At 39.2% G+C, this 66,433-nt stretch overlaps 1 protein-coding gene across 1 annotated transcript; it reads left to right on the top strand.

Moving 5' to 3' along the window:
• Nucleotides 1–55,609: 55,609 nt before the first annotated feature.
• nppc (natriuretic peptide C) lies at nucleotides 55,610–59,217 on the top strand. Its single transcript, XM_061737183.1, has 3 exons — nucleotides 55,610–55,809; nucleotides 56,709–57,002; nucleotides 58,744–59,217. Exons 1-2 carry the CDS (start codon nucleotides 55,717–55,719, stop codon nucleotides 56,979–56,981), a joined length of 366 nt encoding a protein of 121 aa, XP_061593167.1. The 5' UTR covers nucleotides 55,610–55,716; the 3' UTR covers nucleotides 56,982–57,002; nucleotides 58,744–59,217.
• The last annotated feature ends 7,216 nt before the right edge of the window (nucleotides 59,218–66,433 follow it).

Raw genomic sequence — 66,433 nt, 5'->3', positions numbered from 1 at the left:
ACCGTGTTTTTCATATTCTTTTTTCATAACCATTTCAAATGATACAGAGCATCTCTGAGTGCTGATAGAGGATGGGGATTATTAATTAGCCATTAAGGTCAGGCTTAAAAGAATAAAACAGAAACAAAAAAAGAATGGCAAGGTGGAGTGTTCAAACTTGGAAAAAGGTTCAGTTCAGAGTTCTGCTCCATTTAAATGTTAGTCCTAATTTATCAGTTACACATCTGTGTGTAAAGACTTTAAAGTTTATGTTGGGGAACAATGAGCCTCTCCTTAACTCTCAACTAAACTTTAAACACCAAACACTGTGAAAGCTGTCAGAAGTGAATGAATATGATGAAAGCAGTAGGCTTATTGCATTATGTGTTATTAATGATATGATGAAGCATATTAAGTTTGCCTGTGAAAAGTTCAATAAACATTTGAATTCAAAAAAGAAAGACAGAAACCAGTAGGTTGTTTTTTTTGAGATAATAAAAAAGAAAAGGCTAAAGAGATTGTGTGCTGTTGTTTCTTTAAACACTCTTACAACCACACTCTCACAAACACACGTGTCAATAAAATCCTCGTCTTTCTGCATAACTTCTATTCATGCCCAAGTGCACATTATATCTTTTTCTGTTAATTATTATGCATTATGTCTTTATTCATTTTTTACCCTATCAGACGTTAATTGTTGCCAGTCTTAAAAAAGAATATTCAAAATTAAGAACCTTACCGTACTTTGTGCTGCGACTACTTATTAAGTTTTAAGTAAAACACAGATTTTCAAGTTTTGAAAAGGGAAAAAAAAAACAACAGATATACTATTTGTGCTAATTGCCTCACATTATTTATATTTCAAATAAAATAAAATATATCCAGTAAGGGATGATAATAGGTAGTAAGCTTGTGAGACAGGGCCTGCAACAGATTTATAAAGTAGCTTTACCCGTGGTGGTCCCTAGTGAGAAGCTCGACAGAGTCGATTTGTTTTTTAAGTTAAAGCTCCCTTCAGTCTTCTCCTTCATTGAACACTAATTACCTGAAAAGTGCAGACTCAGAAGCAAAACAAAAATAAAGTCGTTTGTCAGTCTTTTGAACGGGCCTGAAGAAGTCTCTCACACTTGCAAAGACATCAAAGTGCAGCCCAAATGAAAACAGTGCTGGGATTGCTGCCAAGTCAGAACGGGTCTTTAAACTTATCATAATTAGCGTGCTGTTTTGCCCACAATCATCCTTCAATCTAAAGGGAGTTGCGCGCACAGAACCAGGAGGTCTTGTTAGCATAATCTAGTGAGAAAAGACCCCTGCCAGACTTTCCCTCTTTTTTTTTTTATCAGGACTATAATTTCCTCTGAACTCTTGGCACTTCAGAGCAGCGGTCACTGCACTCTAAAAGATTGAAGAAGAACTTAAGAAAACTTGAATAAGGGTTCTTTAGAATGCAATTACAATAAAACTCCAGAATGACGCATGGAGAGGTTCTTCAAATGGAAATGAATTGTCTTCAGAGATCTCAATGAAGCACTTTACTTAGGCTTTTAAAGTTTTTCAGAAGCTTATTTGTTGTATTTGTAGAAAAATGACTGAATAGTTTATTTTTTACAGTGTAAAAATGTGCCCATTGGCAAGACGAACAAAGCAAGAAGGTACCGAGACACTCACTAAGCTTATTATTTCCATGTATTTCAAAATTATATCATACAGTCATACATCAAAAGCCTTATCACTGAGATTTGAAGTGATGTTGTATTTGTCTTACTATTAGTTCATTTCTTATTCATCTTGTCAATCAGTAGATAACTGAATATGTTTATTTCTTTCAATGCTTGAATACAGTTTATATTTTCTTTTGCAGTTCTCCCAACCAAGATAAATCCATATCAGTGACTGAAAATTGACATTCTTTCCCTTTAGAATCATACTCTAGATGTCATAGTCAAAATTCAAATTCAAAAATACTTTATTCCTGAAGGGAAATGAATTGGTGCAGTAGTAAAGAGCTTCTGACTGAAGACACACTGTTGCTGAATCATTGTGTTGTGAAGAGTATCCTCTTTTGCACAAACAGCTCCAGAGGCTACAGAACAGTCCCCAGAACAGAGCCAACCTACTTTATCAACTTGTTCAGTTTCTTTACGTCACTGGCTCTGATGCTGTCCCCCCAATAGATGACTACAGATGTGACTGTACTCTCACTATCGCAGAGGACACAGGAAGTCACGGCGCAAATCTTAGTCAAGTTTAATATCGTTCTCTACTTTGCAGGATTTTTTAACCTCAGTTGTGTAACATTTAGGGCACTGTAGAGACAGAAATTCAATATAATGTTCATATATGTATTTCCCCCCGTGTAATTTAAAAAAAAACAAAAAAAAAACTACTTTTGTTTGTATTACCTACTAGTAAGTTGATAGATGGCTTGGGTCTGTCTCTGTGCAGTAGCCTTCATCATATCTCAACAGCATATTTCCGGAGCAGCAGCATAATATACAAACCAAACACGATTTGTGAACATTTGAAAGAGTACTATGAAGGTAGCTATAAATGGTATCTCTCTGTGATATAAAATGGTGGAATTAGTGAAAAAGGTCTGATGTCCCTCTGTTTCCAAGTGGACCAAACACATTTATTGCAAACAGTATTGATGCGTAGGCTATTTACACCCTGGTACCAATATCAATGTAAAAAAAAAAATCCATCAGCTCGACGGTGATTGACAGGTATTCACACCACTTTTGATAAACTTCATTTAATCTCTTCAAAATATCTTACAATGACATAAGAGCAAAAATTGTTCATACAAAAGTGTGAGAGCAGAGGTTTGCCTGGCTCTATTGTTTGACATGGTTCCAATTTTAGAGTGCTGCACATGCGCATGGGCAAGTGAAAAAGCGCCTTCTGTTGCAGACACGTTGGTGCACATGCGCATGGGCAACGCATTTTTCTTCATGTCAACAGGGTGTGAATAGCTCAGCTAGTGGCGGCTTGCTATTTGTACCCTGGTGCAAATAGTCACTCCGTAATTATATTTGGTGGGAGGTACAGCTCAGGCTACGATGGGATGTTATGATATAGAGTTCCCTATGGTCAACATATGTCCAACGTAGAAGCAAAAATCATGCTCTGATTGTAATTCTGTTAAAGTAATCTGTTTAGGGTATAAAAGACAGATTTAAAATAGGGAATGGTAAATCTACAAGAAACAGCTTGTATATAAGATCGGAACTTTGACATTTGTATGAACACAATTAATATGTATGTATAGTTGACTGCATGCAAATGACCTTATATTGGTATATTTATTTTAGATACTTGTATGTACATTATAGATACTTGTATATACATTATGTTATATAGGTCTATATCGATATGTAACTATGCCCCCCCCCCCCATCTTTGACACAGGTACTTAAATATACTCACAGGCTTGCACACATCCCACACACATGGTAAATGGTAAATGGCTTACACTTATATAGCGCTTTCCAGCTGTACTCCTACAGCCCCAAAGCACTTTACACTGTAGACATTCACCCACACACGCACACGCACGCGCACACATTCACACACCGGTTGTCGGCAGAGCTGCCACACAACGGCACTGGCCTGGCAACTGGAAGCAACCGGGGGATTCAGTGTCTGGCTCAAGGGTACTTTGGTGGACACAGGAGGAACTAGGGTTTGAACCACTGACCTTCAGGTTCATGGGCAAACGCTCTCCCAACTGAGCCACCTTCCCCTCACATTACACACACATTACACACACAGATTATACAACCGAACAGGGAATGCTCCTCCCCTTCTCTCTGTTTTTTTTCTGTCTGTAAATATGTGTTTGTCCTACTTTAAAGCGTCTTTCCTTTCCTTCCAACACAACATATTACACACTCACTCACATACACTACAACACATCACAGTCACCAAGCTGCACCCATCACTGTCTTGTCTTCTCTTTCCAGCTGTTTCATGTCCCACTGTCAGTGAATTTAGTCTTCTCTGGCAGAATTTCTCTTTTCTAGGAGTCAAAGAGGGCTGGTGAAGGAAACACACTCACATATGCCCATGCACACAAAAACCAAACAAACAACTGTTGCAAAATCAAAATGCTTTTAGGCTTTGCCAGACTTGGTACTAACCATATATAAAACAAAAGTAAATTATACAGCACTTGGATCGTATTAAAAACAATGGCAACGTGTCCCAGTTGTACTCTTGTCTTTTACCAACGAGAGCTGGGATAGGCTCCAGCAGATCTCCATGACCTAGTATAGATTATAGATGCATGGTGTGTTGCTTCTCCAGGCTCGGAACATATGAACCTACACTCTAGTTTTACTGTTGCAAAAACAATATACTTGACGAATGTACTCAGATCAAACAGAAAACATGGTAAATAATGAGAAACAAAATAAACTGCAAAGGAAAAATTTTGGCACATCATAAGCCCCCAAAAGGCTTAAAGTCGTTGGCAGTGCAGTATTCTCACATATAAAATGACTGCGTGCATATTGCTTCATCACTTACGGCAATACCACCCTTAACACACCCAAATTTGGAACCAAAACAGGATCGGTTCTGGTTAGTACTTGGATAAGAGACCGTCTGGGAATTCCAGGTTCAGTAATCTTTTCCTTTCTCAAACTGTGGACATTTAGATATTATTCTATTCAAATTATGGATTCAAACCTTATGGAAAAACTGTCTATTGTTGTAAATGTAATATCTCTAGCTTGAAATTAATCTGTTAATATATGGATATGGGATGAAATGTATAATGGATTATGTAGAAACTTAATGAACCTTAATTAATACAACACAACAAAAGAAAATAATTATTTAAGATATACAACCAGTACTTGAGTTGAGGGGGGATAAGGGGGGATGGCATCCCCCCCTGAAATAAAAACCGTCAAAATCATCCCCCCTGTAAAACTGACATCCCCCCTTTCCATCCCTTATGTCATTTCATCAATGAATGTGGTTTTACTGCTATTTTAACATTTAGAGTCATCACCAGAAAATTAACACCAGAAAAATAACTTATTTGACAATTTTCACCTGTTTCAAGTAAATTTTCACTTGAAATAAGTAGACAAATCTGCCAGTGGGACAAGATTTATCTTCTTATTACAAGCAAAAAAATCCTGTTCCACTGGCAGATTTTTCTACTTATTTTTAAGTGAAAATCTACTTGAAACAGGTGAAAATTGTTGTTTTTTCCAGTGATGAGTCTTGTTTTAAGTGTAATGAGATTTTCTTTTTTTTGCAGTGATCCATTTTACTTATCCTGTGAAGGACAGAGGCATATTGATAAGTTTAGAAAACTGTTTTTTATTGTTGTGTTTTGATGTATTTGATGTAAGCCCAGTGGATATTTAAAGCTTACAGAAGGCTGCATTTAACTGCTGCTATGTCATTCCTGTAGTATTTCCGCAGGTGTTTTGGTCAGTGCTATTATTTGTAATATATTATATTATTTGTAAACAGCACAAATTATCTGTCCCCATATGATAAAATCCACCATCCCCCCTGATTTTTTTTTACAACTCGAGTACTGTATACAACAAGCAATAAAATGATATAAAACACAACTCTGTCCAGCGTGCCTTCGTCAGGAGGGTCCCCCCTTATGAACCAGTTCCTCAAGGTTTTTCCTTGCCACTGTTTGGCTTAAGGCTCCCACTAGGGAAGTTTTTACCTTCCATTGTTTATCTAATATGGATCTCTGGAAAGTGCTTAGAGACAACCTGTGTTGTAATAAACGCTATAAAAATTAATTGAATTGATTTGAATTGAATGTGAGTCAGAAACATGCTGAACCAGTGCCATAACAAACTTGATAAACTGTTCTCAACAAGTCTGAAAAATAGCTTACTGTTCATTTGCATAGATAAAACATGAAACACATGAGATAACATTAGACAATATAAATCACCAAAAGAATTTTTGGCACATCATTCATACCTGGTAAAAATGTAGAGTTGTTGTTGGTGCTGAAGTTTTTGCTCGGAAATACCTGCGTGCATGTTGGTTCACCGCGTACGGCGATATCACCTGAAACACGCCTGATCTGCTCACAGAAACACCGAATGGTGTGGTTTGGATAGAGCTTGGATTGGAGACTGTTCGGGAACATCAGGTGCTGTAAGCTTTTCTTCTTCATGAACAGAAGGCTGTAATTCACTTCAGCCTGTAAACCAATTTTTTACGTGCGTTTAGGACAACAGGCAAACTGTTAGCCTATTCACATGAAGCACATCAAGCAAATTTGCGAATAAAAAGTGTGTAAAACAAAAATATAAACAAACTGACATTGCTTTTATCAAGGGCAGCACGGTGGCTTGGTGGTTAGCACTGTTGCCTCACAGCAAGAACGTTCCTGGTTCGACTCCCTGGCCTGGCAAGAGTCTTTCGGTTTGGAGTTTGCATGTTCCTCCCACAGTCCAAAACATGCGTATTTTAACGACCATACGGCGCGCCGTGTGAAAAGGGGCAGTCTCAGTTATGTGTGTCATTACTGTATTTAACACACACACGGCGCACGGTACGAAAAGGCGCCGTCTACACACACAAATGGGGCACCACCTTACAACAACACACACACAAGTATACAAGTGTGCGTATTTAAAAATAGAGCAGGAAATAAAAAATAATACAAATAATAAAAAAAATAAAATAAAAAAATACAGCGGGAGCAAAACTGAGTTTGATTGTGTTTTATTTAAGTCTTTATTATAAAGTACTAACATTTTTTAAATCACCAATGAATAATCAAAAATTAAAACAAGCTTCATTAATCAAACCCATCAAAGTCCTCATCCTCCGTTTCTGAATTAAACAGCTGCGCTAAATCAAATATGCAACAGTTGTCAGGACTCGGGCTTCATCTGGAGCCCGACGCGTTGAGACCGGGAGAACTGCTCAGCGCTGCGACGGGCACGAGCCGGGCGCGCAGCTCTCTGGCCACGCTGAGCAGCTGACCTCCTCGCCGGCGGGCACGTGTCGGCTGCCGCTCGGGCCGTGGTTCCTCCGGAACGCACGGTGTTTCTCAAAGCGCTCCCACGAGGGAGCCGCAGTAAGGAACCCCCGACAACACACATTCGGCGCACTGCGCTATTGGGAGCGCTGCATATTTTGAAAAAAAAATAAGACGTTTATATGCGCCTAATGGTCGCGAAAATACGGTACTTGGTTAACTGATTCTATATTGCCCATAGGTGTAGTATAAGTATGCATGGTTGCCTGCCTGTATATGTGGCTCTGCGATAGACTGGTGACCTGTCACGGGTGAACCCCTGCCTCTCACCTGTAATTAGCTGGGATAGGCTCCAGCAGACCCCCGTGACCCTGCAAAGGATAAAGCGGGTATATAAAATGGATGGATGGATGCTTTTACCAACAACAAAGGGAGAAAAATTCACATCCCATTGTGAGGAAGAGAAGAAACGTTGTTGAGCTCCACTGCTTATTTCAGGAGCTCAAATTGCATCACAATCACTCCAAGACATACTTCATGATGTCTTGTCATTAGATATTTCAAAGTTTGAAGAAGCAGGAGAATAATTTCAGACTGCTGATTAAACCAGTGCAGGTGTGAGGTAAAAAATTAACGTCCTATTGGTTTATAAATAGCTGTGCACAGTGCGTTTTCGGGTTAGTGGGTCAGATTGATCAAACGTTTTTCCGTTTGAAAATCTCTATTCAAAAAAATAAATGAAAGCTTTGTTATCCAGCGATAATACACCATTGATGTTGAAGGTTACATCGTCTTGATATAGATTTGAAAAATATATAAATTTGCAAATTAATCACAAGCACACAAAAATTGGCTGGTGAGGAAAAAGCCTGGGGGAGAATACAAACATGACACCCACCTGTGTCTGTGTTTTGTTAATCAGTATTCCTAATCCATTTGGCCCTTAGAACAAACATCAGTATGCATATGCACATGTCTAGAGGGCTCCTCAAAACCTTTTGCTTATAATCACCTCAGATTTCTCCTCAGCTTCATCTTCACACAGTCATGGCAGATCATAACCCCCTGCCTTAGTCAGACATTTATCAACATTCACATAAACCAGAATTCTAAGAAATCTGACAATAATAGAAAATATTTACCATCTTCTTAAGCGTTTCTTAAGCGTTTCTTTAATTCTCTTAATTAAGAAATAGGAAGGGTGTCTGGTTCCATTTTCTGCCGTTCCAAATCCACGCATTGAAAGAAAATTATTAATTTGAGATTAAATTTAACATTAACACTGTGCAGGAGTGGTTGGGACACTTACGCTATGCCTCATTAACTTAGTTAGTACTGGACAGAATGCCACTGAACATACAAAATCTTACAAAATAATGTTATATTGATATTATTATTACAATATTTTCCCCTATTTCGCTTGATACAATAAGAAGACATGTTAAATTATAAGACTCATATAACCGTTTGGATTAAAACATCTCATGACATCTCATGTCACTCATCACATGATAGCGTTTAGAGCTGAGAACTGGTTTACTGGCTATCATGTACACCACTGAATAAGCTGTGATAAAGCGTTCCCCTTACATGAACTCACTGACACGCTTCCTTTTCAAATGACTGTGTCACTGAAAGTTGTGGTTCTTTCTGTCCAGAGCTCCACTCAAACTTATAAATAGCACTTCACCCCTCTTCCAGTTCTGTGGGGAAGGAAGCAGGGCAGTGTTCACCTAATGGCAAGCACAGAAGCTGTCGTCATGGGAATATGAAAAGGGAATTGGTGTCACCGTTCCCTTCCTGCTGGGCAGGCTAACAGCAAAACGTAAAGCCTATGATAAGGGCACAAAGCAGCCTCAGCTCAAATAACTTTACTGCAGCAGCCAAATGCAAAAACCAAATCACTTCATAAGCTTCATAAGCTGGAACTGCGCTTGTTTGCGGTACCCAGGCAGCTAGCCATTTCTTCTGTACCCATCATATTAACAACAAGTGACATGAAGTTTCAAGGGCAGTTCAAGAAAAGAGCCTTGGTCTGTTTTATAACGGAAGTCTGCAATATTTTGGCAGTTGACAGCAGTCAAGGGTTGCTGAGACAAATAACAATGTGGGATTCCAAAATAAAGGGACTCCACACAAATCTGCACCTCCATTTATTTCACGTTAGCCGGAGGGTTGATTATATCCTGTGTTTGTGTTTGCTTTATATGTCTCATCTTGAGCCACACTCATGAGTCATTAGTACTCTGCCGATGAGGTGGACTTGTTTAGATTTGCCTGGGGCATTGGTTTTCTTTATTAATGTGCCTATGACTGTTAATGACTTCAGTATTTTTGACATATTTTAAGACATCTTTTAAGACATTGATATTTGATAGGGATGTTAATGGAAAATATGTCAAAAAATGTTATAAGCTTAACCGCCCTCAAAATATTGTTAACTGTAGTACAGAACTGCAAAAGCAAATGACATGTGAGTGTACAGAGGCTGAAAGATAAATTGAAAATGATGTTAGGATTGAATTCATTTGTGGGAACAGATCTGAAAACAAATAATATTTAGGGGAATTTGATATAGGACTCGAATGACTATGTCAGATCTCACTTTTTCTTTATAGCTTAAAGGGGTTTGCAAAATTGGAAAGACTTCGCACATCAGACCTCCATCTTTGGCTCAAAATAAAGTGTATGACATCAACAGGCAGGACATGCTGTGACTTTCAGCGACCGGTGTTAAAGCCAAGTAACAAATGTGAAGTAAAACCGTAATGGTCGTACACACGAGGAAAATTGTGTGGCGCCACTACACGTGCCTTCAAAAGTGGTAACAATCATCAAGCCCTAAAACATCACTGGAACCGACTGCGTAGCAAGTGGCGACCTTGTATATGTTGTAAAAAAAATGGATCAGATTGGACTGACTATGTCAATTTCCAGACCTTGACCCAGACCATGAAATCCTAGAGCTGTGCATAAGTGAATTCCCAAAAACCTAAATTAACTGGAATAATTTTTGTCGAGAAGAAGGCAAAGTTTCTCCAGAACAAGACTGATCACTATTACCGGTATGTCAAGTTAATGTTGCTAAATCTGTATCTATATGTTATTGAACCACTAGGTTACTAAGCATTGCTCACACAATTGTTCTTCTAGGCTTCATTTTTGTTAAATAAATAATAGCACGCTGGAGAAAAAAAAAAATATGAAGTTGTTTTTACTAATACTAAGACCTACTATGATTTATAATGTTTGTGTTTTTACAAGAAAAAACGCATGCGTGCGTGCGTGCGTGCGTGCGTGCGTGCGTGCGTACGCGTGTGTGCGTGTGCGTGTGTGTGTGTGTGTGTGTGTGTGTGTGTGTGTGTATACATACATACACATACAGACCTTCTACCTTATACTCTTCATCTGCTTTTAGATGTCAAATAAAAGACTGTTTCGGCATTTGCATCTCATTTCAAACCACCATGCAAGCGAAAGGGCAGCATCAACACAGCCAGATTAATATTCATGTATGCTAATCTGGAAAAACTGAGTTATCACTGAAAGCCAAAGATGTGAATCATGTGAACAAGTCACTGCAACACCTGTTGAATGATGCGAGACAGAACACAATCTTTGAACGCAAGCAAAATGCAATAAATCTGAATGAAGTTTTAAGTGGCCGGTGACGGTTGCTTAGTGCGGTTTACCGCATGTGTTTTAAAACAGAACTCTGAGGTCGAGAACAGCACACCTGGGACACAGCACACACACTGCTGGAGGAAGCGGTCCCCTGCCAAAGAAAGCAAAAGAAATTTCCAGCTAATTCACCAGCCTGGTTGGACCCTCTTTTAATTCCTCGGCTGTGTACAAAATGAAAACAATGTTCCTAATGTGTCTAATTTAAGATTTAAATACTTTTATATGTTTTAACTTACATGGTTTTATCAGTTACATGCTATTACTGTAATGTAAGCCCATTGCTAAACAAGGGCATATTCAGAAAAGCATGTTTATGTCCTCAAATATGAGCTTTAGAAAGTATCATGTAGTTCTTTGCATGTGCACCATATTTTTCTTTTCGCTTTTGCCACAGGAGATCGCTTATTTCCATCTAACCATTTCTTCTGGATCATCCTCTGCATTTCCCCTTTACCATCCAGAATCTCATCTATGGTCGTTCCCTTTTTCTCCAGACCAGTAACTCCATTCCTACTCAGTATGTTTACATGCACTAACAGAAAGTCGAATTGTTGCCTTATTTCAACCGATAAAGAATTTTTAAAAGCCATTTATACACCGTAGTTTTGCTGTAGTCGAACTGAAGCTCGATCGAGCTTTTAGTGCCAGATAATGCAGTCTTAATTTGAGTTATTCCGGCATATATACGCAACCCGCGCTTAACGCTTAGCCCCGGGACTCCCCCTTCCAGAAGTGACACTAACAAACGAGTAACAAATATTGTTACTTAAGATGTGGATAGTTTTGCTTGGTTACTTAATCTTTTATTTTTTTGTTTCAATTCATTATTTTCAGGAATTCTAGTGAATATTTTTCACCCTTTTTGAGTTGTGTTATTATATTATTGTAATCTTTGTATGTCTATGTGTGGACCCCAGGAAGAATAGTCTTCCCATGGTGAAGACTAATGGGGATCCTTTTTAAATAAACAAATAAACAAATAAACGACACTGCGAAAGCCAGAATATCAACAGAGTAAGAGAAGAAGAAGATGAACAACAAAGAACAAAAAGAAGCGGAAGAACATCAACGCAAAACTGTCTGACTCAGAGTGAAAAAAAGAACAGTCTAGTTAAGAAACTCATTAGAATGAATCTTCACTTTGATCCAACAGTGGAGCAAAAGTGGAGAATGAAACCTTAATTAAACAGGGATATTACATTTCCAGCAGGGTCACACTCAGGGAGGCTGACCATCTGAGTTGATTGGTGTGAGAGAAACCAACAAACACAGAGCGATTATGCCTGGGATATCAGCCTAAAAAACCTAAAGCCGCAGGCAGGTAAGTAAGAACTACACCGTTCCCCTGATAGCAATAAAACAGGGGGGGGGACACTATTTTTCTAGTGTCTGCACCTTTTTCCAACTACATTCATCTTTTACCCACGGGTTCAATTCAGACTAAGTGTCCAGAAAAATCACTATTCAGATTTTATAGACTAAATAAATTCAGATCATCGCTTTTGAAAGTTGGGGTTGGTTGCATTTTGTAGCAAAAATATATCTTTTTCTTTTTTTTAACGTTCCATATTATTGTATTGTCTAACGTTCTGTTATGGTGAGAGTGTTTACGTGGATTTACCTGTTCTCTTTTTGGTGTACATATAGCATGTATGATGTTTTCTGTGGTTTACATTGTAAAAATGCAGAGCAAGCCTCGAAATAATATTATACTGAACATGGGTGGTTGCAGGGTTCAGATAATTAAATCTCTCATTTGGATTGGCAGATCAGTTACGTCTACAGACCTTCGGGTGCTGTATAAGTCAATGCACACTTCAGAATTTATTTTGATAGGATTAAATTGAGCCTGAATGCAGACCCCGGCTCCCCACCCCACCGGGAGACATGTGACGCACCAGTCTTAATTGTTACAAATACACACAATTCCTGTTACGGGTAACTGTGACTCATCATGGATTGTGGTTTATGATGAACTTGTAACTTGTTTGGGTTTTTTTTTGTAACATGCAAAGATTTCTTGGATTTCTGGGAATTTCAGATTTCCCAGATTAAAGGAAACATACAGTATAGTGTTTCATATCTTAGGTTGAAACAATTTTCTATGGTCTTGGTGAAATGTCTGACATCCTTTTGATGTGCAATACTAGTGGAATGAAGTAGCACAGCACTTCTCTCAAATGTGTCTTTACATCTCCATTCATAGCAGCTGATTTTAGGAGGTGAAGTGAACAGTTTGACTCTACTCAACCCACCTTTTCTGTGGGGTGTGCCTTATTTGAGACGGGTAGTTTTGCACAAATATGCTAACAGAATTTTGGACAGATTTATTGGGGATTTATGCTTTTACATCCAGATAATTAAATTGGAATTGTGTCACTTCTGTCCGTGGTCCTAGATCAGATATATCCTATATGTGGCCATTTGTTAAAAGAAATATGATTCACAGTGTGTCATTTTAATATTTGTTAACACACTCTAGTTATGACATTTTCACTTGCATCTGTTCCGATATAGAGATCTATTAGGTGTCAAGCTAGTACTTTGTTTGCCTCTGTTTGTTCACAACATTTTCCATCCATCTTCCAGGCATAATGTGTGGTCTTTTAGATAAGAGACTTTAATGTCAATGTACGCAAGTGCGGTGGCATTTCTGTGGAAGAACGTATCTCTCTCTTAAGGTGTGGTCTTTCTTTGAATTCCAAACCAAAATTGTTTAGGGAAGTCAAGCCAAATGCCTGATGGAAAAAACAAAACGTTGGACCAGGTTTTACACGTCACCCTGGCATTGTAGGGATTCCCACACTGGAGAGACTTCTTCTGACTCATTCATGACGTGTGTTCATATACTCGTCAGTAGAAGTCTGTTAAATATGTGAATGAGCACAGTAACACTGATGCATCACCGTTTACGTGCTCCATTCTCTGACGTCATTTATTTTTAGGGATCAAAATGAGGTGCTGTAGAAAATTATGAAAGGTCATACTGAAAACAATGATGATTAGAAATAATACAGGTCTGTTACCAATAACTGCCTTTAATCGATTATATGCTATCATTGGTGACAAAACAATGTTGTTAGGAGCACATAAAAAAACAACTTTCCATTACTGACGTAGAGTTATTCATGCAAGTTTGAGTCTAGGAGACTTTTCAGATCAAGAGAGTGGAGTTTGTGTGACGTAACAGAAATCTTCCTTTCTTTTTTTGTCTTCTTCTTGTCTTCAAAGGATTAAAGGAACACATACCTTCATAGCATCAAGTCAGTAAAACTATCGGCCGCATTGTGATTATTAAATGACTGTTTTGGTTTCCACTGATTGCTGATTTGTTTTTAAACAAATTATAGCATGTAAAACAGTAAAGATTTTCAGTAACTTAAAGTGGTATGTGCATTTTAAATGTTCCTTTATTTTTTCAGCAGTACAGTATATATGTTCTCAAGTACAGGAAAGGTTTTCATAATACTGTACATTTTGAATATTGTACAGCTGAGAAACTTCTCGTTTTCAAATTTCTATCAGATGTTTAACTTCTGTCCAACAGAAAAAAAAATGTCACAACCGATTTCTTTTTTTTCTTTTCGAGAAAAATGTAAATGTTTTACTCATAACTCAGTAACCGAAAGAGAAAATCTTCGACAGAGATAAGAAAAAGAGTTATTGTTCAGGGTGGAGGTTATCAGAACTGCCATTAGTTCTCCACCTCCTCAGCATTGTTCGGAATTTAGATTTGTAAGGATTTGGTGGAGGTTTTCCTGTCCTGTATCTCCTAGCAGAAGAAGGCCATTCTGACTAGCCCTTACTCAGACAATGCTCCAGTTGTGATCAAAGCCTCTAAACTGAGAAGCTCTTAGGCGCTCTTACCAATTGCAATGTCCAAAAATATAAAAAAGGCCTTGGTATACTGGCAGGTTAAATTCTAAATTAAGGTAAGAAATATATTTGTTTGACCTTAACAGATAAGGACCATCACTGCTTTGTTTTTTCAAGCCCTTGAGCTGAATGATTAGCATTGAAGTAGCTACAGGGTGTTGAACACCCGGAAGTTGCTCATGCTGACATTTCCCTCCAGTCATGAATCTTGTAGGAATTAACAGGAACATAGCTCACATCCTTTGTTTCTGGTATCAAATTCTCACCACTCCCAAAAGAAACGTTCACCTTATCTCTGAGCCATAAGTATATCCTTATCCTTTTTCCTAAGTATTTCTCCAACTCATATATCTCTTTCCCCATTGCATTCATTTTAATAGTATCCATCAATTAAGTTTTTATTACCACTTTATCTTGTTCATTGGTAGGGGTGGGAGTGCCTGAGCTGATCCAAGCGATCAAAGCAGGATAGTCACTGGACAGTTTTCCAGTCCATCACATGGCCACAACCATGCACACACAGCCTTACTTCGACTGTCACATCAGCATCACCAGTGAACTAAACAGTCACTGTTTTTAGAGTGTCGGAGTAAGCTGGAGTACCCGTGGGAATGGGCATGGGGATAACATGCAAATAAAGAACAGTATTGGACTTATATTTGTTTCCTCCAGGGTCACAGGGGTCAATTTCTCTTCAAGTGAGGCAATGGGAAATTGATCAGTTAAACCGATGGACTGATACTGTGGAGTATCAGCTGCCAAGGAACTCAGACATCTTTCACTTTCAGCTCCATTAAAGAAAAACACACACATACACATCAGAAATTCCTGAAATGTCATTTTGTGTTCAAAAAGATAAGATTAAAAGATCTTGGGACAACACCCATAACTTGCTCCAGTTCGCAACCATATCGTAGTAGACGGCCAGTTTTTGTACCAATGACTTTTAAAAATGATCTATCATTGTCATCTTTTTGTTTTCATTATCGGTGGCAAACAACAGTTTCTCCAATCCCAAAGACAAAAATTGTAATATAATTGTGTATAATTGTTATAATTTGTACCATGAAATGGACACATACAAAGATTTCTTGGAACAGCAAGGATGTTTGTTTCATCAAATGGCACTCAACACCCCTTTGTTCATGTTGTAAGTATGACAACAGATTTTAAAGTTCGATTTCCAGTCCTGGGTTTACACATGTAATCCTCCTGGATGAATTTGAAAGTACACATTATAAGTTAAAAACCTTCTTCCAAAAAGATAAACAAAAACTTAAGCATGATAAGATATTTCAGCTTAAGATTAATTTATTTTAAAATGCATTAGCAAACGAGCCTGAATATTAAGAGTAAGAATGATTGCAAACGATGCAAACGTCTAAATATAATGTTCATTTCATTTTTTTCATTTTATTCTTTATTTCATTCAAAAAACAAAACAATTTAATACAAACACAAATACAAATGTTCCTAACTTATGAATGAAAAGGGAGCAGAAAGAAGAAGAATCTTATCTGATCTGCCCCTTTCACAAATAACATAAATTAAAAATAATAATAAATTAAAAAAAAACAACAACTAAGTGAATAAAAACAACTAAAATAAAATTCAAATAACATTAAATAAAATTACCACCGCCTACGGTTATGTCAATCAAACTCAACATTTTTCGTTATATTTCCTTAACATACAGGCTTTAATTGTTCTTTTGAATGTAATGTTTGATTTGGATTCTTTGTTTTCTTTGTTCAGATTGTTCCATAAATTGATTCCTTTCACAGAAACACAACGTTCCATCAATTTTGTCCTGCATCTTGGTTTTATAAAAATCTCTGTTCCTTTTAAGTTATACTTGCTTTTTCTTTTTTCAAATCTTTTCTGAATGTTGATTGGTAAAGTTTTTTTATGAGCTTTAAACATAATTTGCAGAATACTATGGTCTACTAGTTCATGAAATTTCAACAAATGTAACTGAAGGAATAATGGATTTGTTGGATCTCTATATCGTTTTCTACTAATTATCCTTATGGGTCTTTTTTGCAGAATGAAAATTGATTGAATATATGTTTTACAGGCATTTCCCCAAACCTCAACACAGTAGGTCAGATATGGAACAATCAGAGTGTTATATAAAATGTTCAATGCTTTGTTGTCCAATAAATCCTTAACTTTGTGTAACAAAGTTGCTAAAATCTAATGTTGCGTCTTACTGTTGCAGTTTCCAGACTAGTCCATTCTAGGAATCACTGAACTACCGAAGAACAATTTGTACTTGCAACCCTTTCCAAGTTGCACACATACACCTAGAGAAAACCTCCATTCCACCCAGCCCACCGTGGCCCGCCGTCACAACCGCAACGTCATGTTTGTGTGGGTAAACGTGTGAGGGTTGAACATGAGCATAATTGGAGTAGAGCAGCGTTCTCTGTAGCACATCAGTACAAGGCCCACACTGTTCCACATCTCACGGAGGGCGACCCAGCTGTGCAAAAAAAAAAAAACAGTTACTTGGAAAACCATGGTGATACAAAACAGAAGCGTCAGAACAGAATTACAATGAGAGGTGATAGCTGGAGGGGCTTTGTTCTTGAACAGGGGCAAAGGCAAAAACAAAAAAAGGGTGCGTTTTGTCAAATGCAGACTGCAGAGTTTGACTGCATAACAGCTGATACCAAGGAGAACAAAGGTTGCTGTACCAGCTCCACCATTGTACATCTAATGCACAGCTGTCTCTTATCTGCCAGTAATGGTCACATGATGTGGGCTGGGCAAATCAGAGAAGGATGTCCCACAGGACCAAATCATGACGCAAATCTGTGCAACTACGTCATCATTTTTAAAGACTTTTGGTTTTATCCATCTATTTGGCAGCACAACCCCAGCATGTACAAACTGAAATAGGGTCAACTCACCACAGCAGTGTATGCTTCACACCAAAGATGCTGCCAGAATGACAAAAATAGAGATCTTGAAGCTTGTTGTTCAAATGTTGAACAAGGGAAATTCTCACAGAAGGTTATATCATTATTGCTCCCCATAGCATGCGCTCATAGAAGCAGATTTCAGCTCAACATTTTAGGATTACAAACATGTGGTAGCATTTAAGCCCATGCCAGTCGAGGTAGCCTCTTGAGGCCAGACTTTGTGGTAGTCACACCAGTTTGACTGAAGTCATAGTGCCAAGTATGGTTAGTGTCACAGCAGAGGATTTGAACCTGACGCAGCAACGTCTTTTTGCAGAACAAGCGCCGAAGCCATCTGGTTCGTTCTCCGCTTATGTGCTGGATGTTGTAGCCGTCGGACGGCTCTAATATCATTGTCTGAGTAACAGTTTCCAAAGATGTTAAGAGCAGTTTGATGAGCTTTTTCCTGCTTTCCTTATTCCTGTCTGAAGTTTGTGGTTCACCAAGGAGGGTGGGACCTGGACGTTCAATGTCGTTGCAACAGACACTGAGTCAAGTGAAGTGGTGCAAACTGCCATATTCATCCAAGAGTGTGGTGGCAGAATACGTGCAGCATACGTGCTGATTGTCAGAGATGCAGTGCATTAACATGAATTCTCCTATTACAGTTATATTCTTATAGAATGCAAACTTCATTTTGTTTCTTTACATTATTGGTTTGATTGGTTGAACAGGTTGCAATAAACATTGAAAGCTTAGGTCATCTATCTTTATTGCATTAATTGATTTCATTGACGCTTTTAAAGTTCTTGAACTTCTGGTATGTTTTGTTCATTTTTAATATAATTTTTAAATGATTGTTGTATATACCACATAAAATGACAAATGAATGTCCAATATAAGTGTGAAAGAGAGTCCTCCAATCAGGAAAATGTGCCACTCTCATTAAATAGTATGTTGTTCTTTTTTTAAAATACAGCAAAAAATGATTAAACAAAAGCCCCACTAACAGCACAGATAGCAGCCTCCTGAAAACTTTCTACGGCTGTTTTATTTTCTGCACAACACTCTTCCTACTTGTAGTCTTCCTACTTGTAAACCAAAACAGAAAAAAAAGAAAAACAGAGCAACGGAAAGAGTGAGAAAGGATAAAGTGTAATTAAACTTAACTGACAACAGAACACATCAGTAAAAGGGTAGAGTTTTGAGGTTATTACTTGGAAAGATAGCATGATTCCTGCATCAAAGCCTTTCTAGCTGCCTACCACAAATTCCCAAATACCTGCAGTAACTGCAAGTTTGTTTTGATGCTCTGATGCCATCTTAATTATTACTTTTTAAAATTAATTTCCCAACAACAAAAAGAAGAGGAAAAAAAATGCCACCATTTTAACGCGATTTTAACCTTTTATGGCCCATTTGTTTAACTTACTTTTTCTGTGAAGTCAAAGAACAAATGAGAAATGTCATTACAAAATTAGATACACACCAATGACAGCTATTTTATTGACTTCTTCCTTATAATCTTTCTTTATAATCCAGGTTTGGTGGTATTAGCATCTGGGACAGTTTAATTTCACTTTTAATTTTCATATGCAACTCCAAGACTACTTAAAATCATCTACAATGTTTGAATAATTATAATCATTATTGAATTTAACTGTTAATAACAAATATGAATTCATTACTATAGACTAATTGCAAACATTTAGTTTCAAAAAATGTTTTCAGGCCACTTGAAAAAAGACTTGGCGCCATTAAGCAGAAATTAGTTGTTTTTTTTGCCTTCTGTCGTTAAATTGCCTTCCCTCTTTATACATTTTTCTTGTGTTGGATATTTCTGTTTTAACCTCAGAACTCCTGTAGGAAACAGCTTAATTTGAGATACTGCTATTCAGTGCCATTATGGCATGGATAAAGAAATAAAGGTGTATAACCGTACACATCATTACAGTTAATCTATGTGTCTCAACATGCTATGCTACTTATTTATAAATGCATAAGACGTTTTGCAATTATTATTAATATTATTATTATTATTATTTGTTCATGTATCCATCTTAGACAACATTGTTTAGATAGAAAATTTCAAGCCAAAGAAGTGTTTTCTTATGTGTTAGACCGATGGCAGCACACTCTTTGCCCCGCGTGTGTTGACAGCCAATCCAATTTCCTGTACAACTCATTGGTACTCTAATGATGTCTTTTAGGCCGATATTTATGCAGAACAGTCAAAAAATACATTATCCAAGCTAATAGTATTGCTTGTAATGGGAAAAGTCTTTTATTCCTTCCTGAACTGCACTAGTCAGGCGCCTTCTGGGTGTTTCTTCCTCAAAGCACCACTATTAGGTTTCAATCCCTTTATTTAGTTCAAATCAACATCTCCACCCAGACCAAATGGTCTACCTCGGATGACTTTCAAAACAGATTTCACAGAGTGATCACTGGTTTCCAGCCGTGTTTTGTGAAATCTTTGATAGCCCTCGCAGGAGCCCCTTCTCTTCAAGTGTATTGGCAGATTAAAAGGTTGAAAAACATTGTTTTCTTTCCCTTCTTTTTTTAATAATTCCTTCCTGTGTAGTCAAATGACCAAACAATTTAGTGAAGAGAATAATGATAACGTTATACTATATGGTATAATAGTGCCGTAGTGTGCAACAAAAGATAAACAATATAATATACAGCCCATAACCACTGATGTTAATGTTATATTTAATTGCTATAAGATTTCAGACTATTTGGCTTAATGTTCAGCGTTAAGAATATTTTAAAATGCTTGTATAACTATATACCTACAACTTGAGTCAGATCAGCTGTGTTTGTGCAATAAATATGCAGCCTTAAGGGGCTGTCAGTTAAGGGGAAGGAAGAATAGGGAGGAGGAAGGGAAATGAATCTCCAGGAGGATACGGCACAGCGGGAGACAACATGGCAAAGGGAGCAGAAACACTTGAAGAGCATGGACGACTGCCAAAAGTAGTTTGGCGGACCTTGGCTGACACAGCACTTTACCGCAGCGGCCACACAAGCTCTCTTTGGTTAAGACTTGGAGGGCTTTTCAATGAAATGAGCTCCGACAGCCTCATGCATGTAAATGGTGCACACACATCCAGACTGTCAAGACTTGACAATACTCTTACAAAACCACTATTTGCACACTTGAACGGTCTGAGTAAAGTTTTGCAAAGCACCATTCAATCACAAGGTATTGATATACACAGTTAAAACAAAATAAACGTCACAATAGTATTAAAGAGAAACATCTTAATTCATGATATTGTTGTGACTTTCATATGCTGTTGTCATTTCTGAACTTTATCCTTATATTATTCGAATACAATTTGGGAATTCAACTTTGAATGCTGTGAGCTGTTTTTGGCACAGCTTAAGTCGGTGCCCACGCAACACACTGTTGAAAAGCTCAGGCTCTAGTGATTTAACTGATGCTACTTTTTGCAACATACAATGACTACAATGGGAGTATTTAATGCAAAAAATAATCAAGCAGCAATTTAAAAAGTTCCAGCCGATCACCAACACTATTTGGTATCCAAGTCACCCACTGATTAATATTATCTCAACAAAAGCAGTCTTTGGAAACGCAAAACAATCTAATTCCATTAACTTAGTTTTATTATTAAAAGGTTTGTCCCATCATTCCCCTACATCCTGTATAACTGTAGTTCCTTGACTGACCATTTGGGGCTAACTCCAAAGGAAGCCAGTCTCCATTGATCAACATGCAGCAGAAATAAACACATTTACTGCCTGGTTAAAAACACAGATCTTGTCTCCACAGCTAAATTTCACATCCATGACAACTGTATATGATGTGAAATTCTAAGTACTGTATAAAGTGAACTTATATAAAGCTATACATTTATATATTAGGGGTGTGGTCTTTAGATTGATGGATTGCTATGGATAATGCCTGCCTGTCATCACTTTTTCGCAATTACAACTGTCTTGACTCAAAGTCTGAGCTGTGAATGAAGACCCAACAGTGCATAATCATTGTTATTTATGTTGGCCTGGAATAACCAACATAGCAAAGTAGCAGGCAGCATCTACTTGGGGTAACTGGTAAATGCCTCAGCTCATTGGTTGCTTGTCCTGGTACCCGACCGCCGCCCTGATCCAGCCCTGAGAAGCTCCAAGGACCTAATGGCCCTTTTGGACTAGTCCTTACTCGGCCCGACTCGGCTCGTCACACCTCTACCCGCCTCTACCCGTTTTGTCCCCGTTTGTTTTTCCACAGCCAGGTGAGAAGTGGGCAGGTTGGGGTGAAGCTGCTGTGACGTACTCGATTGCGCAACCGCTTTGTTCATGTCGGCGCTGATCAGAAATCAGCTGGAGCCGCGAGCGGCTGAGAGTAAAACAGCCCGTCTACATCCCTTTTTTAATTCTCTCCTCAGCCACCAGGTTTATGAACATCTGCACCTCAGAGTTGGATCACCAAACAGACGTTTTGCGCTTTATAATAAAATCGCCGCGAGCCGGAGTCGCGCTCACGCTGACTCCCGCTTCCTGATTCAAACGTCTGACGGCCCCGCCCCCGGACCAATCAGTGGCGCGGAGGGTGGTGATGTCAGAAATAGTCCCGGCTCAGCCCGGATAGAACCTCGCCAGAATGGTTACAGAAATAGTATCGGCTTGGAGCGGCTCTACCCGTCTCAGCCCCGAGTGCAAAAGCGCAAGACGGGGCCGTGGCGGGTAGAACTGAGCTGAGGCGGGACTAGTGCAAAAGGGCCATAAAGGACTCATTTCAGCTTCAACAGTATTCATTTTGAATGTTATTTCAATAGTGACAACAGAAATGAGAATACTGTTTAATTTCACATCCATGATCATTCTAAAGGGGGTCATTTTTTTTATATAAAGCAATAAATGTATTTTTAATATGATTAATTGACAGTCATCTCAGCCGATGGCTAGCCATTATCACTTTCTCATCCATTTTTTACGAACCCAGTGTCGGTTAAATGCGGCGGAGATTTTTTTATTTCGCCGTCCAGTCAACATAATAAATGGTATATCCCGCTGTAAATGTCTGCCTGCAGCTCTGCAGACATTTCAGCGTTGCTGAAAGAGCTGGGAGCAAAGCTAACTTTGAGTGACGTGCAGTAGGCGCATTCCCGTCAGCTTGCTGAGCAACCTGGCTGCGTCCTGAAAATGGACTTCAAAACCAGTCTTCAGAAACTAAGGGGCACCTGAACAAATACTTTGTCCATTGTTACATACAAAAACAATTGCATTTTTTTGTGAACAGTGAAGTGATATTCTGTTAGGTTTTTGTGTTATTGTTTGTTAAGAAATACTATATTTTGCGGACCATTTGGCGGACCACATTGTATGGCGCAATTTCGTGAATGAACAGGTCTATTTTCGCTCCAGGTTATAAGGCGCGTGATAAAACATACAAAAAGCAAAACAAAACATTCTGGTAATTTTAACTTTATTCAACTCATTCACAATAACTCAGAATATTGATTTAATAAAGTTAATTTTGTCCATGGCTTTACAATTTAACTTCCTGATTCTTTTCGTCGGACAAGAATATTTAGGTTTTTTAAAAAGGTATTTAAAAATAAATAAATATTCTTGTCCGATGAAAAGAATCAGAAAGTTAAACTCAGCATATGCTTCGGTTGTAACTAATACAGAAAAATATAGTCACATTTTAAATCATTTGTCTTCCACAAATCCACAAATAAATAGTGGAGGTGGTAAGAATACAACGTCCTGTTCTCTGATTGGTTCATCGTTGCGATAGCAGACACCTTAAGTTATTTTGAGGTTGGAAGATTGTTGTATTCCAACATTTGATTATAATTAGATTATTATACACATTTGAAAATTGGGTTTACTCTAAAAACCTAACAATGGCTTGACGTTTAGTTACAGTAAGGTAACATTGAGATGTTGGATGATGGTTGCTTGCTAGCACCACATAATTAGTTATCTAACATCTAACATTGCAACCCAATCAACCAAGGAACGACTTTAATACAACGTCCCTGTGTCAGCTGGGAACGGTCCAACAATCGATCAAGCGAAGAAGCTTCTTCACTTAACAAAGCACTAAAACATTTTGACAGATTTTTGAGCGCAGTGTACCACATAAAATTGGTAATTGGTTCGAGGTCAGTAAGCGCAACAATATTCATACATAAGGCGCACCTGATTACAGGGCGCACTGACCATTTTTGAGAAAATGTAAGAGTTGAAGTGCACCTTATAGTACGGAAAATACAGTAAGGGCCAAATCCACAAAAGGATTGCGCGGCTTTTGCGGCCGCTAAACCGGTGCAAATGAGACAAAAAGAGAGCGTCTAATTCACAAAGCACCCGCAAAGGGCGAATTGCTCCACAAACTGCGCTGCCAAGCAAATAGTGGCAGTCTGCGCCGGTGCCATTTGCATGCATGCAAATTAGGTAATTCGGCGCAAAATTGCCCCCTTTCTATGCAAATGAGCCTCATTGCAAAAAGCGCCTAATTCACAAAGGCCAGCGTTATTTGCCACACGCAAAAATAGTGGAGCAAATACCGTGTTTCAGAAGCGTGTATTAAACTGCGCGCAAACTCACTACTCACTCCCCATCTCTCTGTTTCTCTCTCTCAATGTCATTCAAGCCTGTGTGATACTGAATGATATTAAGTGTGAAATCTATAGTCAGACATGACTGTAGACAGTCAGATCAAGTGGGGTTGTGTATTTATCTCGGATTTAAAAATAAAAATAACAGGACGGAGCTCAGGATTCATCCATACAGTAAGGGGCTGCTTTATTACAAACAATTCCACCATATAAACATATAAATCTAGAATGTGTGTGTTTAACAGCTTAATAATGTCATCACATATCACAACATATATCAGACTTATAATAAAATAGCGCTGATCGTGTCCCTGTGAAGCTCAGCATCAGTCAGGACTCTCAGCTGCTGCTGGAGATGCAGCAGCTGGACGGGTGGGCTTGCCACCCGTCCCTTGAAATACGGAATTGTTACGTAATTGGGAATTAGAATTCATATACAACAGTTTATTCCTATTTCACAATCGTCCCATGCGCGCCTGTCATATACGCACACACTAGTTAAGCCTAATTATGCCTAAATAATGGTCCGCGTTAAATCGACGCAGAGCGTACGCCGTAGGGTACGCGGCGACGCGCACTGTACGGTGCGCCAGCCCGTACAGTGCTCTGCGTCGATTTAACGCGGGACCATAAATCATCCTTGAGCAGCACGGAGGGAGGAGGGAGGAGAGGGAACGTGGCTCTTCGCACAGTGTCCTGGTGATTTGTAATACAGGCTGAGCCTACCGTTAGTTCTTAAACTGTAAAAAAAAAAAGAAAACGGGGGGAGAGAGACAAAAGCATGAGTTTGAAAAGTGTGTGTGGGGGGGGGGCTCATGTCCCCCCTGTTCCCAGTGGAAATTGTGCCCTTGCGCCTCACGGCGTTTTATTTTCACTCGCTTTATTTTTTATTTCTGCAGTTTTCATTATGGACCAATCTGTGTGCTGAAATATGGAGAACACTGGAAACAGCTCCGCTCACTTACTCAGACAAGTGCAAATTGCACTCAGCCGCAAAACGTTATGGGCGTGTTTGCGCCGGTATATCATTAGAGCAAAATCTTTTGTGAATAGGACCTTAAAGCGGGGCAAATTGCGGGCGCTAATGCAGCGCAATTCACTGCGCTATTTGCGGGCGCAATCTATTCTTTGTGGATTTACCCCTAAGTGTTTCCGGAATAATGAGGTGATGTTGATAGATTAAGGAGCATCATTTACTCGTGTCGTGATGACTATTAAGTGGATTGTGATTGAAATTATGATGTGGGAAATATTGCCAGCAGAGACAAAAGCTTTTTTAAGTTTTATTTTCTTAAAAGCATGTATATATGTATTTTGTGACTGTGTGAGTGAGTGATGAGCTGGTGAAAAAGAAGTATTGTGGGGCCACGGATAAATCAGCAGGATGCTGTTTACTGCTGTCTTTCCCCCTTTCTTCCCAAGTTTCCTATCTATCAACTTTGAAAATAAAGGCCACAAGTGCCACAGAAATCTTTAAAAAAAAAGGTATTGAAATGAACTGTTTCAATCCACTGATAGTGCACAGTTAAATAACATAAACCGACTTTAACTGAGGTCAAATTCTGCATTATGTAGGCTGTTATTTTGTATTTTTTTATGGTCGACTTCTGTGAGAAGAGGGAACCCCAGGCGGTCTCCAGCGGGTGGGAAGCAGTGTAGCGGTTATTTCAACTTCAAGCAGAGCCATTCCATACACTTGGATGAAACAGCTTCACATGGATTGCAGATAAGCTTCAACAATAATACATAACAGGCCCCTATATAGCTAAAACTGAGACTGAACTTGAAATAACTGGGAAAGACCAGTGACTTGACTGAATTTGAAATATTTTTGACTTGACTGGACAGGAAATATTTACTTTACAGTACTGATGTACTCCTTTATTTAAAGGGGACCTATTATGAAAATTTGATATTTAATGGTTTGCATTAATGGGTGTGGCCTAATGGCTCAACAGCGCCCCCTAGAAAACTTTGTGCCTCAAGCCCCACAATACGGTTTGACGTACATGCACATAAATTGGTACGCACTTGTATCATGTCACAACTTAAAGGGGACCTATTATGAAAAACATGTTTTTTCTTGCTTTAACATATATGAAGTGGTCTCCCCTCAGCCTGCCAACTCAGAGAAGGAGGAAATCAACCAAATTCTGCAGTGTCTGTACAGCCGCCCGGATGATCTATCCAGTGTGATGTGGCTTCTACGAGATGTTGAGATTCTGCTCCCATTTGTTACGTAACCAAAATGCGATTTACATAGGTTAGCCTCCGATGCGTGAAACCACACCCACAACAAACTCCGCCGGCCCGGAGCTTCCGCCATTTTTTCGTAGCGGTGTATCGCGTCATTCAAGCAGCCAATCAGCACAGAGCCTCATTATCATAGCCTCCCCGCCCACTCAGAATCCAGCATAGATAATGAGGTTAGAGAATGGGAAGTTAAAGACATGGCTCAGAGGCTGAATTTCTAATTTATTTAGAAAAAAATCAAAAGCTTGTTTTTAAGACATTCAAGCCCTGTTTAAAAAAGGTATTAGATGCCATAATAGGTCCCCTTTAATTTACTTATCCAAGTACCCGGATACAGAAATTAAATTTTCTTCTCCTTATTGTGATTTACAGATCTCTGGGAAAAGAGAGCATGTTTAGTTTCAACTGAACCTAGATCTCTAAGGTTTCTTAATTTGTTTATGGTGCACAACATAAGGGGTTAACTAATTTGTGAAGTGTTTTTTATTTTGTGAATAAATGCACCCATTTATTGCATTTTGCAAGATTTTGGTAGTGGTTTACTTAACATCTTCTGATTAGGACCTAGATTTCAGATGCTGTTGTCTCACTAGTTAGGGCCCGAGCACTGACAGTGCGAAGGCCATATTGTATCTGTAGGAATTTTTTTTTATTTTATTTATTTATTTATTTATTTTTTATTTATTTATTTATTCAATTCAATTCAATTTTATTTATATAGCATCTAATACAACTGATGTTGTCTCTAGACGCTTTCCAAAGATCCAGAACATGAACATAAACATAAACATAAACATAAACAATTATTATATAAACAATGGCAGGTAAAAACTCCCATAGTGGGAGAAAAGCCTTAAGCCAAACAGTGGCAAGGAAAAACTCCCCTTTAGGAGGGAAGAAACCTTGAGCAGGACCAGGCTCATAAGGGGGGACCCTCCTGCCGAAGGCCAGACTGGGGGAGTCAGGGACGTCAGCAGCACACAGCAGGCAGGTGGAAGCAGCAGCGGGATGACCAAAGGTGGGGGGGGGGCGCGTCAGCATCACACAACAGTCATGTGGAAGCAGCAGCGGGATGACCGGGGGGGGGGGGGGGGTGCAGGCAGGCGGAAGCAGCAACAGCAGACATCCACGTAGGCAGGTGGAAGCAGCAACGGGATGACCGGGGATGGGGGAGGGGGGGGGCGGGAACACAGGCCAGAACGCAGCTCCCGAGGCTCCAGCCTGCAAACATGCACAAAAAAGGGGGGCCGGCACAAGAAACTACAGGAACGATGGACAAAAATGATAGCTATGAGATATTTATAATAAATAAAAATGGTAATGGAGAAGAGAGGCAGGGAAAAGGAGAGGAGAAGAAGGGTGAGAGGCGGATCATGTCGGTGCCCCACTGCAGCATAAGCCTATAGCAGCATATCTACCGCGAAGCTATATTTGAGACTAACTATTATAGTTTTGTTCTATAGCTACAACTATGACTACTGACTCTAACACACTAGAGTTTACACTACCTAGAGATTTACCAACACCAGCTAGAGGTTTACTAAACACTAACTATAGGCTTTACTAAACAGAAAGGTTTTAAGTTTAGTTTTAAAGGTGGAGGTGGTGTCAGCCTCCTTAACACAGATTGGAAGTTGGTTCCAAAGTAATGGTGCCTGATAGCAGAACGCCCGCCCTCCAAAACTACATTTAGATACTCTAGGAACTACGAGTAAACCTGCACCCTGGGAGCGGAGAGCTCTGCCAGGAACATAAGGCACTATCAAGTCTTGTATCGCGGAGCTAAGCCGTTTTGGGCTTTATATGCAAGTAATACAATTTTAAATTGAATTCTGAATTTTACAGGTAGCCATGGGAGCGACGCTAACACTGGAGAGACGTGGTCTCTCCTGCTGATTCCTGTCAGCACTCGTGCTGCTGCATTCTGGATCAGCTGGAGCCTATTCAGCAAATTACTTGGACATCCTGCTAACAACACATTACAGTAATCCAGTCTAGAAGATACAAACGCATGAACTAGTTTTTCTGCATTACTCTGCGAGAGGATTTTCCTAATTTTTGCAATATTACGGAGATGGAAAAACGCTATTTTACAAACCTGATTAACATATGGTTTAAACGACAAATCCTGATCGAAAACAACACCAAGGATTCTCACAGTTGCACTAGAAGCCATCGCAACACCATCTAGTCCCTTTCTAAGATGCTCTGGACCAAGAATGATAACCTCTGTTTTATCTGAATTTAGAAGCAAGACATTTCTGGACATCCATTCCTTGATGTCCCTAAGACATGCCTGAAAAACCTGTGGTACATATCCTAAGCTTAGGGATAGGTTAATTTGGTCTAGTATTGTTGCAACAATAAGAGAAAAAACATTTTTGAATTCTTTCTTCTGACAAAATGAGGTCCTTTTTGCCCCCCTAAACGTGCCCCAGAAGTCACCAAATTTTGCACGCAAGCCAGGCCTGGTGAAAAATTTGATATTTAATGGTTTGCATTAATGGGCGTGGCAAAATGGCTGAACAGCGCCCCCTAGAAAACTTTGTGCCTCAAGCCCCACAATACGGTTTGACGTATATGCACGAAAATCAGTACACACCTGTATCATGTCGCAACTTAAAGAAAAGTCTCTTGGCGCCATGGCTGAAACCGAACAGGAAGTCGGCCATTTTGAACATTTTGAATTAATCGTAGTCATTTTGGCGAAATTTATGCCATTTCTTCAGCCGCCTCAGAGCCCGAACCGTAACCTGCATCCAGGTGTGTTATACATCAAAATGTGCGTCTCCATCCTGTCGTGTCATCGGACTCGGTATTGAGTCCTTGACCTTCATTTGCCTGAATTAGCCCTTCTTCTGATTGGTTGTCCCTATTTTCTGCTATACCTTTTGAATGGTTTGACATAGAGAGTCGTGGGTGGTGTCATCGGACTCGGTTTTGACTCCTTCACCTTAATTGGTGCAAATTAGCCCCGTCCCTTCTTCTGATTGGTCGATATTTCATAGTTCCTATTTTCTGCCATAACTTTTGAATGGTCTGACATAGAAAGTCGTGGGTGGTGCCATTTCTGATATGCTTATGCGAGCGGTGGCCATGAGTCCGAAGGCCCGTTCATCGCTGCTCGCAGCTTTAATTTTTAGTTGTCGCACCCAGAGCCGGATTAAATAAATGGACTACACTAGGCAGACTGTGATTTTTGGGCCCCCCTCCATCGATGTTATTTATGAATTGAAATCTTAAACTTACCAAAGTTACTAATAAAAGTTAATTCACATTTTACATAGCATAGTCATTCTCAAGTTGGTTCTCTGTATTCCAAAATAAGTCATGTGTTGTATATTAAACAGTCTATCAGACTATTTTTTGATTTTTATTATTTATACGTTATTACAACGCTCTATTAAATGCTATTAAATTATCCTTATCTTATCGATTGCGAGTATCATTGTTAAGATATTAGTACCAGTAAATCACCAATAGGTGTCAACATTGCTATGTAAACAGAGTAAAATAAGATAAATGTTTTAAGCTATTGCATTTTGCAGAAAATCTTAATTAAATGTGTTGATTAAATTGAATAGTTAAATAAGAAGTCAAATCTACAAAGACCAATAAAATTTGCAGTAAGACAAAGTCTGCTGTAGTATGTATGTCTGGATGTGTATATGTATGTATGTGTATGTATGCGTATGCAGAGCTGTCTGGGAGATTTGCGCGGCCCTGTGTGAAATGGCGGGGGGGGGGCCCTCGCGCATGAGTGCAGCGAGTGCGCGCAAAATTTTCAGGTCGGATCGGGTGTCTATATGCGCAATTTTAACTCTCCAATAAGCAACTACTGGATACCTTCCCTGCCTCATCATCATCATCTGGCTTGCCTCGACGCGGGGCCCCAGGGCTGCTTGAGACCCGGTCGGATCGGTGATTTTTGTAACAAATTTATCAAACGTGCCTTTCAGAGAGGCATTAAACTCTTCCATTTTCTTTCGTTTTTTTTCTTTTTTCATCCCCTGATGGAAATTTCCTGAATCTGTCTCGTTCTCTCGACATGTGACAGTTTGTCCACCCGTCTGGATCAGAGCAGCTTGTGTCTGCGCTTGGTCTGATCAGTTGTATTGAACAACAGACATGTGTCATCATTGCACATATTGATATGCACAGACTAGTACACATTTAGGTCTGTAATAGAACGTGACTGTTGATATCTATAAGGGAAAAAACGAAAAAAAAAAATTAAAAAAAAAATAAAAAAAATTGGGGGGAAAAAAAAAATGGCCCATAGCGCGAGGCCCCTTGGGGCGCGAGGCCCCTTGGGGCGCGAGGCCCCTTGGGGCGCGAGGCCCCTTGCGGTCGCACGGTTCGCACATCCCTTGAGATACAGCTAAAAAGCCTGTGCGTATGTATGCGTACCCTGTGCGTATGTATGCGTGTATGTATACTAAATATAGCAATAATGCACATATATATATGCCTTAGGTTTTTACCGGCATGGTATCAACCAATAATATGTGTGCAGACAAATTTTTTTTTTTTATTTTATTTATTTTTTTTATTTTTTTTTGTCCCTCTGTCTGGGCCCCCACCTGTCAATCGGGCCCTAGGCACATGCCTAGTTTGCCTTTGCATTAATCCGGCTCTGGTCGCACCTCACTTGTCTTACATATGTGTGTGTTTTTTTTAGAGTGAAATACAATATGCAAAAAGGATGATACATTTAAAGTTCTGCTCACAGATTCAGATTGTTTTATTCTCAAACTATATATGAGCCCAAATCAGGAAAAGCTGAAATGATAAACAAACTTTCAATCTTTGCATTTGAGGTTTGCAGCACATTCCATAAAAGGTTGGTATTGGGGCAGTTTAGTGCTATCAAGGAAGAGAAGGTAAAAAAAAGTGGATGTTTGGTTTTTGTAGACGTTGTCCCAAGAACACCAAAGCCAAGTGGAGCCTAAGACCTAAAGGCAGCCGTGATGTGTGTCAAGAGAAAACCTCTTGGATTCTTGAAACTTAAAACTATAAAGCAGAGAAGAGCACTATGAGCCAGGTAAATTCAGTAACAAGCTGTGCACATACTGCACACAGCAGGCAGTCAGCTTTAAGTAAACTCTACTGTAAGTATTTGAGTTTAACATCATTTATCACTGAGGTGACAATACAGACAAGCGTTTTAAACGAGCCGTTAAAAACACATCCGATGTCTCCAAATAAGCTTCTCTTGGCAGTCTGGATACTCGTGCTTTCATTACCCTTTTTTTTCACGTGCCAATTGCAACATTTATAGCTACAGGGCAAAAGCTATGGCTTCCCGGCAACATAGTTATTTTAAGATTGGGCTACTGTTCCTGAGCCAAACTGTCTGATCACTTCAATGATCTTGTCAGTTTTATAAGAATAACCATGACACTATAAAATGATGAAACTTAACAACAATATAAAACAAATATTCTTTATGCTTTGATGGGCTTTGTACAAAGCAATGTGTGAATGAGTCTGCAGATGAGGTCAGTTTTCTACAAGGTTAGGTTTACGGCTGATGCCAGTCTAGATCACAGACTTGCTGGCCTGTTGTCTGTTAGCACAAAGTGGCAGAGCTGGCATCAAACTGTTTCAGTGGGTTTTAATGCCAAAAGAAGCTGCAACTCTAGTGTTTGACTCCACCATCCAGTGGTACGATGCACTAAGAAAGTTCCAGAGCGCCTTGCCAACTCCAGGAGAAGTGCAGCGACAATTTCAGAGAACACACCAGACAAATGTGAGGGCAGCCCCAAGTCATATGTAGTAAGGAAGTCATGTTTTTACAATCACACGCTCAAGTGAAAGCGTTTCCTCCTATTCCACAACTATAAGGCTTATTTGGAGATCGTCATAATAATGACTCAATGGGACAGAAAAAAGCCTAACGTCAAGGACAAAAACGGGCCAAGGACAAGAGTTCAATTGCAGGAACAGCCGTACATCCTGGCCAAGAGCCCTTCTTGAACATGCTGAACACATTCAGCCACTGAAAGTTACCAAAGATGTGACACTCTAAATTTCTGAATTAAAATCATGCAACATCATGGAGAAATATTGTTCACATAGAAGACAACCACTTAGGAAATATTTATCACTAATTATACTAAATGGCATGCCATTACTAAGAAAGACACACGGCAGTTGTTGGTTTGTTGGTCAGGCATAATGGAAAAACATTATGTGTAGTTCCGATATACCATTCCTTAACCATTTCGCAACTATCTGGCTGTATTTCCAAAGTAACATTGGAAATGGAAACCATAATACAGTAAAACATTCTATTTTCCTCTGAATTACCTCATATTTCTTTTTTATTAACAATCACGGCCCTTATCAGGCAGAATGATTTGACTGCTTGCATTTGTATCGATTTATTGAGATAAATGGTCCGTACGTGAAGTATCTTAACAGCTTGAGAATTAATGTTTGATTGAAGAGTCAGAGCATTACTGATGTTCTGATGATCTTGGAAAGACATGTAAGAGCATAGACAGTGACTCAGCTAGAACAAAATAAACAGACATCATCCCTGTTTTTATTTCCAAGAGACTTTTGCAAGTCAGAATATGTGAGAACTTAAACAGACTGACAGATGTTGAGCAACAAAGTAATGATTACTGTGCTGATTTTATACATCTAAAGCCAAGAGAAGAACTGTGGAGTACATTTTAGAAATGCAAGATTAATATCTACCTGTTACCACTGTGCCAGCAAAATGCCACATTGTAATTTGATATAATTTTAAAGCCTGGGGGTCCTACAGAGAAGGAAAAAAGTGATAGATTTTTTTGTGCAGTAATGAGAGGAAGAGTGGTGTCTGGAAACATGTCAAAATTGGTTGCTGGCACATTTTTGTAAATGATATTTAAAGCAAACAAGACTTCACTGTTGCATGCCCACATGAGAGGGCATCTAAGGATAACACTAACCCAACATAAACTAAAGTCATCAGTTGGGAATTATTTATCAATGTGTGTTAGTTGCTAATGTGTAGGTGAACAAATTAAAATATAAAGTTAACTTATTGAACATCAACATTATTTCTTTTTTTTTATCAATTTGTTCATATAATGAGAAATCCTGCAGATTAATTTGTAATGAATAAATGCTGACAGTCTGAGACAAAATGAACAAAAATGTGGATTAGTAATGTGTGGTAGGCCCACACCCTTGACTGTTTTGAAACAGGCACAGACTTCATGGACATAACCTTCCCCTTCTTTGATTCTGCTGTAGGATCTGGAACAATCAGGACGAGGCTTGTCTTCAAGGACGACTGGTAAAACCCAGCCAAAGGAAAAGATAGTCGGCACTGCAATCGGGAGACCATGCATAAATAGGCTCACTCTGACCTCTCAAAGATCAACTCAGCCATCAAGGAGAAATGAACATGACAGTACTTACCTGTTGCAAGTAAAATGGAAAAGGCAAACAACAACGTGAAAACACCTAAGTAAAATACAACTTGTACAGTCAGTGTGGCTATATGGCAGTGCAAGATCTGAGTTTCTTTATTAATTATCAGAACATGATGGAAACTTGTGTCTCATTCTCACTAGCTGGCCAGTTTAATAGTTTTTCCATGAGTGTTCTCCAGTATATGCTGGTTGGAAGGGAGCCAAGAGATGCAGGAGTTAAGCACGGACCCAAGTGAGGCTTCAATGAACCACAGACCTTAGAATGGAGGTAACCCTTGGGGTGCTTCACTCCTTCCTAGTGCAAAAGCTGGTGAAAATGGTATTGGACCAATTAGAGGCCCCCTTTACATTGGCGAATACCCCGCATTTAACGTGCGGATTTAGCTTGTCGTCCCTTTTACATTGTCGAGGTGCCCCGCGAATAACTCACCTCTGAGGTAGTCTTAACGGCGGGTCAGGTCTAATGTAAACAGAACTAACGCTGGGTTTAATAAAATAAGGAAACGGCTGATGAGAGTAACGACAGCAGCAGGACGTAGGTAGGGCCTATTTGCAAGATGAGTAATGGGGCGACGAGGAGATCCGTGAGCCGATCAACCTCAGACGCGAGGACGCCATAAACCGGCGTATGTCGGCGTATGAGGATGGTCTGTTGTTTGAACAAGTGGCCACAAAAATGACAAACTGGGACTTTGCAAAAAAGCAAAACCTGGCCGATGTTCATCCATCATCGTTTTGAAAATGACACTTGTCTGACAGTGATAAATTTTGCTGATGTGGGAAAATACGTAATTCTACACGCCCACACAGGTTACGTTTTGTTTCGCGGTTAACGCCTCCCGACTCACCTTATCTGCCCTCAATTCAAGGCCCGAGGTGACATATAAGCCGCCTTGCATTTACATTGCCAACGCCCGTTAAACACACGTTCATCATTCAGCGATATTAGTGGGATCCAATCTAAAAACGCCTATGGACTCTTCCCTAACCCCATACAAAAGACTTTAGCATGATGAAACGGTAAATGTACTGATAATTTCTTATTTCTTCGTCACAAGTGTGATTGTTTAATAGTTATTTGGTTTTCTGAATTCTTTGGTTTTCTATTTGATTTCTTGCTTGTGTTGTTCTCTAAGATGTAAGTTGCCTTGGAAAAAAGCATCTGCTATATGACAAAAGTAGCAGTAGTAGTATAGTAGAGTAAAAGTGTGTGATTCTTTTTTTTTATTTTTTTTTATCCCCAATTTTTTACCCATTTTATAACTCAGTGCTCCTACCTAAGTCAGTCCTGGGCATTGCCATCCTCTACCAACCCTGGGAGAGCCCTGCACTGAGCTCAGGTGATTTTTTTTAACTTAGTTAGCCCTTCTTTTCAGGCTGGTAGTTTATCAAATGATCTGTGTGATAACTATTCCAATTTATTTTATTTTTTTCAAAACAGGGGTGCACTCTTGTTTTATTCTTGCTCAGACTCTTGCCTGGTCACTCGGTTATTTTATCTTTTAGTTGCCTTTGCCATCTGTAGCCACAACCAGGATGAGAGTCCAAACCATAATTTGGGTGGATTTTGCCACTAGTAACCCAGTGAGATATCCAATACTTCCTTAAATTATGTATCTATAGATATTCAAGTAAAACTGAAACTGATATTTTACATGAAAAAAAACTTACTTGTGCTGCTTTAAAAAGGTCAAGGTAACTGAAGGATGTCCGTGCATTTTCTTCTCCTACTTATAGTTCAACTCTACCAATGAAATAATTGCTGTAACCTGTGTCCCCTTTTCCCAGCATTTGCTCCTGATCTGCTGTTGTTGCCATTCCCTCGTCTTTCCTGTCCTCTCAACCCTCAACTGATTGAGGCAGATTGCCGCCCTTCCTGGAGAAGGCTCTACTAGAGATTTCTTCCTGTTAAAGGTCGAGTTTTTCCTTCCTACAGTCGCACGATGCTTGCTCAGGATGGGGATTGTAGCTTCGAAGAAATAATTTGATACAATCTGTTGGTTTCCTTAGCAAAGTAATAATTATTATTGTAATTTTGTTGGTTTTGTATTAATTACACTACTATATAGTTAAAACTAAATTGAACTGAAATTGAATTTTTCATGACAACAATGTAAAACCACATTCTGTGCACATTATGACATCATGAGTGCATAAGAAGGGTCTTACCTGCCTACACTCCAATACTTTGTCCAAGACAGGCATGGGCAGTTTTGAAATGAAGAAAACAAAAAAAACAGCCCTTTTGAGCTGTGTTTGCAGGTGATATACTACATTGCTTTTTGTACCAGCAGCATTTGCTCATTTACGCCTGTATATTTCCTAATCCTTGAAGTCACTTTTAGTTTGAGGATATGTTTGTCGGTAACAACGTAGTGATTCATTTAGGTTAAGAAAATGTTAATCAGTGAAGGCCAGTCTGAGAAAATAAATTCAGGTCTGTATATAATGCCATCAACGAGGTTACTGCAAGGTCATGGTACAGTTCATCCATGGTTGGTCCAGTTTGTGAGCAAAGCCTCACACTGCCTGATAGCCGCCTGAGTATCACTTTATTGTGGCAAATCAAACACGCTTTCAAAGCTCTTGGGTTACCTTCTCTTATCCTCTTTGATTTTTGGTTCAGCTATAGAGTCTAAAATCTCTCAAGTGAAAACAGATCTTTATTGAGTTAGCTCCTGACTGTAAAGTTAATTACCATCGTGCTTAGAACCTTTTCCCAGGTCAGTACCTCTCTGTTGATGCAAAGATCACAGACGTCTTCCACGTCACAAAGCCACAACAGCCAGTTAAAGGTAAATAAAGAATTCACTTGTACAAATCATACAATTAAAATCAAATTAACTAGATCAAACAATATTACATGGTCAGGTTCATACAAGATTAAATGCATGCATATTAAATGAAGCGTGAGGCCAAATTAGTTTGTAAGCTAAATCCAGACTTCTAAATACTTGGAAGATGTTGTGTTCACTAAAACACTTGTTCCACCTACAGAACACAGAATTACAGCGTATGCAAATTATGTATGTTTTGTAAATATAGAGAGTCTGTATTTTGCTCTACACTGTATTGCTCATTGTAGGCCTGTGTGGGCTTTGCGCAGGTCTGCCTACCTTGACGTCAGAGATCCCCCACTAAATAGGAGGCACATGGAACTTAAGTGTGAGGACCATTGTGGAAACCCCATCGCCAGGCTGGCTTTGTTTGTCATATTAGGAGTGGACCTCACATGGTCGCCACATCACTTGCCAACTGTTTCATCTGATGTGAAATTTTTCTCGCGAGCAAGTGGCCACAACAGCTCCAAAGACGTATTGGTTTTAAATACAAGTTACTGTTAAAGGCAAAGCCATAATAGAAACTTGTTTCCAGTAAATCACAACAGTCTCTCAACTTTCCCTCTCAGTCTGGCATGTTGGGTCACTGTGAGAGGAAGGGGAAAAAGCAGTTGTTCTGGTAAAGAAAATATAAGGTTGTCTCCTCGGGTGTCAACATGAAAGTGCAGTATTTTCAGATTTCAATGGACCTTTAGTGTCTTGTGAATTTGACAGCACGTTGAACATTGAAAAGTTTTTGTTTTTTTTAAGTAAGGGATGAGGGATGCTTGTTGTTCAAAGAGCTCATCGTCATCAAGAATTTCCTTTAACAAGTTATCTTAAAGATGTAATAGGTGATACAGGTGTTTAATTCTGACGAAGTTAGAGTTAAAATGAATTTATTTTACAAGACCACCATCAGTTTAATGATTTTACAAATGTAAGTCATTCTAACAATACAGTTTGTATACTTTTGACAAGGAATTCATTTGAATTGAATGAAATTGAATTGAATTGAATATACTTTATATATCCTTTGCAGTAAATTCTTTCGCCACAGTGCTCCAGTGGATAAATTACAAAGATTAAAGATTAAATATAAAAAGAGACATAAACTAAAATGACCCGTTGATCCCGCAGTTAGAGACAGGGGTACATTTTTTATCTTGTATTTTTGCATAATTCTTGTCTGTAGGAATTGTAAATAGTAAAGTCATACTTATTCTCACTACCTCAAACTGCTGCACCTTAAAATGTTTATAATGTTTATAATTTTTGTACATAGGAATTCCACATTTGTCTATTGTCTATTTGTCTATTGTTCATTTATTTATTGTTCACCTTATACCATAGAGAGCGAAACTACCAGAGTCAAATTCCTTGTTGGACAATGTTCGAACCTGGCCAATAAAGATGATTCTGATTCTGATTCTGATTCTGATTCTGATCCCGCAGTTAGAGACAGGGGTCACAGGAGCCCTGCTCCTCCTCAGGTCCATCACCAGTTCTTTAGTCTTTGCCACATTGAGATGGTTCTGCTCACACCACGTGATAAAATTGTCCACCACACCCCTGTACTCAGTTTCCTCACCCTTACTGATACATCGCATTGCTGCAGTCATCAGAAAACTTCTGAAAATGGCAGTAGCTGAAGTCCATCGTATACAGGGTGAAGAGAAATGGAGAGATGCGATGCCCCTGTGTTGCTGATTACTCTGTCTGACCTACAGTGCTGCAGGTGCACATACTGTGGTCTGCCAGTAATCCACAATCCAGGACACAAGGAGGGCCTCCACCTGCATCGCTGTCAGTTCCTCACCCAGTAGAGCCAGTCTGATGGTGCCTAATGTACTGGATGGCGTTGCATGTAGTGGTGTTAGCACGGGAACGATGCATGATGTCCTTAATAGCACAGGGACCCTTTGAAGACTCAGAGCCCAGATATTCTTGCAGTTCAGAACGCGTACGCATCATAGCCACCGTTCATTTGACGCGTCGACGTGCACGTCCTCAAAAAGACACTGAATACGTATGCGACCTGCAGTTCTCCCGGTCAGATACCAGGTGGCCAAAAGTGACAACGTGGAGGTCGCTGGCGCCGTTTCGTTTGCCGAGATCGCAAACAAAGCAATGTTATAATCTCCTCTTCATCCAATGTTGTCATGTTAACTTGTTCGTTGTTCTAATCTGCTACTGCTACTACCGCTGCTACTACCTCTACTACTAAATATTTAATCACTTTACCAACTGTTGCTCTGCCTACTGCCCCCAATCGGTTACCACCGGTACGACACGCTCTCCTCGCGTACGTGAGCGACGTTGCAGTTGGTGGTGCATGTGAACGGACACGAACGGACGCAAACGCAAGTACCAACAGAAAGTATATCTGAGCTCTCAAGCTCTTGTTGAAGATCTGCTGTAGCACTCCACATAGCTGGGGGGGGCACACCATCAGGGCCTGCAGACTTGGCAGCTGCCTCCTGACCTGATCAGCAGTGATTTGGAGTGTGGAGGTGACCGGTGGGGGAGGGGTGGAAGTGTTATGTCGGAGAGTGTCATCAGTCTGGTAGCCAGGGGAGGAGGTGTGCCGGGGTCCATCACTGGAGGATGAGTAGTAGTAAAGCCCCATATATACTTGCTGTTGGTGCTTGCGTTCACGTCCGTTCACGTCCGTTCGAGTGCACCACCAACCGCAACGTCGCTCTCGTAGTACGTGAGGAGAGCGCGTCGTACTGGCAATACCCGATAGGGGGCAGTAAGGGGGGGGGGGGGGGCAGAGCAGCAGAGGAGTCCATGAGGGTAAAAAAAAAGATTAATCTCGTTTGGCCTCCTTGATCTTCACCTTCAGTTCCCTCTGGATTGTTCGCACCTCTTCCCTGTTGCGAGCTGTGAAAGCCCTCTTTTATTGTTGAGGGTGATTTGGATTTCCTTTGTTACCCATGGCTTGTTATTTGGGTAACAAAGGGCAGTCTCTGATGGGACAATGGTCTCAACACAGAAGTTGATATAGTCCGTCTCCTCCATACGGCTCACAGAGTGTCTGCCACACTGTCACCTCAAAGCATCCCTGCAGTGTCTCATAGGCCACTTCAGACCATCTCCTCACGGCCTTTGTGGTTACAGGCTGGCTCTTCACCACAGGCGCATAACAGGGGTAAAGGTGTATCAGGTTGTGATCTGACCTGCCTAGTGGGGGAGAGGAGAGGAGAGGAGAGGAGAGGAGCTGTATGCATCCTTAGTATTAGCATACATGAAAAGTCAATGGTTCTGTCCTCTCTGGCGGGGCAGCTCACACAAGGCGCATTTCTACTAACGAGAGTTTTGGGTAGATATTTTTGGGCCAGACCGTTTAAGGCGCTTTTACACTAGTACCTACTCAGCCCGACTCGACTCGACTCGCCTCGCCTCGGTTTTGCGCTTTTCCACTAGGGGTGGAGGCGGGTGGAGGCATGCCGAGTAGATGCTTTTTCTGTAACTACTCTGCCGAGGTTCTAAGCGGGCTGACTTGGCTGTATCTGATGTCATCACACTACACCCCACCGATTGGTCGGGGGGTTGGGAGTCAGAGTCAGGAGGCAGAAATCAGCGAAAGAGGGACTTGCGACTTCTTGTTCATTTTATTCGACAGGCAATGGCAGCAAAAGTCTGTTTCGTGATCCAACTCTGAGGCGCAGATGTTCATAAACCTGGTGGCTGAGGAGAGAATTAAAAAGGGATGTAGACGGGGGGGTTAAGGAACGACCAGATCCACCAGGAGCTCTGTCACTTCATAGCTGCTCGCGGCTCCCAGGTGACTTTTCAGCAGCGCCGAGACAAACAAACAAACAAAAAAGCGTTGCCGCTTGAAGCTTCTCTCACTGTCATTTTTTAACTTGACATCGAACACAAGCCACAGACAAAGCAGCACATATATATCATCTCCTCCAGGTTCTACATATATATATATCAACTTTATTGCAGACACAGGTCCATATAAAACATAATACAATATAAAACGTATAAAAAAAGAAATACAAAAATATTAAATATACATCTATAATACATACAAGCTATTGCTTGTAAAATATTCAATTTATAAAACATACAAGCTATTGCACCAATGCCACCTTAGCCTAGAGGTGAATCTATAACAGCTGTTCAATGGGCTGACTAAAGCTTCAATTATGTGGTTCTCTGATTTGTCCAATCGACACATAAAACCAAACATCAACTGCCTTAAGAGTGCCTCACAAGTTGGCACTCTGTTGGACACAAACAATTGACTGGCACTATGCCACCTAGGAACACGCAGCAGCAACCTAAGTGCATCATTGTATGCTACCTTGAGCCTCTGCATGCTCTTTTTCTTAAAGTTAGACCACAAGTGAGCAGTATATAACGGTGTGATGTAGGTTCGAAACAGGGAACACTTCACAGAGTCAGAACACATATAAAACTTCCTGATAAGCATGTTAGCTTGAGAATAAATTTTACAGCGCTGTCGATACAGGTCTTTGTCATCCGTCCAGTCATCAGAAATGACATGACCTAGATATTTAATTTCCTCACATACATCAAGGGGGCTGTCTGCCAAATAAAAAGTGGGAAAAGTGGATTTCCTGTCCCCAGCACTTCTAACTATCATTATGTGGCTTTTCTTAGCGTTATACTTTACATCATGATCAAGGCCATACTGAGAGCACACCTTCAACATCTGCTGCAGTCCAGCACTATATGGACAAAGCAGTACCAAGTCGTCTGCATACATAAGATGATTAACAATAGTGTTACCCACAAGACAACCAGTTTTTAACCTGTCCAATTGATTTGTTAATTCATCCATATAAACATTAAATAAAAAAGGAGACAAAATTCCTCCTTGACGCACTCCGTTACTAACACAAAATGGAGCAGATACCACATTGGCCCATTTTACTTGAAACCTTTGATGGGCATACCAAAACACTAAAATTCTCACCAAGAATTTAGGAACACCTCTGTCTAGCAATTTAACAAATAATTTTTCATGATTAATACGATCAAATGCCTTTGACGCATCAATAAAACATAAAAATACAGATGTGTTCAGGCTTGTATACTTAAATACAATCTCTTTAAGAGCATATATACAGAGGTCAGTTCCATGTTTTCTTTTGAACCCAAACTGGTTGTCAGAAGTAAGAACATACATTTCTAACTTTGTTAAAAGTATTCTCTCCAGTACTTTAGACAAGATGCTGGCCAATGCAATAGGACGATAATTATCAATAGTACATAGTATTGTTGTGTTCTTCGTTTAGATCACACAATCAAATACGTCACAGCAGCCTCGCTCCAACCCGCCTACTTCTAATCTGGGTATTGAAAAGAAATGAGAGCAAGGCGAGTCGAGTCGAGACGAAGTGTGACGAGTCGAGTCGGGCTGAGTAGGTACAAGTGTAAAAGTGCCATTAGTGTTTCGATTACCAGGAATGGCCCTTGTTGGACCACCGTCCATATGGTTATGAATTCATGACATTTATGATTGGGTGAACATTTATTTTGGGCCAGTAAAGGGCCGAAGCCAAAGCTAAAGTCTCATGATCCCTGCCTCATGGTGAGTTTACGACACCTCCAGCGTGGTCTGGAGAACAGAAAACCCCCATGGACACCAGGATTTGCATATGTGACCCTCTTGGTGATAAGGCACCACACTTTGATTGGACAAGGACCCCGAGCTGCAGGAAGGGGTATCAACTTCCTGTATGCAGCTATAAAAGAGGAGACCCCCCTCTCTCCGGCCTCTTCTCTCTTTTCTGCTTCTTCCTTCTCATCCACAGGTCTCTGTAGCACCAGGGAGCCAGCCAAGGGCCGGCTTTCTCCTTCGTGAACGAAGGAGCGTCCGTTTTGCAGCGCTGCACGAGCGACCCACGCAGTTCCGAGCCCAGGAAGCCGAACTAGGGACCCTGCATTGCCTCGACGTGAACGCGACGCCGATCCGAAGTTGAAGGAAGCCAAGTGCTGTGCCCAGCTGCTACCCCCTCATCCGCAGCAAGGACACAGGAGGGAGTGATAGCCGCTTTATCAGGATCCCCTGCTGAGCGTAAACACCCAGCTGTTCCCCGAGGAACGCTGACTGACCACCCTTTTTTCTTCAACTGCAAAGATTCACGTGAGAGGCTGTTTTTGGTGTCTGGGCAGAGAAAAACTTAGTAATACACTTTAAAAGTTGGTTTACGCTGTGAGCTGGACTGCTGATCCCGTCATAGTTGTGTTTCTTAACTTAAGTGTTTTTGTTTATCTTCTTATTGGTCTACTGCTGCATCCACATTGCTGGATCGTTATGACATGCTTCTCGACAACCGAAAACAAGGCCCTTCTAAATTTCCCAGTTAAATGACCAGAGCGCACGTGTGAAGTTTAGTTTCACAGTGGGGCATTTCTGTGTGGGAAAGATCAGAAGGTCTTGGGTTTCTGGTAATGAGAAATTATTTAAGAGTGTCTATTATTTTACTTTTCTTCTGCATCTCTCTCTCTCTCCCTCTCGTACTAACCCCCCCCCACACGCACACACACACACACCCAGACGCTCCCCTCGGTCATAAATTCCCGAGCCGTTCTGAGATCCGACACACACACACACACACACACACACACACACACACACACACACACACACACACACACACACACACACACACACTAGTCACACCCCACACAGATGACTGGAACTTTTGCATTGTATAATTTCTGTCCCTGTTTACGTAGTGCGCCATCAGGATTTTATTCGGGGTGTTGCGTCTATCATCTTTTGACACCTGTATGTAAATAAATCCTGATTGATTTTTAATGAGTGGTTTGTTGTTATTTCATACAAGATTTGGTCACAAATTGATTTGTTTAAGCAGAGCCTAGTGTTCGGATATCACGCCTTCACTGTTATTCTGTAAGATTTGCTGTTCTGCAGGATAATTCAAATCATAATGAGACTGATTTTCTGCTGTTAGTTATCGAATCCCACCGGAAGTAAGGCCCCGGCGGTGGTGCCCCTACGAGAATTATCATTTTTGATAATACAATTTGATAAATAGTCAACTTTATTAATTATTAATAATTCTTTAATAGAACTATCATTAGCCTTGATAACTGGACAGCCAAGCTACCTATGAGTTGCACAACACCCTGTAATGTGGCCTTCAGGAACCTTTACTTGGGGCAAAAACGGCCCTGTAGTATGAGAGTATTTCGGCCTAGAGGGGCTAACCTGGTGGGTGGTCTCTGCTGATTGGATATATTCTAAGAGCAGGAAATTACGTTCAGCCCTCTCACGTGAACTTAAATTATGTGACCACTAGGTTCGTACCGAACCGTTGCTGTACAGGGATATGGTATACGGTGCAGATGTGTAGCGATCTGAATACGGTCCAATGTTTAACAATACTTCATACTTCAAATCCGAGTTTCCACATCAACATCTTATGTGGTGGACTCGAAGTTTGTAGTCAACACCGGACTCCCACGTGAGTTTTTTTTTTTCGCTAGCAGCCATCTTGGCAGATGCAAACAAGAAGCTGGTGCTTGAAGACCCCCCCCCCCCCTTATCTTTAAGGTCTTCTGTTTGGGAACACTTTGGTTTCCCAGTGAAAAACAACAAGGGACTAAGATAAGTAGAAAAGATGAGAGGAGTGTACCGAAATTGTTCACCAGCAATCGGGTGTGTTTCTGGCAACACATCAAACCTCATGACGCATTTGAAACGGCACCACGGAAATGTGAATGTTGCTGCTGCAAGGAAAGAAACCAGCACCATGTCAACGCAGCTACCTTTGGCATTTAAACAGGATTTTGCCAGTAATTCAGATCGGGCTTAAGCAACAACTAATGCCATTGGTGTTTTTAAAGTAACGTTCAATAAGAAATTGTATAAACCGTTGTTTGCAAAAGTTGAAAATTAAACGAAAAGCAATTTTTAAGTTTTGTGTTTTTTTCCCTTACTGTAAAATAAACCAAACAGTGACCGAGGTACGTACCGAACTGGGATTTTTGTGTACCATTACAGCCCTAGTAACCGCTAATCATTTGAGCATTTTGCTACAAGTACATTTGATGCACTTAGAGAGTACAAGAAAAAACAATGGATGGACCGACAAGTCAGTTCAGGTCTTGCTGTGATATTACACCAATATAAAGGGTCCGGCGGGGAGTTTCTTTTAATATCAATCGCTACGACTGCAGTGTAGGTTTAAAAAAAAAAAAAACAAGTAGCATCCGTTTTTACACAGTTCTCATTCTTTTCACCCTTCTCCTGGCCATTTCCAAACTGCAAAAAATGCACATTACCGCCACCTGGTGGTTGGAGGCGCTACTTTTTCAGTCATAGGTTCTTGTGTGGTGCTACAGTGTAATGGCAACACACCGGCTACTACTACTACTACTACTACTACTACTACTACTACTACTACTACTACTACTACTGTCATTTAGCAGATGCTTTTATCCAAAGCGACTTATATCTGAGAGAACAACACAAGCAAAATATCACATAGGAGGATACAGCTGGATCAGTGCTGGTCAGACTGCTGTGGACACAAGCGCTGCCTTGGTAGCTCCAGTTCTGTTCGACTACAGCCCGTCTAAGGTATATACATGGCTTTTAAAACTTCGATATCAGTTGGACTAAGGTAATAATTTATAACTTTTTGTTAGTGCATGTAAACATGTAAAAATTAACCCTGCAATACCAAAGGTTAAATCACATGACAGGTATTACTTGCAGTATTTATTTTCTTGATGCTCATTATTAACAAAGCATCAATTAACTATGCAACTATGTGTTTAATTCAGAGCTAGTTCTTCCAGATATCCGTTAATTTGCAATCAAATTAGTTAAATTTCAGGTTACATTTATGGAGAGTGACCTAAGCAGGTGCATGCTAGATAAGTTGTTGTTCATCATACACACTACTGAGTCGTTTTGTCAGTTCACAATCACCTGTATGCCTAATGTTCAATTCTATTTTTATTTGGATTGTGGCATGAAGCCAAATTCAAACATTTTCATGATAAACATTAATACAATCACATGCTTAAAAACCCATAAACTTTGCATCAGATCATCTAATTAAGTAATTGTGACATAATAGTCATTTAGATTGTAGGTAACATTAATTTGTGCTCAGTTAAACATTGCTTGCATGTATAATTTGTGCCTTTATTACACATTTATTAAGCATACTGAAAGCTTAGAGAAACTATTACATATTTTAGAAAAAAATAAATTCCTATAATATATAAAGTCAAAATCGAAGTGTACTTTATTGTCAATTCACTATGTAACAAGCAGTGGATTGAAATTGCGTTTAACCAGACACCAAATGTGCACCAATTTAAACTAAAACACACAAGCACACACAAACCACGCTCATCAGCGAAGTACAGTGAAAAATACAGACATCAACCATAAATAGACATATAGGCTTCCAACAATAAGGAAGTACTGAAGTAGCTTCTTCTTGGTAACTGGTGAGGTAGTTGAAGTGAGACGTGCAATAAGAAATGTGCAATATGTAAGGTGCAAAGTAACATGTTCTTGGAATGTCTGATGGCTTGTGGAAAGAAACTATTTCTCAGTCTATTTGTGTGGCACCGCATGCTGCGGTAGCGCTTTCCAGATGGTAGGAAGGAGAACAGCCTGTGTGCTGGATGGGTGGTGTCCTCGGTGATGTTGATGGCTCTGTTGGAACAGTGTGAAGTGTATAAGTCCTGAATGGCTATTTGGGGTGATCTGATGATCTTGTCTGCAGTCCTCACCACCCTCTGTAGTGTAAATGTAATGTAATGTAATGTTATGGAAATTAATAACTTATGCATCAATGCAGAATCCCTAATATGAACCTTTTATTATGAGTGGCAACACATTTCAGTGGTGCGACTTGTTTATAACAAAATTTCAGGTCTTTCTGAGAAATACATCTTCAAAATGTATAACCTCTCAAGTTAATATTTACACAAATCTGTACATGAGCAGGTAAATTGAAAAATTGAGTCTGGAACAGAAAACGATAGTAAGAATAGGTTTTTGTGTATCTTGTAATGTGTTTGTCAGAAATGGTGAGTTGAGTACAGCAAAAAAAGTGAAAAGTTCCGCTGAGTTCATATAAAATGACTAATAATACTAGTGACTCATTGCAAGTTTTAAAAGCAGTTCACATGAATTCAATATTGAGGAAAGTAAAATTAATTAGGGAAAGATTGCGTTACAGTGTTTTTATATGTAGTGACATTAGCTACAAGAGTCTTCATCCACTGTCAAACAAATTACTTGTAACCTTATTGCATGATTATATATTTGCAGTGTTGTGTTTGTATCTGGTTTGTCACAGCTTGTGCCACCCAAACCCCAAACATGTGCTTTTCCGCACAGCCTGAAAAAGTGGCATGCCAGCTATAGAGTGGCTTAAAAAAAGTTCAGCCACCAAATATGTGTGATGATGCTGCAAACACTGAACACTATATTATTTTAAAACAGCTGGGATTTATTTTGTAGCCTTGAGCTAACTCTGATTCCTTATAAATTCATCATAAAAAATGCATAGATACATTGTTTTTATGCACTGTTTTTCTGATTTTCTTTTTCTAAAGCTTAATCTATTTTTATATGTTAAAAGCCATGGCATTATGATATGTGCAGAATGTGGTTTGGCATCGTTTTGCTGAAAAAAAGCACAGCCTTCTCTGAATGTTGCATAATCCAGGTGGTATGTTGATCTGTTTGTATAGTTCAGCACTGATGGTGCCTTAGATGTGCTTGTAAGCCTAAAAAATACAACTTCCAAATGTTGATTTATCAGACCACAGGACAGAGGTCAAGTACACTTCAGAGCAACATAATTCAGCATTGTCTGTTCCTAATGCAATGCTATCAGACATGACAATTCAGAATTTGTTTATGGCTTGCCTCTTAGGTAAAGACATGTCTTGTGATTATCTAAATCTTTGAATATTTCCACCTGGAGCTCATGCTAGAACATTTGATACCTAGGCTGGTCAGGATTGAATAAAAGTCACTTTCATTCCCACTTGCAATTTCTCCTTTTTCTGATAGTAACAGCCTCTCGCTGCTCATGCCTTTCAACCTTCTGATAAATACATCCACCAGACGTGAAGGAAGTGCTGTAAGCTTCTAATAACACTGCAAGGTTCAGAAGTCATTTGAAGTGTTCTTTCTTTTTGTGAATTCAATCAAAATGTGGCTGAGTTCACATAATGGCTTCTTTCTAAGAAATATTTTTCTGTTTGACTATTACAAAAAATTTTATCTTCACATTGAAAAATGTTCAGTCCTTAGGATGTTGTTTTAAACCTAAAGATGTTCCTGGCATCTCATCTGAAGTGCCTGAAATATTCTAAAAAATATGTGGTAATGGTACATTAATTTAGCAATCAATAGTATGGCTTGAAAAAAAAAAAAGATGGCTCAAGTAGTCCCATGGGTATGAGTAGTGGCTTGGCAAAATCATTGACTCGTTATTTGATTACGTCAGAAATGTGTGCATGTGCATTCATTTCAGTCATTTCAGCTGAAAAACACAATCCTAGTAAAAGAAGAGCCAGACTGCATCTCTTGTGGTCCAGAAAACAAAATGTAAGAATAGTTTTTGATGTAAGACCCTCCTGTTCTTTCCTCTAGCCTCCAGATTGGAATGTTATTCTGACTGAGACAATGCGACATAAGACCAAAAAGATGACACAAGTGTCTGTGGAGTATTTTTGGTACTCAAGTTAAAAATATATGACCAATGAGCGAAAGAGTCCTGAGCATCATGCCATGCAGATGCATTTTAATGGAAAATATTTTCTGTTGTAATATGTGGTCCTGGATTTCAATTGTAATATTGTGACTCTCATATGAAGAAACAATTACCCTTAATCTGAATATCTGAAAGTGGCTCGAACTTTTTCAACTTTTTATGTCATCTCAGTGTCTACTCAGAGCTCATTGGCATATTTCGGTCATGGAATTATAATAAAGGAGAAGTACAAGGAGCACTCTTAGGAAAATGCAATAAAATACTATTGTTCTTATGACTGTATTTTCTTGTGGTTAGCAAATGGAATACAGTCATTTTGCTCATATTTGGTTTAATGCATAAACAGCACACAGGAATAATATTGAGGGCTTCTAAGCTAACTAACTAAAAAAACTAACCTGCCATTGTGCCATATTCTTGTTTGAAAAAATCTTAAAACTGCTTTCTCTTATACAACAACAAAGCTGGAACTCTCTTATTCCTTTCTCTACCGATATTACTTCTACTTGATGCGAAATGTATTCTGGGATAGTTTGCTGTCTGAAGTCTACACAAGTCTTCACTGGATCAATCGCTAACTTCTGGGTTGAGTCTCCATTAACCCATCCATCCCTCCACTTTATCCTGTACAGGGTCACGGGGTCTGCTGGAATCTATCCCAGCTCATTACAGGCAAAAAGCCACTGACTTCCATGTTACAATGTTCAACTTTAGAGCAGAAATACACATATTCACAGCCTGGTTAAAAAAAAAAAAGGTTTTGTGCTTATTTGTGTTTCACATCAATGATAACTGTGGGGGGTTAGTAACTCATCACAAGAATTTATATAAAGCATTACATTTATTGCCAGTATGATTAATAGACCATCGGCTCAATGGCTAGCCTTTTTCATTTTCTCATCTGTAATCATGTACTTTGCACTGATCCAGGATTGGTTAATGCAGCAGTAATGTTTGATATCGCTGTCAAATCAACATGTGAAATGGGATATTTCACTGTAAAGATCTGCCAGTAGCTCTGCAGTTACTAGGGGGAAGTTATTGGTAGCCACAGCTAACTTTGATTGTCATACGGTGGGCGTGTTTACTGTCGTTTTCCAGAGCAACATGGCTTTGCGTAGTACGTAGAAAAAGAGGCTTCAAAACCACTCTTTACAAACCAAAGCATCACATGACTTAATAGTTCATCCATTGATTCTACAGTCTATGCGCTGGATACATCTTTGATAAAATGAATGGCACAAGAACACATCCAGGGATTTTTGACCGTACTTGTCTAGATGATGACTTTGAAATGTAACATACTTCAGCTGCTACTGATGATGTTTTACAAGTACAGACGAGTACGCACGTTGAGAAACGCTCTCTGACAGACACTCAAAGGTTAACAAGACACAGGTATGAACAATCAGGACAGAGGAGAACAAAAGGAATTAGTTTCAAACTAGAGGAGGAAGTAAAGCAAACCAGCTAATGTAACATCAAGAACACAGCAGCCAAAAGGATAGAATGCAACCAAAATTAAACAGGAGCTCAAGGAAAATGCAAAAGATTGATGAGTGATAGGACAAAAAATACTACATGATTTAAAAAACAACAAATCTACGACTGAATCAGAATAGTTTTTGGACACATTTTCACTTTTGGACGTACTTACAGTTAAATGTCATCATTACATTTAGTTGCTAGAAATAGTGACCAGTAGGTAGCCTACCCACTGACTCATTTAAATTTTATATATGTTATGCATCATATGCTGATGCATCAAATAGGCAGGTGGTAATGTATAGATTGGATCGTAAAACCTTACAGTGATGTCTCAAACATGATCTTTTCTGACCCCAACCAAGTAGTTTTAAACATGGATTGGAAGTAAAAGACTGGTCTAAATTCATTAAAAGATGAAAAAAGGAGTATTAGTTTAAAAAAACATGTGTACTGGTTACCAAGAGGACTTTATGGTAAGTAAAAGTGAATACTTCATAATGATGTTGGCTTTGTCAATATGAATAGATGACAACAGTGAAGAAGGCACAAGAAAAGTAAACACTGATCACATGGATGGAGTGGAATGACAACCAGCTTGTGTGAAATGTTACCACTGTGCAGTTGTGTGCATACAAACTAATGTAAGTCACCAGTTATTTATAGAAGTTGTATTTTTTTTCACCTCACATAATAGGTGAAAAAAAAATGTTTACAACTGCCCATTAGCCGTTGTAAACATTAGAATATGAATAGGATACCCCACTATACCCACCTGACAATTAATGCTTCTGAATGTCCAACAAAAAAAATCCATCTCTTGTACTATCCTAACACTGATATATTTTTATACATCAGCACTTTACAAGTACCCATCCTCTGCCATTAAAGTCAAGTGTGTTGATGGCAGATGCAAAATCCGTCAGGGCACTTGTGTAAAAAACATTAAAAGTCCCCATGCAATAAAACCATTATTTATAGGACTATAACAGCCTTGTAGTTTGTCTTACACAAACCCCAGAGGAGGAATCAAGACACTCAATTCTCCCATACACACTCGCTGCGAGGTCTGCTGCGACGCATGTTCCTGCCATAGGTTTGTATAGCTTTTTTATGTAAGTTAGTTAAGCTTGCCACATTTCAACTGACCCACATGAAAACGAAAAATTAAAAAATTAAGAGGCTCAGAATTTGCAACCAATGCAGTGTCAAGGATGGGGAATGACAGAAGGACATAACAAAGTAGGTGTTCTCAGTGAGCACTGTGATGTCATCGGGAAAAGCATGTAACATTGTTAAACTATATTTAAAAAAAAGGCAAACTTGTGTCACAACAGCTGTTGCGTTAAGGGAGAATAGGCCAGTCACTCGTTAAAATTCAAAATAAAGGAAATAGCAATCACAAAAAAATGTTTAGCCAAAGCCAGAAGATTTGTCATGTACAAAAGATCAAAAGAGTTCAGCAGGTCCATATTCTTATTTTAAAGTAAAGCTGACTGAGATTATATTGATATGAAGTGGCTCCTCCAAGAGACTGAACATTTTCACTACAGCTACTATACTTTTAAGTTTATAAAGAATAAAGATTTATTTACTTTAGATAAGGAATATAGCTTATTCACTAAAAAATATATATTATTTGATTCCACTCCCAATGTCATCTGCCTTGTAAAATGAGATGCAAAAGAGAAAAAATAAATTTAGTTTGGTGACAAAATGTTATTGTAGCAGAGCATATTGGATTATAATGCTTTGAAAAAGTAATTGCCCCTTTACAGATTTCCTATTTTTTTGCTTTTGTATCAAACTTACATGTTTCAAATCAACAAACCATTTTAAAGGTACGTAAATACAAAATGCAGCTTTTAAATTGTGATTTCCTTGACTAAAGGGACCAAAGCAATACAAACCTATCTGGCCCTACGTAAGAAAGTATCAGTGATTAACCATATTATTTGGAGCGTTGACTTCAGTTTCACTAGCCACAACCAGGTCTGATTACTGCCAGACCTGTAGAATCAATAAATAAATTGCCTAGATACAATTTGTGAGACAAAATGACGTAGGCTACAAGGTCTCAGCAAGCAACGCACCATGCCTTGATATAAATAAATCCAAGACCAGATGAAAAACAGACTCATTGACGTCTATCAGTCTGGAAAGGGTTACAAAGTCATTTCTAAGGCTTTGGGAGTCCAGTGAAACACAAAGTGAGCCACAATCCACAAATTTAGAAAACATGGAACAGTGGTGACGTTCCCAGGAGTGGCTGGCCTACCAGAATTACTCCGAGAGCGCGTCAACGACTCATCCAGGAAGACACAAACCAACTCAAAGCAACATCTAAAGCACTGTAGGCTTCGCTTGTCTCTGTTATGGTCAGTGTTCATGATTCATCAATAAGAAAAATGCTAAAACCACTGGTGACCAAAACGAACCCAAAGGTCCAGCTCACATTTGCCAAAAAAAAAAACGATTGAGATGATCCCCAAGACCTTTGGGAAAACATTTTGTGGACTGATGAGACAAAAGTGGGTTTTTTGTAGAGCTGGCATTAAACTACCACAGTATTTAAAAAAGTCAAACAAGGTGGTGGTGGTGTGATGATGTGGGGCTGCTTCGCTGCTTCGCTGCTTCGGTACCTAAAGAACTTGATCAACCCATGAATCTATAAGAAAATCCTGAACGAGAAACTTAAGCTTAGGACCTTAAGTTTAACCACACTTGGGTTACGCAGCAGGACAATGATAGGAAGCACACCAGCAAGTCCCATTCTGAATGATTCAAATAAAAATTAGGGTTTTGGAAAGACTTAGTCAAAGACGGTACTTAAATCCAATTGGGATGCAGTGTCATGACCTTAAACAGTCTGTTCCTGATTAAAAATCCTCCAGTATGGTTGAATTAAAACAATTCCTCCACAGCGATGTGTAAAACTCACTACCAGCTATCCCAAACACTCCATACCAGTTGTTGTTGCCAACGGTGGCACAACATGAAATTAGATTAAGGGGTAATTACTTTTTCCCGTAGGGTCAGGTTGGTTTTGATAGCTTTTTTCCTGTAATAAATTAAAGTATCATTTTCATATTGATTCAGGGTATTTTTGTCTGACATTAAATGTTTTTGATCATAAAACACGTAACTGTGACAAAGTGACAATTTCACATGTTCAAGCACTCCAACATTCAGTTGCTTGGAGGAATGATGTTTGAGAGATTTGTCACATTTTAACAAGTTTACTTAACTCTTAACTTCTGTGTGACAACAGACGTGTCAGTCAGTAGGAGTAGTGTTAAGAATCTATGACTCATGCTAAAAAACTTCCATGATGATAGCAAAGAAGAAAGCAGCTTTATTTCAACTTCTTTTTTGTCAAAGAAAGAGCAGTCTGTGGGTAGCACATCTGTGCATGGGATGACTGAAGCAAAGCACCCTTGAGCAGTGCAACTGGTTTGATGTGCAGGCTTGTTTATGCCCAGTATTTAGTAACTGCGTTAAAGAGGGCAAAGTACAGAGGGGAAAAACCGAATGCATGTTCAGTAAACCTTCTTTGGATTAATACATTTCTCTTTAATGTAGTTTGACATAAGCTCTTTTGTCCCAACACACCCAATTAATGAAAAAACACATATCCAATTGTGGAGGTTTCTTTATTTTAACATTTCTTAATTGTAAAAGTCAGCAATATCTTCATATCAGTTTCCTGCACACTTTTGCTGTTTGATGGAACACAAATGAGTGCTAGTATGTGAGAGATTTGAATCTTATGTTTTAGAGTGTGTTTAGTGTGTGTTTACTCTTAGTCTCGCAAAATTCTGCTCGGTTATTCATATTAATCATTTCAAAACATAAAGATGGAAAGAAGGGCAAAATAGTAGGTTTGAGTAATGATTATCAATATGACTTTAAGTAGCAGTTTTGTTATATTTACCAATGTCATGATACATTGACACTATGTTCTACGTACTGATTTTTTTGCATTTACTGTTAGGTGTCTTTAAAAGCATGGATATCCCACATTTCTCCTTGCGCCTTTGAGGATTGTTTTTCTCTCACTGTACAAAAGCATGCATGTGAAAATAATTAAGTCTGCATTGGCTGTAGAAATCAGTTTAAGTACCTGGAACTTTGGAACGGCACCACATTGCGGATCCTTTTTGTACACTGACACAAAGAACAGCGCCCAAAAACCTACGCCTATGACCAAAAGTTCATTCTGTCGGTGAGCTCACTTCATTAGTCCCCTACGTAGAATACCCCTGAGGTGCAGTGCAGTTCAGACACAACCACGGAGCTCTCTGGAGGTTTCAACCAGCTTCTCTCTGCTACTCTTCCACAACAGTTTGATGACTAATTTCTTATTTTTTTCTGCTCATTTATTCTGTGTTTACAGAGCAACCGTAAAATGTCCCTCTTCCCTAATAAATTATTATTGCGTATTATTGCGTTCGATCCTGGGAGTCACCCTTTCCCCCCCTCCATCACCTGCAAAACCAAACCCATCTCGACCCTGAACAGATCAAAAGAGGTGTACAAAACAGAATCGACGGGGTTTAATTGCCTAAACTTGTTTCACATTTTATCTGGGTAAAAAGTGGGTGTGATTCCATGATTAATTGAGTTTTGTGTGAAAGAAGAATAAAAGACCAGTATATATTGAATGTATGTTGCATGACTATGATGATTAGGCTGCCGTTTTCTAGATTCATGATGTGACTCTACTTTCAGTTGTACACATATGTGCCTTACCTGCTCTTTAACAGCCTTACCTGTGTTTCCATATTTTTATATGATCTGCCGTGTAATGACTGATTTGTATCGAACCTCTTAGGACATGACTGTAAACGCTATTCCCTTTTTGGCACAGCAAATACTGCCACTCTGTGTTCCAAAAAAGATGTTGCCTGAGATTCTACCATTCTCTCATTCACTCCAGAATGACTTGGCTTTTTGATTCAGCTAATAGTGTTTAAATGTTTTGTTTTTTTCTTAACCGAATCACTGATGTGAGTAGTTCCAGCCCAAGTTTCCTCCGAAAATTGAAATATAGCTGGTGAAGTCATGTGGTGGTTTCAGCTTTAGAGCGATGAAATATTATATTAATGCCAGAGCAGACATATCATACGGTAATTAAGCATCAGTGTTCAGTTTAATATAAGACGGTTGCTTTTGGATGTTGTACCTCCTTGTTTCCACATTCATAAAACCAGGTTTTTCTTGCACGTTTGTATTACAAAGATTTTAAATAAGAAAAACATTATTATGAGATTTCTTGTAATGATTTATGAAAAAAAGGAACATGATAAAGATACTTATTTTGGTCAGTGCTATGATAACAGGGTGCTGGATGGATTTTGCAAATACAAACTTGTTTATAATAAACGTTCCTGCCTCTGTTCTAACACATTTAGCAGAGACCAAGTAATCTCAGTGTGAGATTGTATCTGAAAAGAGTCTTACAAGCAGATAAAAGCCTTTAGATTTCTGGTTATTTGACAGGTGTCTCATTCAAAGCCATTTCTGTGCATGGCAAATTCGCTCTTTACTCTTTGAAAACACCTTGGGTTTCAGTTGTTGCATCTCAGCCAGATGAACACCAGGTTAAACTCATGTGATTTATTTGAATATAGCCGATATAATTTCTTCTGAAGCCTCGATGACCGGACTTGTATCTTTTAATTAATCCCTGGCATGACGTGCTCGGAAACAGGTACAGAAAACAAAGATTTTGCCAAAGGGAGAACCATTACGCATGACATCATTATGGGCTGGCTATAAAGCGGCGAGGACTAATGCTCAGAGTTAGAAGAGCACTTGAGGAGCTTTGGAGTAAAGGACACACTCTATCTTCCAGCTGACAGACTGACTGAAGCCAGTCCTTCTCTCTGATCTCCAGAGGAACCCCTTCAACACAACACTCGTCAGAATGAACTTGTCATACTTGGTTGCGTGTGGACTTTTGGTCAGCTTGCTTTCAGAGAGAATGGGGGCAAAACCTTTAACTCCAGCGCAGCAGAAGGTAAGTCAATTGTATCCCAATAATTGAGAAAGAAATCGTTTATTTCTAGGCTAGTGTAGGGCTGGATGTTGGAAGCTGAGTGCTGAGTGAACAGCTGTTCTGTGGTGCAGGCGCCCAACACTGTTGTTTTACGCATCATATTTCATTATTTCACTTGTGTTCAGCAAAGACATTTTTCCACGGTTGTAGTCTAAAACTTTCCGGCAAATTATTTTCCATCCTTTGAACCTACTTTTTAGGTAGTTTTTTTTTTCTTCTCTTTTCAATAAACAGGAACTTCGCGTTTTCTGTGCAGGGATTTCTGAGAGTGATGTCTCTCAGCATTTAGCTTCCCGACAGGTTTTCATTTGTCATTTATTTCATTTTTTTAAGCCAAAAAAAGGTCATTATTATAGCCTTTATAATGAAAACCTCTATGAGAAACGAACTCACAACATAGTCATTTTGGATTGATCATTTTCATATCAATTTATGACATGGAACCACAATAAACAAAACAGTTTTGTGCGCAAAAGCGAATATGCATTGACTTAATAACGTTAGTACAATCATAAAATAGGCCTAATGATGTAGGTAAATGCCGAGCTGGCTTTATTGGGTTAAGGAGGGTTGAGTTTGATGCCACAGCTCAGAGCAGAGCGAGCTGCAGCAGACACCTGCTTTTTAGCCTCTAGTGATTTTTTGAGGGCGCAATGTCAAAGCGTATTCCTTATCAAAATTAAATCAAGTGCTTATTTGAATGAGAGTTAGTGAATAGTTCAGGCGTACCGCAAAGATTATGCAAACGAGTACCTTGCACAAGCAAGCAAGAAGTATGTATTCACTTCTTTTAAATGTGCCGCATTCGCCTGAGGGACACATTGTTTATGTATCTTTTTTTTTTGTTCGTTATCTTTCAGTCTCTTAGAAGTTTGCTGGGCGAGGAGTTGGCAGAGATTGTGGAGTCGGGCGAGAGGGAGAGGCGGCTGGACTCCGTGCGCTCTCGGATGCGGCTGCTGCGTGATTTACGCATGGACACCCGCGCCAGAGGGATGTGGGCTCGTCTCCTTAACGACCAGCCCGCAGCGAGGAAACACAAGGCGGGGAGCAAGAAAGGAGGATCCGCGTCGCGCAGTGGATGCTTCGGACACAAGATGGACAGAATAGGAACCATCAGCGGCATGGGCTGCTAGGGTTGGAGCAGCGCTCCGACGGTGAGTCTCCACACCACACTGCCCTCGTACTTCTCACTTAAGCGTTAAATCGACGCACAGCTTACGCCGTAGGGTCTGCGTTGGTGTAACGCGGAACCATAAATCAGCCTTTTAGAGGGAGTCAATGGACGTGGAATGGATGTTTAGTTTAGTTTAGTTTAGTTTATTGTTTTTTTTTTTTAAACATGTTTCTTTATTGGGTAATCCATGTAAATTATATTACACAATAAACATTTCTTTTAAAGGGTTCGACAGAATACCCCGTTTTATATTTTACCATACACAAAAAAAAAATATATATATATAAAGAAAATAAAAAATAAAAATAAAAAAAATTATAAAATAAATAAGGACACAAAACATAACAAACACCCCAAAACACACACACACTGCAAAATACGTAATAGTTTATTGTTTTGCACAGTTTTTCAAAAATATACAGGAAATATCAATGATAAACACTATAGGTGCAGGAAAAGGCAAAAAACCCAATGGGCTTATTTGAAGCCTCCACCGAAGATATTAAAATGTCATGTCAAGATTAACATACAAAAAACAGAAAGTAAAACTACACAAAAGTGATGGCAAACTAATAATGCATGGATGCGCATAATGCAGAAAGGTTGGGAATGACATTGTGGATGGTGTTGGGAAAGAGGAGAAATAAGAAGTGAAGGAATGGGCAACAGGAGGAAGAAGAAAGGAAAGAGGGAGTTAAGAAACTTTAGTGGTCATGATGGAAGAAAACAAAGTGGAGAAATAAAATCAAGCAGCAGAAAGGCCTGAATCGAGGAATGGGTGGACTATAAAGATCAACATTAGAATATCAGTTACATCACATTAAAGCTTGAGAGTATGACATCATAGAGTTGTAGTTGGTGGTTACAGTGTGGTCATATTTGGTCTTAGTCAAAAATATGGGACTAACTGTGGCTGTCTGTCCCTCCTTGTGTCAGCCGAGCTGACACTTGAAATGTCAATTTGAAGAGACGGGAAACCTCAAATATCAAACTACTGAAATCATCAAGTCAAGCGGTATTGCCAGAAAGGATGGGAAGCCCTTTAGGAAAGCCCACTTAACACCACTGTTAAATAGTGTATGAGAAACACTCATAACACTCACAGTTGGAATTAAAGAAGTCCATGCATGTGTACAAATAATCCACATTATGAATAATCCCACCTGCTTCGTGTGGAAGGCAGCATGCATCGTGTTCAAGAAGGAGAGGAGACAGGGGCAGATGGAAAAAGGAAGTGTGGAAGCAAACACACACATTTGTACTCTCACTTGAAAACAGAGCACCCTGCTGTGGTTAGGAGCTTTCTGGGAAACCCATTTTCTTTACCCAAGTAATTTCACCAGAAATAAGGAAGGGGCCGTCCTGGTGAATGAAGTAATGCGGAAGCTAGGTGACACACAATTAGTCCTCGGAGTTGAGACATTTTTGCGGTTGTGGCAAGCTGTGAAATGCTTATGGGCGTGTGTGATTTTGTGACTAATGTAAGTGAATGAGTGCTCATTGGTTGACACTTATAAATCTGAAAATTTGTGTGAGTTATGGATTCAGAGTTTAAGTGGTTAAATGATGAGACTGGGTGACTAAATTCATTTTGGAAATTCCCCGAAAGCTGAAAAACTGATTATGACATAATAATGACAAGAAAAAATTGACCTTGTGTTGACTAAGATCTTTTTCTATAATGTGTTTTAACTTTTCTCTCCTGCTTCTTTCTTTTCTAGATCTATGGACGACGGGGTTGGAGAACAAGAGTTGAGTTTGTTCTCACCTGATGAAAAACAAGAAAGAAAAACAAGATTTTTGGTACGAAAGTGACCACGACCAGCAGAAACAAAGACTGGGAAGACAATGCTACAAAGTCCTCATATAAGAATATATATGTATATGTATATGTATATATATATAGTAAATATGCAGGTATATATACATATATGTATACCACAAAAAAAAAACATATACAAACACAGATGCATACTGCAACATTGTGGACAATGGTGTAAAAACTACAATCTGCAAAGCTGTACATTATTGCTGCTCCTGCTGCTGCTGCTGCTGCTGCTGCTGTACATTCAAGTACTTCATCTTCTCCTGCATAATTGTATTTATGTTTAAAAAGTATTTATATGTTTATAAAAAGAGATATTTATAAATATGAGTCTTATTTATGTAACATTTTGAAAATGGATGCAAACTGCAGGTCAATTCTGTTTGCTTCATTTTATTTCCTTTGTCTCAGATAGTTGTAAATGTTTTCAAAAATGATAAAAAACGAACATCCCATGTGCACCTCTGCCTCATCTTGCCTGTCTTTCCCTGAAAGTGTTCAATGATAGCCACAGAGCTTTTTATTCAATTCTTATCTTATGTGACAACCAGGAGGGTTCATGCACATTTTTTGTCCAGCTTTTAGCTCGTATGAGTGAAAGAAAAAAATGTCATCACCATCATAGTCTTAAGACAACATTTAGAACCATGCAGATTCAAGCATAAAGCTAAAGAAAATCTGAAGATTTTTTACATTGTCCTTCAGAATTATACATTGCACATGTGACCTTTGGTGATTTGGATTTGCAGTAATGCAATATCATTCCCACAGTACCCATCCTGTTTATCCTTTTTTAGGACACGAGTGGGATGAGATATCAAAAGCATTCCTTTTTTATCATCCAGCATGGCTGTGGGCAGCAGAATTCATCTATCATTAGCCCTTATTCACATTGAAAATTCATGTTCATGGCCAATTTAGAATCACCAATTAACGCAACATCTATTCAGTGCACCCCCACACAGACTTGTGTGTGTATAGAGAAAGGATTACGACTAACGGGGTCTCAAAATCATCTTTCTGTGTGGCAAGGCTACTATCCACCGCACCACATTGCCACTTTTTATTTTGTATCTTTTTTAGAGCATTACCTTTCAGTGACATTTAAAGGATTACAGCGGCAATGGGTTAAAGGATTACATATAATGTTGGTAGATTTATGGGGTAGGAGAGATGAAGCAGTAAGTTTAGAGGTTTTATTGCTGTAACATTTGGAACTTGGCGCAAGACCAGTGCTGTAATCCCATTACTTCAAGTTATATGATGGTGGCAGTGCTAATAAGTGTCTTGATCACTATGGCTTTCAAGCAAAAGCAGACTTTCCAAAGGAAGTCGGCATGAAAGAAAACAGTACGGTATACAACGTGCTATGACTATGTGAGAAATTCGAAGACACAAACAAGCAACACAGAAAATTGATGCAAATGTCCAGAAACAAGTTTATAAAAGGATTTTCTGAGCCAAAGGGAATACTGAATTAGCTATAAGTATCTCAAAAAGGTCTCAGCCACATGAGTTTAGAAAGGTGAGAGAACACTGCCTAGAAATAGTGTTGAAGGGGTGAAACCTTATTGAATGTGTTAGTATTTTCAAAGTGGTTATTGACCAACATTCATGACCAAGAAAATAATTTTAAAAAAAACATGTAAAAAACAATTTAAAAAAACTCAAACCCTGCACTGTATCGGAAATTAATCTAATTTGATATGAAATTAGACGTTAAAATGTAAAAGTGCTCAAGTGCTTAAGATATAAAAAGTAGACATCAAATTTTTAGACTGTATATAAACACAAATTTAAAATCCTAATAGGCTACAATTAATTACCACTGTAAATTGCACTAAAGACTGATGATTCAGCCCACTGTATTATGCTTATTGGATATAATTCATTGATTGCACTGAAGAATCCCTGAGTCCATCCATCAGATTTTTATACCCACTTAATCCTGTATATAGGATCACGGGTGGTCTGCTGATGCCAATTACAGCTCAGGTGAAAGGCAGGGGTACACCCTGGACAGGTTGCCAGTCCATTGCAGGACAATATACGGTATAAAGATAAATACACACAGACCGGGCAACTTAAAATCATCAATAAACCTAACATACTGTACATGTTTTTGGACCTGAAGAAAACCCCACACAAGCACAAGGAGAACGCGTAAACCCCACACAGAAAGACTCCTGCCGGGTCCCGGACTCAAACCAGAAACCTTCTTAAAAATAAAATGAAAACAAACTTGGAGGCAGGTGATGGAGGATTTGATTCTATCTCCTCTGTCCTTTTAGCTGTTCACCTCAGGGGTCGCCACAGAAAATCATCCACTGCCATCTTATTGTCTGCATCCTCTTCTCTCACACCAACTCACCTCATGTCCTCTTTCACTACATCCATATTTCTCCTCTTTGGTCTTCCTCTGGGTCTCCCTCCTGGCTGTTCCAACTTCATCCTTTTACCAATATATTCATGATCCCTTCTATGTACATTTCCAAACCATCTCAGTTTGGCTTTTTACTTGCCCTCCAAAACCATCATTTATTATTCATTATTTACTAATACTATCAAGATAAACTGAAAATGCATTTAAAAGATAAACCCTTTTTTATTTTACTTGGTATTCCAAATGATAGAGCTTGGTGAAGACTGTATTTTATGACAATTATGGCAAAACTTTTCCTAAACATCAATTGAGAAATATTAAGATACGGTGCACTTACAATTTTAACAAATGGAAAATGGAAACATGAAAACATTTGTATTAGCAGTCTGTGCTTTCTAGAAACTACAAATAATCAATTTTGGGAGTATCCAACATTGGCCGTTTTGATATGTGCTATTTGGCCCCTTTATAAGCCACACAGGACCTTGGTTTGCATTGGAGACAAGTCAAATCATTTTCTGGTGGGTGATGGAGTCAATCACAACTGTAGTTTTCCTGGATGAAGATTTCCAGGTCTAATGTTTCATTTGTGCCGTTTAAGTGACAGCATGATCCAGTTTGCCAAATTCAAAGTCAAATTGTGTCTTTCTACATGAAATCTTGATATTTATTTACAAAGATTGAAACTACAAATTGTGACTCCTTTTGTTTTACTGTGAGGTGGAGGACATGTTTTTCAAGATGTGACTTCATGTTCTGGAACCCATTGTTTCATAGATTTGGGACTTCAGAAAGACCCACAGATATGGGGTAGGAGTACTTGGACATGTGATTGTGAAGGAGCACTTCTGTCCCCCAGATGTTCTACTGATAGATTTCCATATAGTTTCCATCCGTGCTACTAAAGGAATTCGCCTATGATACCTGATGATGCTGCACGTATAATAATAACTACAGTTGTTGCCAAGTAAAACACTAACTAACAGTTCATTTTTTTGTATGTTCTCCCCAAAATCCACCCAAGAAATTCAAATTTTCAGTGCAAGGCAAATTCTGGTTAAAAGCAAGGCAAGCTCATTTGTATAGTACATTTCATGTACAAGACAATTCAAGTGCTTTACATAAAAAGATCTTAAAAAATGCATTTAAAAGTAAAATAGTTTAAAAGCAGAAATTAGAGGCAGATGGAAGTTAAACAGAATAAAATAAATGAGATGCAAGAAATAAAGGTTTTAGTGCATTATGGTACATTACTCAAATGCAGCAGTACATAAAAAAGTTTTCAACCTTGACTTAAAGCCTCTGAGAGTTTCAGCAGCCCTGGTGCATTGTGGGAGTTTTTATCCAAAGGTGAGAAGCATAACCACTCCACTGTGTTTGGGTCTAACTCTGAGTACAGTAAGTAAGTGTGACCCTGATGACCTGAGGGTTCTGGTTGGTTCATAATGGTCCAGGAGATCAGAGATGTATTTTGGCCTTGGACCATTCAAAGGTTTATAAACCAACAGCAGGATTTTAAAATCTGACGGACAAGAAGCCAGTGTAAAGATGTAAGAACTGGAGTTATATGGTCCACTCTCTTGGTCTTAGTGAGGACTCAGGCAGCAGCGTTCTGAACTAACTACAGCTGTTTGGATATTTTTAAGGGAGAGCCATGAGAACAGCGTTACAGTAGTCCAGTCTACTGAAGATAAAAGCATGGACAAGTTTATCTAAGTCCTGCTGAGACATCAGTTCTTTAATCATTGTTATGTTCTTTAGGTGATATTAACTTTACTATTGTCTTAATGTGGCTGTTAAAATTCCGGTCTGAGTCCAGAACCACTCCCAGATTTCTGGCTTGGCTATTAGTTTTTAGCTTTAGCTTTACTGCTTCAAACTGAGTGCTGACTTTTAATTTTTCTTCCTTGGCTCAAAACTTTTTTAGTTTTTTATTGAAGAAAATTCTAGCACATTCTCTCTTTAATTTGATCAATGCATTTGATCAATGTTTTAATTGGATTATAGTCTCTTGCCAAGATGGTTATATAGATTTGTGTGTCATCTGTAGGTGTGGTAACACTTTTCATTTTGTTTATTTCATAATTTGAGTGAGTGGGAGCGTGTTAAACAACAGAGGCCCCAGAACTGAGCCTTGAGGAACTCCACAAGTTACTTTTGTTAGCTCTGATTTGTAGTTACCTAAAGACTGGACTCCAACCAGACAAGCGCTGTGCCAGAAAGTGCCACCCAGTTTTTCAACCGGTCTATGAAGATGTTATGAGATGTTATGGTCAACCATGTCAAATGCAGGACTGTGATCTAGTAAGACCAAGACTTAAATGTTGCCACTATCCATATTGGAGTCATCAAGGACCTTTACTAGAGCTATCTCGGTGCTGTGAGGTGGCCGTAAACCTGACTGGAAGACAACAAAATAGTCATTTAGTGTAAGGAGGTGCTGAAAAACAGCTTTTTCAATGATTTTAGTAAGTAAGGGTAGGTTTGATACAGGCCTATAGCTGTTCATGAGTAACCTGCCTGGGCTTTTTTAAGTGGCTTAATCACAAATATTTTTAGGCACACAGGAAAAATACCTGAAAACAGAGATGTATTTACAATGTCTAGCAAATCTTAGGCCATACAATGTGCAACACTGATAAAAAAAAAAAATAATTAAAAAGCCATTGGCAGAGTATCAAGGCACCAAGTGTTGGAATTCAGGTGATTGGAGAAAACTGCGTTATGGTTTCTCACAGTGGACACAGGCGGCACATATCCTGTGTCTGCCTCTTTCTTTACTGACAAGATTCAGAAAATCAGACAGTCAGTCCGTGCTCCTATGGTACTGTGATTGCAGGCACAGTTGGATAGAAGTTCACTGAGTCAGAGTCCATTGACTCAGGGGGGGTTGTTGAATGCATGCATTATTGTTTTTGACAATATCAGAAAAATATGATTGCTTTGCATTCCTCAGCTTCGTATTATATATGCTCAATTTCTCTTTATAAATGTCAAAATGAACCTGTAATTTAGTTTTCAAGTCACCTGAATTCAGCTTTTCAACACTCTTTTTTCAGCTCTGACCCATGCAGCATTTCTCCATGGAGATTACTTTTCAGCAGTGACCCCCTTTACCTTGGAGGGAGCAATGGTATCAATAATACTAATAATTCTACCACTGAATTTATCCACAAGGTCATTAATTTAAGGTGAGTGGAGGAGGGGAGTGGAGGAGTAGATCTGAATGAACAGTTCACTGGTATTTTCTCTTACTGTATGCTTCTGTTGGGATTAATAGAACTCTTACAGAAAACTCAAGAATGGTCAGACAGACCAACATCTGTCACCATTGCTTTACATATGTGCAGACCGATGGATATTATTAAGTTGAGACAATGTCCTCTGTGGGGTTTTTTTCATCACATGTTGAGTCAGTCTGAAATGATCAGAAACACAACACAATGCCTTTTCCCATTAGTCCTGGGGGTTATCAACAAAGATGTTAAAATACCCAACAACAATAACACAATCAAAATCAACACAAATGACAGACAACAGTCCAGTAAAATCCTCAGAGAAGGTTGCATGGTGTTTATGTGGTCTGTAGACATTGAGAAATATCACACGGGACGAAGATTTCCACTGAAGGGTCACATATTCAAATGAACCATAGTTGTCAAAAGACATTTGCTAACATTGAAGGGAGTCATTAAACAGAGCAGCTACTCCTCTTCCCTTCTTATTCTAAGGATTACTCGTGAAGCTATAGTTGGCAGGGGTTGTTTCTAGAGGAGCTGCTGCGTGATTATCCTGACTTAACCATGTTTCTGTTAAGAACATAAAATCTAGTTTGTGTTTTTCCTGCCAAAGACTTAATATTTAGTAAAGCTAGTTTCAGTGTGCTAGTACTGTCTGTCCAGCTTTTTATTACGGGCAGGCTGTGGCTGATGAGCAGTGAACACAAGATTTGACACATTTACAGAATGTTTTGGGTCAGCCTTTCTTCTTTGAAGGTCGACTAATCTTTTTCTGCCACATATAAAAAAAGCACACACACACACACACACACACACACACACACACACACACACACACACACACACACACACACACACACACACACAGAAACACACGGAGGAAGAGTTTTGCAACAATGTCAGAATAACAAAGCTTCCAATAGAAATATTAATAGGCAAATTGCATGAGTGCACAGAAACAAATGAAAATGAGGTGTGAGACAGGACATTCAGTCAGAAAATGAGTTGCACTGTCAACTCTGGGTAGTGAATGAGTTGCTCCCTCAAGAAGAAGAGTTGAGGTATCTTGTCAGGATGCCTTCCAAATGTCTTCCAGTCAGGTGAGATATTTCAGACAAGTTATATTGAGGAACCCTCAGCTTAGACACAGGACGTATTAGAGAGATGTAAAAAGTCTGTCCTAAAACAAATATTTTAAAAATGCTCATTTACTTGTTGTTGCATTTGAGGTCTGACTTTTGCAATACCTTTATCTTTTTATTTTTATCTGACGGCTGTACCTTTAGTTTAATGTTTAGCTTGTTCACTCAGAGTTGTAACATTTGACATGTTGTTCTTGGGTATTTTCCAAGTTCTTTGAACATTTCACAGTCTGATTTTGAGATGAACTTACTTCCCTTGAGTAAAAACTGACAAAAAGTGACATTTTATGCTATTGAATATTCCTAACACTGTAGATGGACTTCCCTTTGTTTGGAAATAAATGGCCATATAAGTCCCTAAATTAATGAGCATCACCATCTGCTTCTCTAGGAAAACTGCTGATGTCTTTCCTTCTTGTCACTGCATTGATGCATAACTGAATGCTCCAGACCAGAAAATGTGATAACCTCTCCTTCTCACACTTACCAACAGTCAGGTCAATTCCCTGTAGAATTTGTTTTTCTTTCAAAGAGTGATTATAATAAAACATTGTAATATGTTACAGGTTTTGGTTCAGTCAAGATTCTAATTACCTAGTTTACAATGTGTAAAGGACTAGACGATAAAACAATGTCCTGATGCATAAAACCATAGTTTTCGAAGAGGAGTTAGTATTTTGTGCCAATTGAATGGTTGTATGTGAATTATTTTGTCTTGATATTGTTTATACTTGGTTATTAAACACAGCTAATAACTTAATTAGGAGTGTGTGAAGAATATCTCAATATCTAAAAATCTCTCTTTGAAAAAGACTGAAAGAA

Source organism: Cololabis saira, chromosome 13 (assembly GCF_033807715.1).
Source record: "Cololabis saira isolate AMF1-May2022 chromosome 13, fColSai1.1, whole genome shotgun sequence".
Taxonomy (NCBI): Eukaryota; Metazoa; Chordata; class Actinopteri; order Beloniformes; family Belonidae; genus Cololabis; species Cololabis saira.
The sequence above is the reverse complement of the archived record's forward strand: the minus strand, read 5'-3'. Positions and strand labels throughout refer to the sequence as shown.

Bases quoted from the DNA above. Each gene is read 5' to 3' on its own strand.
- nppc (XM_061737183.1), top strand. From the start codon at position 55,717: ATGAACTTGTCATACTTGGTTGCGTGTGGACTTTTGGTCAGCTTGCTT. The intron at 55,810-56,708 runs GTAAGTCAATTG...GTTATCTTTCAG, and splicing joins TAACTCCAGCGCAGCAGAAG to TCTCTTAGAAGTTTGCTGGG.